We start from the raw sequence: 72,089 nt of genomic DNA, 5'->3' as shown, positions 1-72,089 counted from the left end.
AGCCAGCCAGCCGAGATTAGCGCAGAGAAGGGGCAGTCAGCAGCCAAGCCCCCAGACCCAGAGCTGTTTGAGGTCATTCTCCAAGTTCAGCTGGAGTCTTCTTCAATAAAAGACAGCAGCCTTCCTCCAGCCATGGTGTAGTCGCTGGGGTAGCACCTCATGGAGAAACTGGGACAAACAAAAGCACATGAAAAGCAGCCCCTGTAGGAATGAAGGTCATAGAGTCATTTTCATAGAATCATAGTCATCGAGATTTACAGCCTGGAAACAGGCCCTTCAGCCCAACTTGTCCATGCCGCCCCTTTTTTTAAACACTAAGTTAGTACTAATTACCCATGTTTGGCCCATAACCCTCTATGCTCATCTTACCCATGTAACCGTCCAACTGCTTTTCAAAAGACAAAATTGTACCCACCTCTACTACCTCTGGCAGTTAATTTCAGACACTCACCATCATCTGTGTGAAAAAATTGCCCTTCTGGATTCTTTTGTATCTTTCCCCTCTCATCTTAAACCTATGCCCTTTAGTTTTAGACCCCCCTACCTTTTGCAAAAGAAATTGACTATCTAGTTGATCTACGCCCCTCATTATTTTATAGACCTCTGTAAGATCACCCCCTCAGCCTCCTACGCTCCAATGAAGTGAGTCCCAGTCTATCCAGCCTCTCCTTATAACTCGAACCATCAAGTCCCAGCAGCATCCTAATAAATCTTCTCTGCGCTATTTCTAGCTTAATAATATCCTTTCTATAATAGGGTGTCCAGAACTGAACACAATATTCCAAATGTGGCCTGACAAATGTCTTGTACAACTTTAACAAGACATTCCAACTCCTGTATTCAATGTTCTAACAAATGAAACCAAGCATGCTGAATGCCTTCTTTACCAATCTGTCAACCGTGACTCCACTTTCAAGGAGCTATGAACCTGTACCCCTCGATCTCTTTGATTAGTTTACATTTGCACGTAGATAAACTCATAGAGTCATACAGGTTTACAGCAGGGAAACAGGCCATTTGGCCCAACTTGTCCATGTTGTCCTTTTTTTTAAACCCCTAAGCTAGTCCCAATTGCCCACATTTGGCCCATATCCCTCTATACCCATCTTACCCATGTAATTGTCCAAAATTGTACCCACCTCTACTACTACCTCTGGCAGCTTGTTCCAGACACTCACCACCCTCTGTGTGAAAAAAATTGCCCTTCTGGGCCCTTTTGTCTTTCTCCTTTCTCACCTTAACCTATGCCCTCTAGTTTTAGACTCATCCACCTTTGGAAAAAGATGTTGGCTATCTAGCTGATCTATGCCCCTCATTATTTTATAGACCTCAGTAAGATCACCCCCTCAGCCTCCTACGTGTTAGACAGAAAAGTCCCAGTCTATCCAGCCTCTCCTTATAACTCAAACCATCAAGTCTCAGTAACATCCTAGTAAATCTCTTCTGCACTCTTTCTAGTTTAATAATATCCTTTCTATAATAGGGTGACCAGAACTGTACACAGTATTCAACTGTGGCCTTGTACAACTTCATCAAGACATCCCAACCAAGCATGCCGAAGGCCTTCTTCACCACTCTGTCCACCTGTCACTCCACTTTCAATGAACTATGAACCTGTAACCCTGGATCTCTTTGATTAATTTACATTTGTACATGACATAGCATGATTTTGTTTCTCAATTTGGTTTGGAAATTTTACGTATTGGCATTTTTCCTGCATCGTGGCCATGCAAATGTTGTGATGGCTAACGTCAGGGAAAAACTGAGTTGTTGGATTGTTAGTAAATTGGGTAGGGTTGACACAAGGCACCATGGGGGCAGCCTGTTGTGCTGGTGTGCCTGCTGGGGGTTACGGTCACTGAATTCAGTTGTTCTGAGGCAGAAAGACGCACGGTAGCACAGTGGTTAGCACGGCTGCTTCGCAGCTCCAGGGTCCTGGGTTCGATTCTCGGCTCGGGTCACTGTCTGTGTGGAGTTTGCACATTCTCCCTGTGTCTGTGTGGGTTTCCTCCCACAGTCCAAAGATGTGCAGGTTAGGTTGATTGGCCATGCTAAGAAATTGCCTCTTAGTGTCCAGGGTAGCGGAGGTTAGAGGGATTAGTGGGTGGGATATGGGGGTAGGGCCTGGGTGGGATTGTGTTTGGTGCAGACTCGATGGGCTGAAGGGCCTTTTTCTGCACTGTAGTGTTCTATGAAAGAGGCTCTTGAGGTCACTGACGTCCTTCTTGTCATTATTCTGACACCCCTCACTGAGTAACTGGTAGCAGGCGTTGTCCTCTCATGATGGCAAGGTGATGCCCCACACAGCTCGATACCATGCTGCCGAGTATTGGGAGGTGATGGCCAAGTGGTATAATTGCTAGACTAGATGGCGAAATTTGAATTCAATGAAAGAAAAAATCTGGGATTAAGAATCTACTGAAGAGCGTGAAATCCTTGTCAATTGTTGGTTCACTAATCTACTTCAGGGAAGCAAATCTGCCGTCCTTATTTGGTGTGGCTTACATGTGCCTCCAGAACCACAGCAATATGGTTGACTCTTAACTGCTCTCTGAACAAAGGCGTTGAATGCGTTGGGCAATAAATGCTGGACAGCCAACAACACTCATGTCCCAGGAATGAATAAAAAATAATGTAGGATTCCTCCAGGGGAAGCAATGGGTAGAACATTTCTACATGTCAATGGGCTGTTCTTTCACACTGCATGTATCAACATTTTTTTCATTTTATGCACACTGCAGGAATTGTCAGCCACCTGATCCAAGGATACCCACAGTCAACCAACATCCACTCTCTGGTTCACAGTGGTGGCTCAGATGCAGTTGGCACAATGGATTGAGGCAGAATGAAAGCATACTTGACAAAGACCATCGTGATTCCCTGCAGAAAGTCACACATCGGCTGGATACCGGGGCGGGTGGGGGGGTAAATGGAACCTCTTTGAGCTTTGCTCTAGGATAGTGTTGATAAGTGGCGCCAGCGAAGCACTGTGCTTGCAGTCAATAGCACCATGGGGAAGCCCGCAATGCGTTCAAATCCCTGTTCTGCCTGCTGGACACTGCCTCAGGAGAATACAAGGTAGATGGCTCTGTTTGAATGTAGAGTGTCAGTGACTCCTTTATACAACAGTGGGTGGCTAACAGAATCATTGTAACTATTTCCAACCTGAAAGGAGCCAGACACGCCAGGCTGAACAAAAAAAGTAGAAAATGCTGGAAAAACTCAGCCGTTCTTGTGGAGAGAGACCTGCTGAGTTTATTTTGCAGCACTTGATTTTATTTCAGATTTCTGCCATCTGCAGTATTTTGCTTTTATTAGACCTAGCTCTGAACTTGCCCATGGGGGGTAGGATTGCCAATCCACCCAGGCTGGCCTGGAGTCTCCAGCAACTTGAGGATCAGACCCCAGCACACTGCTCAGTGCAATCCTGCAGAAAATTCATAAGGACAATAAAAAGGTGGGTTTTATTTTCATTTCCTTTCAATATTTCCCCTTAAAGTTTATTTATTTATTAGTCACAAGTAAGGCTTACATTAACATGCATTGAAGTTACTGTGAAACTCCTCTAGTCACCACAGTCTGGCACCTGTGCAGGTCAATGCACCTAAACAGCACGCCTTTTAGCATGTGGGAGGAAACCCATGCCAACACAGGGAGAACGTGCAGACTCTGCACAGATGGTGACCCAAGCCAGGAATCGAATCAAGGTCGCTGGTGCTGTGAGGCAGCAGTGCTAACTACAGGCACCATGCTAGATGTAAAAAGTTTGTGAATGGGGGCGGGGGTGCGTGGAGGCCGTTTGACTGGCATTTCAAGCATCATCCAGTTGGTTCAGGAGGGCAGTGTGCGTCACAGAGATGGATGTGGCGACTGGGGCAAGTCATGTGATGAAAGCTCCCAAATTCAATTTAATTGCAGTTGGCACCTCTGGGGTTGAGTTGCAATGAGGGTGGGCTCTACAAATCATGCACTCAGAGGGCGACCCTGGCTTCTGGGACCTTAGTGACGTGGTTAGATTTTCAAAGGGTGTGTTTCCCTGTGCACTGTACAGTTTTACTTGGAGCTGGTGTACTTGGTGACCACCTTTGTCCCCTCAGCGGTCTGGATCTCCTAGGGGTTTGGGGGGGGAGACAAACAATCACTGTCCCTCTATATTCCCTGTTTATCCCTTTCTAAAGAGAATTGCAAACTCATTCATGGGTGCCCATTTGCCTTTGAATCCCTCTGTGCTTACCTCTAGCCCGTGCTTGATGCCCCTACTTGGGCATTGAACTCGGCTTTGAGCCAATTAGTGGCTGACACTGACAGAGTGCGGGGTAAGAACCCAGAAACATTCCAGCTATTGGGATCCTGACCCCAGAGTAAGAATTTAACCCATACTGGTTTATTACTAGGGTTATCTTCACAGCCACTGACAACGCAATCCTTGCCTTGCTCCAAGGTTGCAGTTGAACATAGAACATTACAGCACAGTACAGGTTCTTTGGCCCTCGATGTTGCGCCAACCTGTGAAACCAATCTAAAGCCCATCTAACCTACACTATTCCAATATCATCCATATGTTTATCCAATGACCATCTAAAAGCCCTTAATGTTGGCAAATTCACTACAGTTGCAGGCAGGGCATTCCACACTCTTACTACTCTCTGAGTAAAGAGCCTACCTCTGACATCTGTCCTATATCTATCACCCCTCAATTTCAAGTTATGTCCCCTTGTGCTTGCCATTTCCATCCTAGGAAAAAGGTTCACACTGTCCACCTTATCTAATGCTCTGATCATCTTATATGCGTTGTGACTGTAATGGGTGAGAGTTCAGTGACAGTGCCCTTACTGAAGCACAGATATCTCGTGTATTGTTCCGCACTGAGATTCAGCTAGAATTGTTCCTTCTGCTGACACCTCTTCTCCAACCCCCACACATTCCCCTTCAAGGGGATTACACTGCTCTGCTTGCAGTGCTCCAGTCATCCTGTATTCCAAAAGGAATGCCTGCTAGTGCATTAATGCCAACTTGTTTGTGAAGAAGTTCTGTATTCATTAATAAGGCCTTCCAACACATGCCAAACTACTCTTTCTGGGCTGTTAAAAGTTGAAAGAAAGTATTAAGCATTTTGTAGAATTGTAGCAGCAGCCGCCAGAAAAAAAATGAAATGAACGAACAAGTAAGCTGTAAGGAGTTGCTAACTCTGTCAGGCGGGTGCTTCTTGCTGCTCAACATCTCCAAATTCATGGGATTAACAGGGACCACAGCTGGAGCACAGAGCTCCAAAATGGTACCCACTGGGGTCAAATCAGCAATGCATGTTGACCAACCAATGATGTGATTTCCCAATACTGCATACTTCTGGTGCTTTGTTACAAAAGGAGTGGGGTACTGATCTAAAGACCTGAAGTAGACCCTGTTTTGGGCAGGATTCATAGAATCCTTATAGTGCAGAAGGCAGCCACTTGGCCCATCAAATCTGCACTGACTCTCTGACAGAGCATCATACCCAAGCCCATCGCCCACACTATCCCAGTAACCCCGCACATTTACCCCACTTATTCCCCCTAACCAAAACATCTTTAGACACCAAGGGGCAATTTAGCATGGCCAATCCACCTAACCTGCACATCCTCAGACAGTGGGAGGAAACCCACGTAGACATGGATAGCAGGATGTCCACGGCTCAGAAATTGGGTGATGTTTTAGGTGGCTAGGCGAGCAGTAATGAAAAATGCAGCAATGAAAACAGCCCCACACTACGACAGAGATGGGGCAGCATAAACCTGTATTACCTTTTTTTAAATCACTAAGCTAAAACTCCTCGAGTGTTCTCTCAATTTAAAAACTGAGCTGTTAAAACAATTCAAACTTTATTTAATAATATTCAAGTTATGAATAAAAGACCCACTTGTCTTGCAGTTATGGGGAAGAATTCTTTTCAAAAATCCAGCAAAGAGTTTAATCATTTGGAGCTGTAGCTACCTTTGAATAATTAGTTGCTGAGACTGTGGTCAAGGTTCAGTACAGTAGCATTCTACTGAGTTTTGAAACCTGCCTACACCCTCTGGATCCCATCCCTCTGTCGAAACACAGCCACATGTTTCATGTTACTCTTAGTTATTCTTCAGGAATGTCATGGGCGTGTTTCCTCCATCTCAGAACAGTGCCAAATTTATTTTACAGTTCAGATTGCACAAACATTTGGCCGCCGAGGTCTTCAGAATACATCCGATGAATGATCAGTTCAAGGGGAATGAGAAAATGAGAGTTAAATACAGCAATCCACATTAAATTAAAGTTCCTCGTCCCCATCGCTGTTCCTCCTGAACAGAGTATTAAAGGAACAGTAACCCTGCTGAGTTTTTAAAGGTTGCATTTAAAAGCTGGGAATAAAAACTTCATGTGGCACAACATCTTTACAAAGCTTTGCATGGGTGCAATGTTCAACAAGAATTCTTTCAAAGATCACATATTTGGAGTTTGAGAGAAAATACAAGATTTGCCTTTTGAGAGATGTAGCAATGGACATACTCATTAATCACCTCTGGAAAAGGTTCTTGAATATTATTGGCCCATGATAGGAATTCTTTATTTTCTCCACACATACGATAGCCATGTTATTGAATGACGTTCTAAAATAGCACAAGTTAAATTCACCATCAAGAAGTTGAATGCTTTGGAGATATGAATATAATTTGTACCTGGGAATGAGTTCAAAGGCTTCCAATAATGCAATGATTTAGATTTCATCATAAAAGTCATTTCAAAGGCCAGCTGAAACAATTACGTTTTGGTGGTGGATGTGCAATTTTACTGACTTTCCAGCCAGCGTAAGCAGTGTATTTCTTTTTTAGTTTTGTGGGATGAGTGCGTTCCTCACACTGCCTACCCATACAACCACATCTGGGGTTGTCCAAGATGGCGCTTCATTGTGGCAGGTCTGAAGAGCAGAAAGCAGCAGAAAAATCAAGGAGCTTCTGAGAAAAGAAATTCAGATTAAATTTCAAATTATGATTCTTCATCTACTACAGTGGTCAACACTGCTGCCTCACAGTGCCAGGGACCTGGGTTTGATTCCCAGCTTGGGCCTCTGTCTGTGCAGAGTCTGCATGTTCTTCCCATGTCTGCATGGGTTTCCTCCCTCAAAAGCTATGCTGATTAGGTGCAATGGCCAGGCTAAATTCTCGCTCAGTGCACCTGAATAGAAACTGGAAGTGTGGCGACTAGGGAATTATCATAGTAACTTCATTGCAGTGTTAATGTAAGACTATTTGTAAATAAACTAAAACTAATATGAAAGTTTTAAAAAGTGGAAAGTTTGTAAATCACTAGCCCATAGAAGCTTTGAGGAAGTCAAATCCCACTTGTCTGGGGCTTTGGAGGCAGGTTTTGTACACACTTAGTGTTTGCATCCAGTTGCATATTACACAAATGGGGAAATTGGTTCAGGGAAAATCAAAGTGGATAAATTAATAAAAAGTGACATCAGGATTTGTCATTTTTTGTATTTCACATCTACATAATTGAAACTATCATTGCAGCAGAGAACATATATAAAAAAGCCTGGACAGGAAAAGCAGTTTTTATAAATAGCTGTATATAATCTGCCTGTAAGTTAATTTACCGTCTGTTTCAGTAATTGCACCAAATTCCTGAGTTGGAAAAATCTCAAGTCTGTGAAAATTAAGGACCAAATGTTCCCTATATAACAGCAGCAGAATTGAACTATATAAACTGCTGCCAAGATGGTTCAACACAATGAGATACAACTTAAAACAAGACTGAATTAATTTGTTTTTATTTCGAATCCATAATTTTTAAAGTATTTTAGGATGAAGATGCGGAGAATTAGAGCTTCACCAGCATGAGAATTTTCTTCTCTTTGGTGAACCCTTAATGGGACTCATGACCAAATGCCATCCTGAAGGTTACTGCCATTGCTTAGGTGGTAACACAGGAGGCCATTTAGCTCAAGTTTGTTCATGCCACGAGATTGTGGGTTATCTGTACTTCATATCCATTTACCTATCTTTGATTTGTATCCACTGATCAGGTGACGCAGTGGCAAGCACTTGCTGCTTCACAGCGCCAGGGACCCGGGATCGATTCTGGCCTTGGGTCAGTGTCTGTGTGGAGCTTGCACAGTGTCTGCATGGGGTTTCCTCCCACACTCCAATGGACAGGTTAGGTGAATTGGCCATGCTAAAATTGCCCCTTAGTGTCAGGGGGTAAATGGAGTTATGGGGATAGGGCCTGGGTGGGATGGTTGTTGATGCAGGCTTGATGGACCAAATGGCCTCCCTCCTTTCTGTAGGGATTCTATGATTCATACCCTCAACAAATAACTGTTGATCTCAATCTTGAAAATTTCAATTGACTCTCAGCATCTACAGCCTTAGGGCAAGACAGCTTCAGATTCTGTCTCTTGTGAAAATGTTTATTTAGATCACCACCGCCCAGTCTTAATGTTAAAATGGTGCCACTTGTTTCTGCATTTGCCCATCAGGGAAACAGACAGTTCTACATCTGCTTCATCAAATATCTTTGAGTATTTTAAACACTGTCATTAGCTCACCACTCAATTTTCTCAACTAAAAGGAATGCAAGTCAAGCTTTTGCAACATGACCTTATAATTTAACCTTTCCTAACTTGGTATAAAATTCTAGTGAACCTACCCTTTCCATAGCCATTGTATCTCCCGAGTGAGGTTCTGGACACTGAATGCAGTACTCCAGGTGGGTTTGACCACGACTTTATACAACTAAAACAAACTTTGCATTCCAGACCCAACAAGACGGGGGCAAACATGCTGTGAGCTTTTTAATCACCTTTTATATCCAAGCACTAGCTGGCCAGCCAAACCCCTTTGCAGCTCCACTGTTCATGTCTGTTCAATAAAAACAATACTCTAATGTATCAAAGAAAAATTTGTCTATGCAGAGGGTTGTGAATCTTTGGAATTCTCTAGCCTGAAGGACTGCAGATACTCAAGCTGATGAATATATGCAAGACGAAGATTGATAGATTTTAATAGTTGCCTTGGGTGACTATGTGAAGTTTGCATATCTCCCCGTGTCTGCAAGGATTTCCTCCAGGTGCTCTGGTTTCCTCCCACAGTCCAAACATGTGCAGATTAGTTGGATTGATAATACTAAGTTGCCTCTTAGTATCAGGGGCAATATGTGAGGTTATGTGGGTAGAGCATGGGTGGGATTGTTGTCAGTGCAGCCTCAATGGGCCGAATGGCCTCCTTCTGCACTGTAGGTTTCCATGAATAGAAGCGAGGGGTATGGAAATAGAACAGGTAAGTGGAGTAGATGTAGATGTTTAGCCAGAGTAACCTCAATAGGAGGAGGCCATACAACCTACGTCTTATGCTCTCATAACCCTTTGACATTAACCTCTAAGCCAGAAGGAAGTCTTTTCCCTAGACATCTGACCAAACTTCTCAACTTTACGTGTTTATATGTTACCACTTATCGCTAACATCTAACTTCACTACTTGGATGATCCTTTTTGAAGAGAGGTGTAACATTTGATAACTTCGAATGCACTGGCACAATTTGTTTTCAAATTAATTTGGGAACTTAGTTGGTACCTTTGCCTCCAGAATGCAGTATTCCGGAATACAGACCATTGAGGCATGGCAACATCATTAAGCATCATAGCCTATTTCAGATCACCTTTTAACATATTTATCCTTTGCTGTTCAACAATCTCCCTCTATGGTACTTCTGCAGCTCTTTCACGTCCCTCTCTAAATAGAGGCAAAATATTGTTAAACAGCTCCATCATTCATTTATATAAACATTGCAGCAAGTCAGACATGTGTGTAGATATACAGTTAACATTTCAGATCAATGTCCTTTCATCCAAACTGAGATCTGATGAAAAAAACACTGATCTGAAACATTCATTCTCTTTTACTCTCTCCACAGATGTTCCTAATCTGCTGACTACTTTTCTCAGCATTTTGCTTTTAGAACAAAGAAAAACACAGCAAGGAACAGGCCCTTCAGTCCACCAAACTTGCACAAATACGCAGTTTTTATCCTTCTATTTGCCTTCTGTTCATGTGTCTATTAAGTTACACCTGGAACACTGTGCCTGCTTCCACCACACCTCCCATCAGCACATTCCAGGCAGCCACCATCTTGTGTGAAGAACTTTCCCAGCACATCTCACCTAAACTTACTATCTTTCACCTTAAACCTGTGCCCTTAAGTAGTTGAGCCTTCCACTTGGGAAAAAGCCTCCACCCTATCTATGCCTCTCTCAATTTTGTAGGCTTCTATCAGGTCGCCCCTCAGCCTCCATCTTTCCAGTGAAAACAATCCGAGTTTATTCATCCTCTCCTCAAATCTAAAATCCTCCAGACCAGGCAACATCCTAGTAAACCTTCTTTGCACCCTCTCTAAAGCATCCACATCATTCTTGTAATGTGGTGACCAGAACTGCATGCAATATTCCAAATAAGGCCTAAAGTTTTATACAGCTGTAAGCTAACATAACTTGCTAACATTTATACTTGTTGCGCCAGCCGATGAAAGAAAGCAAGCTGTGTGCCTCTTTGATCACTTTATCCACCTGTGTTGTAACTGTCAAGAATTCGTGGACCTGTACGCCCAGATCCCTCTGCATGTCAATGCTCCTAAGGTTTCTACCATTTACTGTATAATCCACATCTGAATTTGGTCTTTCAAAATGCATCACCTCACATTTGTCTGGATAAATTCCAAGTGCCATGGAGATGGAGTTTAATATATCTACATCCTACCCATATCCTTTGACAATCCTTGTCACTATCTGCAACTCTAATTTTTTATCTCATCCACAAATTTAATCAGACTACCTATATTTTCCACCAGATCATTTATATTACAAACGACAGTATTTGTTTGTCCTCTGTTATAAAATTGCCTTCTTCATTCTTTAGTGACTGACCCTTTCTCTAATTACCCATTTACTTCCAGTTTCTAAGCTTTTGTGAATATCTTTCACTTTGGCTTCCGGTCTTTATTCATACATAGTTCTTCTGATTGGCTTTTTTCTGCATCAACATCTGTGAGTTCAGTCCTGACACTTGAGCAACTCCAGTTTATATCTTTTTTTTAAACATGGCATAAAAATAAACCATGGCTCTCATACAGTGCTGCAATTACTAACTTTCATATTTCGATAACCTTGCAGAATCTGAGATGAATGCAAGCTTTTTATTTGAATCCACTCATGGCCCCTTTCTATTTCTTACATCTGCCTTTCAGTGAAGTCATCTGAAAACAGTATCAGGTTCTGCATATACACTGATTCCACCAAGCTCTACCTCATTACCCATTTCCAATACTTCACTGCCTCTGATTCTTCATGCTACTTGCTTGACATCTAGAATAGGATGAACAGAAATTTCCTCCAAAATCGGAAAGAATGAAGTCACTGACTTTAGTCGCTACCACAAATACAATTCCTAGTTGCTGACTCCCTGGCAATTCATAGATCATCATAGAATTCCTACAGAGCATCATTGGCCAATCCAGCCTGCACCAACAATCCCACTCAGGCTTTATCCCCATAATGCCACATATTTACCTTGCTAATTCCCCTGACACAAAGGGGCAATTTATCATGGTCAATCCACCTGACCTGAACATCTTTGGACTGTGGGAGGAAACACACAGAATGTGCAAACTCCACACAGTTACCCAAGGCCGGAACTGAACCTGGGTTCCTGGTGCTGTAAGGCAGCAGTGTTAATCACTGTGACACCCCACTGTCTGCAACCTGGACATCCTATTTGACCTTGACCTAAGCTATTGAGCCCATGCCCTCACCAACCTCAAGACCACTTACCTCCACCTCTGTAATACTGCCAAACTCTGCCGAACCTCGGCTCATTTGCTGCTGAATCCATGACTTTGTTGCCTCTATTAACAACGATGGACACGATGAGGCAAACAGGTTCGTGTCCACAAATCAGACTGTTGTGGACACTCTTCAGTTGACACTTATCAATCCCAATGTTAACATTCCCCATTTCATTTTGCTGCAACTGTTCCAATGTTAATTATAGATTTCGGGCCATGAGCTAACTCTGCAGAGTAAGTTTCTCTCCTCTATCTTGTGTATATAAAAATTTATATTAATCAACTTCATATTTGCAGGATCACACTGAATTTACTTAAACAAGATAAAGTTGCATCACGTTCAACCACTTCATCCAGAACTGAATTTTCCCTTCAATTTCTTCTTGAATTATACATTTTGATTTCATAAAGATGATCGAATATGAGTCACAAAGTTGAAAGTTGTTGTGACACAAGGGAGAACAGACTGCTAATGAAAAGTAAAGCATGCTCCAATTCACAAAATACTTAGGCATCAGGCACTCTATATAGCCTGCTTCTTTCATCCATGTGTAGCAACTGAGACTGCTCATTTAATAATTTCTTACATAATGGCAAGATTCTCACTTCCATCACAGCTTCAAAATCCAATCCAAGTGTTGATCAATCTCTGCATGAATAACTGTAGCTATCCGTCTTAAAAGTTAACTTGTCCTACTCCAACAAAGGACAAACATGATTTTAAAAATAATGCACTGGAATAACTTCTAGAAAGACTGCTCTTAATTAGGATATTAATGCTCAAAAAACCTTTTCCATACTCATTAATCATAACTAACTGATGAGAAGCTTTGAACATTTGTAAAAAGAAACTCTCTGGATCAGAACTGGTCAATCCTTGGAGTTTCCTAACTGAACTGTATATTACAGTTGCTCAACGTTGAAATGCACAGGCCAAATATCCCTACTCGGTGAGGAGTGCTGGGAGTGGTACAATCATTTAAAAAGCAGCATCATTCTTACCAGCACTATGATTCACACTTAACCATCCTTTACCAGTAGATCATAAAAGACTGAGTGGGCCACTTTGCCCCTCAAGTCTGCTCCACCACTCAATAGGAACATGGATGATCTGATTGTGGCCTTACTTCCGCTTTCCTACCTGCCCCACATAACCCTAGATTTCCTTGTTGTTCAGAAACCTGTATGCAAGTTGTGTTACCATTGTTTGAATTTCTTTAGGTTGACTTATCCGATCAGATTCATAGCATGGCCACTGTTGCTAACCAAATCGACACAGAGTTAATGCTGACTGACGACACAGAACATTTCTATATCTTGCAAACGCGATTAGAGAATGCTACGAAGAGAGTTATATCAGTCTCCAAACACAGCCAGACCGTGATGTAATCTTACCACAGAATATCATAGCATTTCCTCAATCTTTTGCAATACAAGATAAAACATGATACATGGCCAAAAGGAATGAATAACTTTGGAGGCACATCAGGATGGGTGAAACACAGCTACTCCTTTTCACATTGCTGAAGAGACATACTGCCAAAGCTTTTCATCCTGCACTCAATACAACAATGCCAAATTTCAAACAGTCTCAATAATTTATATCACAGGAGAAAAGAATGCTGATTGCTTGGTTGATAAGTTGACTCTGATTGGGCGAGGCATTGCCAAGAAGAAAACAGTGGGAAACTATAGGCTACCTAAACTCTCAGGTCATTCAAAGAAGACACCAGACTTCCACTTGTTTGCAGAAAATGGTTACCTATGTTTGAATGAGCCACTTAACAAGCTTGACCGATTACCTTAAATTGGCTTAGTGTGGCTGTCAGCACATTCTGGATTGCTGAGCAAGTGCTGCCCAATCGCAGAACGATACCTAACAGCAGACATTTTGCTTTGTGTTTCGCAAGCAAGGGCTGGTTGAGCATGGTCTGTGCTCTGCCATTTACAAACAACCGCAGGAAACACATCTGGCTGATTGAATCTGACAATCGATGGGACACAATGTATCTCAGCTCCCTTTTCTGCCGTAGTTTAAATCGTTGTGATCTTTGAAATTTGGTATTATGTTTGTCCTGTTGAGTGCAAGATGAAAAGTTCTGCGCTTTTTCATCCATTACATGGATATCTCAAAAAGAACTAATCTTGAGCTTGTGAAGCTACAACGTTCACAGCTCCAGGGACCTGGGTTCTATTCCCGGCTCAGGTCATTGTCTGTGTGGAGTTTGCACATTCTTCTCATGTCTGTGTGGGTTTCCCCTGGTTTCCTCCCACAGTCCAAAGATGTGCGGGTTAGGTTGATTGGCCCTGCTAAAATTGCCCCTTAGTGTCCTGGGTTAGAGGGATTTAAGGGTAAAAGTGTAGGGATATGGGGATAGGGCCTGGGTGGAATTGTGGATGGTGCAGCCCTCAATGGGCAGAAGGGCCTGTTTCTGCACTGTAGGATTCTATGTTCTAGAAGTTTATAAAGATTACATACAATTAATTTATGGAAAACCACAAAGTCACAAATTACACACCTCTAAAATGCACTTCAATTCAATTGGCTTTACAAAAATATAATACTTTGTTATTTTGAATAAGATGCATCAAATCTGCTTCAAGTATTAAAGCAGGTGAACCTTATAGCGGAGTATTTATGTAATAAACTGCTGGAAGGCTGGGGAATGACTGCTCCCCCTCAGTGTCTCAAAACAGAAAATCGTTTTGATCGACACTTCAATCATTCAAGGGCAGGGAGAAAAGCAGGGTAAATGGTAACTCTATGTGATTTAGCCTGATTGAAAATGCTAAATCTCTTCGGGAATATACCCTCATTGCCACCATGAATTCTCCAAACAGGCTTTATTTTGCTTTGACCAATCCAGTGTGACAAAAGTGAAACCCATCAATATACGTGAATTTTCTAAATCAGCTATAGAAAAATCATTTGTTTGCCTAACATGGAATGCATATGCCTTAGCCTGTAAAGACTTTTGCAAGTTCAAAGCTTATGCAGTTGTTGGCAACTGGCTTAGGAAATCCCAAGCTTGTGAAGGCTCCTGCTGGATTTTAGCCTTCTAATAGCAAGCAGCTTACCAACATGGAAAACTTCCCACTGTTTTTTAAAGTCAGGGTTATGCTACGCCTTCATGCACTGGTTCCACGGAATCTGAAGCTTCGTGGAAGGCTACTACGCCCCAGTGATGGGTCCACCTCTTCAATCCCATTAGTAAACCAGAATACTCACGTACAGTCCTGTATAGATTTGCAATCTTAGATATTGAATTGCTGAATGTGTCACTGGACTTATGAGCGGCATAACGGTTGTGTTAATATCATTGACCTAGTAATACAGAAGGGCTAATGCTCTGGGGACAGAAGGTCAAATCCCACCACAAAGCTAGTGGAACTCAGATTCAATTTTAAAATTTGGAACATAAAATAGTCTCAGTAATGGTGACCCATGACAACTATCATTAATTAGTGAACGAGAACCATAGAATCCCTATGCAGAGTCTGCACCAACTCTCCGAAAGAGCTCTCCACCCTAACCCCTTAACAACTCACACATTTACTATGGCCAATCCACCTAACCTGCACATCTTTGGACTGTGGGAGGAAACCCAAGCACCCGGACAAAACCCATGTAGACAAGGGGAAAGTGCACACTCCACGCAGACAGTCACCCGAGGCCAGAATTGAATTGTGGTCCCTGACGTTGAGGCAGCAATACTAACCATGTGCCATCACTTGATGGGTTTTTACAATAATACCCTTTCATAATATCCTTTAAGGAAGGAAATCTACCATTCTTACCTAGTTTGGCCTACAAGACTTCAGACCCACAGCAATGTGGCCCTTGGAAATGGCCAAGAGTGGAAAAAAAACAGGAGATATCTGTCATTACCATTTCATGTTTAGCAGCTAAACTCTAAACAGGTTAGTTAACCAATAGTGGGTTATAAGAGACTTAAAAATTCTTTCATAGGACGTGGGTGTCACTGGCAAGGCCAATAGTTGTTGCCCATCCCTAAATGCCGTTGAACTGAGTGGCTTGCTAGATAATTTCAGACAGCAGTTGGTGGTCAACCACATTGCTGACAATCTGCAGATGCATGTTAGCCAGACCAGGTAAGGATGGCAGATTTGCCTTCCTAAAGGGCATTAATGAACCAGATGGGTTTTTACAATTCTGTGACTGTTTCATGGTCACCATTACTGAAAATTTCTTTATATTTCCAATCATTAAAAAAAATTAACCAAATTCAAATCCTGCCAGCTGCCATGATGCGATTTGATTCCACATCCCTACAGCACTAACCTGGGTCTCTAGATTAATGGTCCAGTGACAATACCACTGTTAAAGACAAAAAGTTGAAGAAACACCTTGCAATTAATCACTTTTAACACTGACCCTACAGTCCTCATTTCCTTTCATATACTTACATCAGAATCTGGAAATAAGCATGAAGCTTTGTTAGATTGCTCTTTCGGCAATTTAATGGGCAATAAAGAGGCATTACCATTAACAGCCAAGTTTTGTAGTGTTTATTTTCTAGCAGACACACTACACAAAAGTCCCCTTAAATTAGTGTACATTATTACCCTTTCTTAGGGTATGTCCCTCAGAATGCCGTAGAAACTGCTTTGAAGGCAGCTTTAGCTAAGAAAAAAGGAAAAAAAGAGAACCCACTTCAAACCAATTCCTTTAAAAACAAAACAAAAAACAATTCCCAGAACGATAAAAGCGGTGGAGCATTGATTTCAGTATTTTTCAGTGCCTTTCCTTGTTTTTCTTTGAGAATTTTCTCGCCAGCCTCTGGTCAGCTGCTGCTGGGAGGGCAGGGGGAGCTCTTCCTTCTCATCGTGTTTTGTCATGCTAGAGCACAAGGATTCCTGTTCACATGATGCGTACACCTTGGATCGAGGATTCCAGAGACTGAAAGGAAATTAAAAACTCTAAATAAGTGCAAGGTAGCAGCAGGCAAAAATGTTTGAGGGGAAAAACTGAGCCCAAAATTTGCAGACTGTACATTCCACACTTGTTGCAGGAATCCTGATTGTAAGGTGGCAAAGATGAAGTGCTAACCATTGTACCATGCTGTGGGTCATGCTCACCCGTCAGGTCACGTAAAATATTCCACAGCAGCCTGTTCTGAAGGTCAGCAGCAGTGACAAGATTACAGTTAATACCTGACATTCCTGAAGTAATGCCTCCTGCCAATATGAGATGGCCTCTGATACTGGTCCATCCATGTGCAGTAAACCAGTAACATTATTGGTCAGAGACTGTTTGCAAAACCCATCTTCAAAAACCACTTGTGTGGAGTTCACTCCAGCATTGGTGCTGGTTTGTACGTTAAATATTAATATTCAATCTTCCATTACTACCACACTGATCTCTCTCTCCCCTGCTTTCTTTGTACTCATATAGTCCCCCAACTCCGTTCGCCTTTCCCGCCTGTTCTCGATAATCTGTCAAAATCTTTTTTTTTGCCTCAAAATTAATTAAGTGATTGAAATACACTCTGATAAGTTTGTCTATTTTAAATTATGACGCACTATGGCCATTTCTTTATTCATGTTCTACATTGCCAAACAGAGGTTGGGGGGGAACGAAAGCAATCCGTAATCAGATCACCACTAAGTTAAATCTGGGGAGTGTAGCCATGGTTGCAGTGCAGGAAAAGCTGCAGGCTATGATGCCACAGGGTAAAACAGTACAACTGTGCATGTATCATATTGGCAGCCAAAGCACCCTTTCTCAAATCAGTCCATACAATTCTGAAGAAACTGGTAACACAGCATTTGAACTGTTTAATGGCTTCAACATCAGCTGCAACTATATAGAGTTTTATACAATACACACAATAAGGTGAAAGTCTTAATGATAACCTATTTATAAATATTCCTTGTGTGGTTGGAACTTATTGAAAAATTCCCAAAATAAATGTGACTTCACCTTCAAATCCCAAATTGTCATTGCGCCGTCAATACCAGTAGTGCAAAACTTCCGACAATCTCTCTTATCACCTTCATATACTGAGACTTGGCTATGGAGAGAAAAACAAAAATATATTTTTGTAATACTCACTTTTTAATCCAGCTAAACCAAGCAGGAATCTACAATCAACAGTTTTTAACTTCAAATACAAGAGGTTTGATACTACATTTGAATATACAGCAAATAACATTCAATGACATTACCATCATTGAATTCCCCACTATCAACACCATGGGAATTACAAGTGACAGGAAACTGAACAAGCTCAGCTATATAGATACTGTGGTTATAAGAGCAGGTCACAGGCTGGGGATTCCATCGAGTGTAACTCTCCCTTTGACTTTCCAAAATCTGTCCATCGTCAACAATGTTCAAGTCAGGTGTGTGATGGAATACTCTCCACTTGCTTGGATGAATGTCACTTCATCAACTCTCAAGAAACCTGGCACCAACCAGGACAAAACAGCCTGCTTGACTGACACCCCATCTGCCACCTTCAATGTTCACTCCCTCCATCACCAACACAGTAGCAGCAGTGTGTCCAATTCTACACGATGCACTGCAGCAACTCATTAAGGCTGTTTTGCCAACACCTTCCAAACCTACGACCACTACCACCTATAAGTGCAAAGGCAGCAGATCATGGGAATACCACCTGCAAGTTCCCCACCACGTCACACACCATCCTGACTTGAAACCAGATTGCCATTCCTTTACTGTCGCTGTGTCAAAATCCTGGAAGCCACTCCTATCAGGATGTTGCCACAACACATGGACTATGGCTGTTCAAGTGGGCAATATTAGAATATGAAAATATACATCTGGCATACAAGTGCATAAAAAGGAAGAGAGAGAAGAGAGAGGATAAGACTGGGGAATTAATGGGAAACAAGGAAATGGCAGATTTTTAACAAGTAATTCATAGCGGAAGACATAAAATGCATCCCAAGAATGATTAAAAAACATATGAATGGATAAAGGGAAGGAGTTTTCACTATCATTTCAGAAAAAAAGTACTTGGAAAACAAGACGATAAGAAATAGGAACAGGATAGGCCAATCAACCCCTCCTGCCAGCTCTGTTACTCAATAGGATCATGGCTAATGCAACATTCCTTTTGTCCACTTTGCTGCCCTTTCCCCACAATTCTCAATTCCCTTATTGATCAAAATTCTATCTATCTCAGCCTTAAATATACACAAGGACTCTGCCCCCACAGCTCTCTGTGGCAAGGAGTTCCAAAGTCTCCCAAACCCTCAAAAAAAATTCATCTTCATCTCAGTCTTAAGTTGGCACCCCTTTACTCGGAGGCGATGCCCTCTGGTGGGCAGCACGGTAGCACAGCGGTTAGCACTGCTGCTTCACAGCTCCAGGGACCTGAGTTAGATTCCCAGCTTGGGTCACTGTGTGTGTGGAGTTTGTACATTCTCCTCGTGTCTGCGTGGGTTTCCTCTGGGTGCTCCAGTTTCCTCCCACGGTCCAAAAACGTGCGGGTTAGGTTGATTGGCCATGCTAAGAAATTGCCCCTTAGTGTCCTGGGATGCGTAGGTTAGAGGATTAGTGGGTATAATATGTAGGGATATGGGGGTAGGGCCTGGGTGGGATTGTGTTCGGCGCAGACTCGATGGGCTGAAGGGCCTCTTTCTGCACTGTAGGGTTCTATGATTCTATGGTCCTAAACACTCACACGAGGGGAATCATCCTCTTAGCAATTACCCTGTTAAGCCCTTTAGAATTCAAGATGTTTCAATGAGAGCACCTCCCATTCTTCTAAATTCCAATCAATAAAGTCCTTTCCTCATAAGAAAAGCAGTTTTATCCAAACTGTCTCAGGGCTCCATTTTCATCTAATGTTTAGTTAAAGACTTGAGTATTTCAAAATTCATCTAATTGAAGTGGTTTGGTATTTTATACATCAAGAATGTTTTGTCTCCAAATCAGCAGTTGACAAGATTTAGTTCTTAGTTGCTTGTCAGTTAGATTCCCGCTCAGTAATGCTCAGATTCACCTGTTCTCAGTACCACTCCAACTGTCAGAACCCATGAGATGGCAACAAGCAATTCTCATTCATTTATAAATGGAAATTGTACCCAGCAATCCTGAACATCATTGACATTGCTTGTCTTAAACCCCTTTTTATCTGTCAGCTTGATAGAGGCGGTGTATTCTGTTAGGAATTTGTGGAAATTACAGAAATTTGAAGGGACCAAAAAAGGGATTTGGTAACTTAATTCTGTTTAAGAAGCTATGGAGCTGACGATTATTTCATTCTTAAATTCAGACTCAGATTTACTGGGTAATAATCGACTATCGTTGTCAATATTCTTCCTATCTCTTCATGAAGGCAGGCCCCGAATCTGCCCCAGCCGGAACAGGGATCAAATCTTATACTGCTGGCACTAATCTGATCCACAATGGCTGTCCAGCCAACCAATCCCCTGTAGAGTCTCACTTAGTGAGGTAACATGCAGTATTATGAATACTCTAGTCCTGAAACTTGAACAGTGATGTCAGCGGCCCCTGGTTTTCTTCAATGCTGATGAGGAACTCTCTTGCCATTACTGCCTTCTATCGGCACATTTTGAAGGATTTGCAGATTGATACTCAACCTGTTTGGCCACATTATTAACACACCTTCCTCTGCCATCAAATCCTGGATTGGGATTTGAGAGATGTGGGCGTAGGACTGGTGTAAACACAGTAAGAAGTCTCACAACACCAGGTTAAAGTCCAACAGGTTTATCTGGTAGTAAACACCACTAGCTTTCGGAATGCTGTTCCTTCATCAGTTGAGTGGAGAGTTCAGAACTCTCAAACTCTCCACTGAGTGCATTAGTCCAGAACTCTCCACTCACCTGATGAAGGAACAGCATTCTGAAAGCTAGTGGTGTTTACTACCAAATAAACCTGTTGGACTTTAACCTGATGTTGTGAGACTTCTTATTGGGATCTGAGCTCAGAGCTTCTGCCTGCAAGTTCAGCCGATGTGGTTTTCAGCTCTGTGTATTCCATAATAAGTTTGTGTCACCAATACCCAAGGACACACACAAATGGGATGGATTCCAAACATCAGCAGGCAAGGCAAACAGTTCTTTGTACTAAAAACAATTCTGAATAGTATAGGATCAGCAATCTAAGTCAGAACCTACTCTTTGGAATTAATTAATGGAGAGATTCTGTAACCAAATCATATTTTCCATGAGGAGCTGGGTGGGAGTGGATCCTTAGAGACCAAACTGGATAGGCAAGAATGTGTTGGATGAAGCTACAGTTTCTTTCTGTTACAGTGTAAAAATGTTTTTCCAACTACAAATAGATTTGAGTGTTGCTCTTAGAATTTTAGCTCATTTAAACTGAAGTCTTTAGAGATTTAGACAAGCTACATTATATCAACCATTAAAATGTACCTGTAATCCAATAGTGCATCCATTTGATGTTTGTTTATTTCCATGTGTTCAATGCAAGTGATCCCTTAAAGCAATTAGTTGGAAGTTTTGGGCCCTCAAGGCTGACACAAGCCTAAAAGCTCAGAATGGGTCTAATATTACATCATATCACTCAATTTGTTTGGTTTTGGATTTTGACAGTGACTTAAAGAGAGTTTTAGAGGAATGACGTTATTTTTTCTACCACTGAGCACATTGGTCCAGGATCCTGGAAAAACCCTTTTGTAGAACCTGATTGTTAATGCCTCTTGGAATTCAATGGTAGATATTGACTTACAATATTAAACAGTCTTGTGTTTAATTTTGTTAAATGGCACTGGATCCTTTCTAAGGAACTGGACTGCTTCTGGGCTGTTGGCAGTTTCAGACGATGAGTGTTCCATAAGAAATAGAAGCCAAAGTTGGCCTTTCAACCCTTTGGCCCTGCTTGACCATTCGATATGATCATGGTTAATCTAAGTATTGTAGTCAATATCTCAATTTTCCAACCTACTTCCCCAAACCCAACAATGGTAGTTTGGTAACTACCCAGTAAATCCAGAAGTCAAGATCTAAGAATGAAATTGTCACTCGCTCCATGGCTCAAACAGAATTAAGCTAACAAATCTCTTGGTCCCTTCAAATTTCTATAACTGCTATGAATTCCTATCACAATACATGTCACCTTTATCAAACTGACAAATAAAAGGGGTTTAAAACAAGCAAAGCCAGTGATGTGGGTAAAGTTTCTGCTTGTAGATGAATGAGAATTACTTGCTGCCATCTCATGGGCTCAGAGCTGGAGCGGTATTGAGAATAGGTGATGCTCAACATGACTGAGGTGGAGTCTAACTGACAAGCAACTAAGAACTCAGCAACTTCTGATTAGGAGACAAAATATTATTGGTGCATAAAATATCAAGATGCTTCAATTAGATTATATTTGCTGACCAATATAAGCACATTAGTCTGTCAAAACATTAGATGAAAATGGGTCCCACAGGCAGTTTGGCTGAAAAACTGCTGGTCTTGCCTTTCTCAAACTTACGTGATACTGTTCTGGTGCAGCGTCTCAAGCATAGTGTTTCGATCCTCCGTAGTTGCCCTTCTATCCAGATTGTGGAAGCGCTGCATGGCAGACATGTTGCGCTGAATGCTCTGCTTTGGAATGTCTAGCTTGGAGATGTAGGTCAATGAACCACGATCATCATACATAAACAGCATCGGACAACAATCATGGCCCTACAGATACAGAGAAAGCTGTAGAACAGGTTATCCAGTTTCATGCTCATCACAACTTTAGAATCAAAAAGCAAACCCTCTATACTACTATACAAATTTATTTCTAATTAGTGTTTAGCAACTAAGTGGAATCTTATTAAAAATAGTACGACCAACCTAGTACACACTTAAAACATTAATATGGAGATTGAGTTTTGATAATGTTAATTTAAACAGAGCACCAGAAAGCATTACTTCTACTGGAATCAGAGTGCTTTAACCTCCTTCACTCCCTCAGTTTCCTCATCTTTAGTTCTGAAAGCTTTCACCCTAATGGGGTGTGGTACCTCAGGTGGCTGAGCCCTCTGGTTGTCGTTAGTAATGTGGAAGCCTAGGCACCAACTGCTACCAGACCATTTGCTCATACAGGACATCCTGGCCAAAAGGAAACCTGCCCCATTTGATATGTGCTCTTCCTAACAGGCCAGTAAACAACACACAAGGCTGATTCTCTCCCCTCTTAGCCCTCCTCCTTCCTCCCAAGTCCAGGGCCCGCTGAGGAATTGCGCAGTACATCCCACTTGGATTTATCTATGCCAGATTGGTTCTGGAATATCAGAGGAGGAGTGAGGTTTCCAATGAGTGGCATTCTGCCATAGTGGCAAATACGATTTTCAAGACTTTGAATAGCAAGTGTAGACGATACAATACAGAAGTTTGAGTCATTCCCACAGATTTGTGTAACATGAAACCAGGTTGTACTCACTGCTGCCACTATGTTATTCTCAGAGACAAAAATCACACTCAACAGAGGGAGAAATTCGGTCTTCGTTTGAGAAACCCTATAAAGAAAGATTACACTTTAATTCTAACCACTTATCTTTTAAGCATCCTTATGCACTACTGAACCACTGATTTCCCCATTAAAACGCAAAACTCCTACAGTTGAAGGTAGAATTGACACAAATCAAGTCAAAATTATTTGCCCAATTGCTCCGACTTCTCTTCATAGCGCAGGCCCTTCTTACGACAGTAATTCTGGGGCACCAGCAGCTCTCTGACACAAGTGCAGCTAGACTGTAGGCACTAGCAGACTGTTCAAAAGCATCACAAGAACAACAATCTGCCTTTTACTAGGCATTCACACATGCATACTTTCCAGCTGAGATCATGGAATGCATTCAGGAGAAGCAGCCTTGGCTGATTCTTCCTCAATCTCTAACCAAGAGAGACTGAAGACAATTGTCAAACCAGTCTCTGCTGAGATTAGCAAACCCGAGACGGATCAGGCACCTCCTGGTCTACATTGTTGTACTAACCTGGGAAAATAGAACAAAATATCCAGTCCTTAGTCAATTTGCTATTTCTAATACTTTGGCGTCAACTAAACCGGGCTTTCAACCACATACCGAGAAACTACTTTTTTTGTGGTTTGTAATAAGCACTAACCATAGGGAGTGAAGGTGTGAGATGAGTACGTTTTATTCAAGGACTCCATGCTTATATTGAAGAAAATTAAATTCCTGCCAAATATTTGGACGTTAATTTTATTCATTGCCATTGTACCACAGAGATCGCAGAGTTGGATTTCATTCAGTGTCCAATCACTCACAAGTGTCAATTATAAGGAGTGGCTCAATTACGAACACAATAGAACACCAGATTTCACAGCAGCCTTCACCTCAGGAAGAGACTAGGATGTCAATTTCCTAGTCTGTAGAAAGATTTTCTGAAGCTTTTGGCTTTATGGCTGGTATTTCATAATAAACATGCTAGGAACAGCCTAGCTGGAAATAACCACCTACTTATGGGACTTGAGATAAAAATTAAATCACTTGACTTCATGTCTAGCAACAGAATCATGTTCTTTTTATAAAATCAGGGAACGTTTTGATCAAGACTACTAGCCACCATTTCCTTCAGATGTGCAAGTTTACGTGGCATCTTACTGACACCATGTGGCGGAAACATGCATTACATAAGTAAGCACTATGCAAATCCAACAATCAAAACAAAAGAAATCCCGACACTTAATACAGAAACACATAACAGGAGTAGGCTGCTCACTATATTCAAAGTGATATGAATTTACTTTGTACAAACTCAAGTTCTCTGTTCACACCTGCTTAACCAATTTGTGACAGCACAAACACGAAATTTGAATCCTAAATCAACACCTAACCTCAATTTACCAGTGTAAATGATTCACATTTCACAATACAATTACAGTGGACATGTCCAAATATCAATGTATCAAAATGACTGGGAAAGTCTGAAATAAAAACCTTTAGAAAAGTGATGATTCATAAATATGCTTAGATTCAAAGCCTATCTTTCTATGTGTCACTTCAATGATTTTGAAGTTTAGAGGCCAGCATGACCCTTCTTTCATCTGAAGATATGAGAAGCAACAACAGCCTTGTTTATCATGGCCTGGAACTTAATTCAGGCCAACCTCAAGAGCGTCCTACCAAGATACCACCAACATGTCTCCTGTTTCACCTGAAACCTAAACATCCACTCTATCACCCACCCACACTTTGGCAAAGCAGACCACAAGGCAGTGCTCCTGGCTTACAAGCAAAAACTGAAGCAGGAAAATCCATCTAAGAAAGTCATGCAACGTTGTTCTGAGGAATCGGATGATCTCCAACAGGTCTGCTTAGACTCAGTAGACTGATCAGTATTTAAAAACTCTGCAACCGGCCTGAACGAGTGTACTACTACAGTAAGTGGCTTCATTAGTAAGTCACTTTGAAGACTGTGTGCCAAGGAAGCAAATATGCATGTTTCCAATCGGAAACCATGGACGAACAGGGATATCCACTGGTTGTTGAAGTCCAGATCTTGAGGCATTCAAGTCAGGCAACCCTGACCTATACAAGAAAGCCAAATATGACCTGAGGAAATCCAAAGATACCAAAAGACAGTACTGGACCAAGCTAGAGTCCCAGGTTAGCCACAAGGACCCTCATCAACTATGGCAAGGCCTGCAAGACATACCAGGCTACAAGATGAAGGCATTAAAATTGCCAGCTCCAATGCATCCACCCCAGAAGCCTCAGATGAGCCTGTACCCGAAGTCACCATTGCAGATGTCAGAGCAGCCTTCTCGAAGGTCAACCCACAGAAAGCGATTGCCTGGATAGGGTACCCGGACAAGGACTCAGATCATGTGCAGACCAGCTGGCAGGAGTATTCGCAGTCATCTTCAACCTCTCTTTACAACAATCTGAGGACCCTATCTGCATCAAGAAGACAACCTGATACCAAAAACCCAAGCAACACGCCTTAATGTCTGTTGTCCGGTGGCTTGAACATCCATCATTATGAAGTGCTTCAAAAGATCAGTCGTGGCACTAATCAATTCCGGCCTCCCAGTTGGCCTACCACCCCAAGAGGTCCACAGCAGATGTCATCTGCCTAGCCCTCTACTCAACCCTGGAACACCTAGATATCAAAGACACCTCTGTCAGACTCCTACTTATTGACTATAGCTGAGCCTTCAACACCTTTATTCCTACAAAACTCATCTCCAAATGCTATGGCCTGGGGCTCGGTTCCTCCCCTCCCTCTGCGACTAGATTCTGGACTTGCTAACCCACAGACTGCATCAGTAAGGATAGGCAACATTTCCTCCACGGTCATCCTCAACACCTGTGCCACACAAGGCTATGTCCTGAGCCCCTTCCTATATTCCTTATACACCTATGACAGTGGCACCAAATTACCTCCAACTTGATTTTCAAGTTTGCCATTGACACCAGCGTAGCAGGTCAGATCTCAAACAATGACGAGACACTGTACAGGAAAGGAAGAGAGTCTGGTGAACCGTGCGACGACAATAATTTCTCCCTCAATGTCAACAAACCAAAAGAAAGTTATCAACTTCAGGAAACATAGTACAGGACATGCCCTTGGGGCATCAATGGCGACAAAGTAGAAATGCTCGAGAGCTTCAGGTTTTTAGGTGTCCAGATCACCAACAACCTGTTTGCTCCCCTCATACCAACACCATAGTTAAGAAAGCCCACAACACCTCTACTTTCTCAGAAGGCTAAGGAAATTTGGCATGTCCGCTCATCCCTCATCGACTTTTATAGATGCACCAGAGAATGCATTCTTTCTGGATGTATCACAGCTTGGTATGGTTCCTGCTCTAAGACTGCAAAAACCACAAAAGGTCATGAACGAAGCCCAGTCCATCACTCAAACCAGCTTCCCACCCATTGACACTGTCTACATTTATTGCTGCCTTCAGAAAGCAGCCAGCATAATTAAGGACCCCATGCACCCAGGACATACCTTCTTCCATAGGGAAAAAGATATAAAATGCTGAGGTCATGTATCAACTGACTCAAGAACAGTTTCTGCCCTGCTGTCATCAAACTTTTGAATGGATTTACCTCGCATTAAGTTGATCTTTCTCTACACCCTAACTATGACTATAACACAACATTTTGCATTTTCTCCTTTCTTTCTCTATGAACGGTATGCTTTGTCTGTATAGCATGATAGAAACAATACTTTTCACTGTATACTAACATAGGTGACAATGATAAATCAAGTCAAACTTACGTCATATTTTTACCAGCGTCAACAACAGATACAGTGCTGTCGTGGCTGACCCATGCCAGACGGTTTCCTGTGGCAGAGAAAGAAACACTGTGGACCCAGCCACCACTCCCAGCTCCCCCAAACTCTGCCATCACTTGTCCGAAAGGCATTTTAGAACCCCAGGGTGTGGCAGAAGGCTTTGTGTCTACTTCTTTGATGTAAGCTGAGAAAACTCTAAGAAAAATAAAAATTCAATTGTCAGAAGAATACCCTGACGGATGGTTAATGACATTCTGCATGGTTAAATAAAAGGAAATTAGACATTGAATTCTCCAGGGCCTCGCAATGCATGACATGGTTGTGAGACTTGGCCTCACAAAGCATGACAAAGTACTTATTGCAAATCGGAAATATTTGAGAAGTAATACAATGCAAGCATTTTTCTATAATACAACTGGATTCATGAACATATTGTCACCATCTTCCCCAAAATCCAATCCCAACTTTCTCAGAACTCCATGTCTAATTTCCTTCAATCACTTTTCTGCCCCTGCCATAGTGCCCGAAACATCTTATCAAAGTCACAAATGACATCAGCTGTGACTGCGACAAAGGCAAACTAACCTTCCGCATCCTTCTGAACTTGTCTGCAGACTTCAATACAATTCATCACACCAGCCTCCTCCAAATTCTGTTCACTGATATCCAGCTGGGTGGGACTGCACTTGCCTGCCTCTACTCTCATCTACCTAATCATAGTCAAAGAATTATCATCATTGGCTATCTTTGTACCCCTGTAGAGCAAATGGTCTCCAACCTTTCTAAGCAGAAGATCATTTTAAGCTTCAAAATGTAGCACAAGATTCACTCTTAAAAATTTTACTAACCACCCCCCCGCCCCAAAATGTACTTGTGCATAACACTCACCTATTCTCAGTGTGATACCTGTACTTGCACACTGTGAAAAGTTTGGGGTCATAGTTTGAGATGGCCAGCCTCAAAGTCCATCAGATGGGCATCTGTGAGAAGAGTGCAATGCTTGGACTTGATTTTCATCAAGCCAGCTCAGAGGAATTGGAACGAAAGCAGGCCTTAATCTTCAGTGCACACAATGTCAGGAGAGGGTACTTCTCTTTACTTACAAGTTCCCAAAAGTCTTTGCCCCTTGACCCAGCTTTCAGATCTGCGTCATTTTGCACAGTGATTATTTCTATGTCAAGTCCATTGCTTTGTTTGAACACCTGCTGAAATGTTGCTGTCAGTTCTCCAACTCCCACTTGAAGAAAAGGATTTGAGACAAACATAATGAACTGTTCCACCCTGTCCGATTTTGTCAACTGAATTTCTTTTCCAATTTGTTCAGGTGGTCACAGAATGTGTTTGGATGGAACCCTTTCTGTTTGACCTGTGGTTGGATTTTCTCCAGATTTGAGAAGTGCTCAGTAACTTTGTTCCTTAACTGGGAGTATCACAGGTCCAGTTTCTCCCTGAACACATTCACGACTCTGATCATGTATGATAAGTCTCTGCCCCTGCTCTGCAATTCATGGTTCAGTTCATTCAATTTTGCACATGCATCCATAAGAAGTACCACGTGCTTAAGTGCTCTGAGGCATAATGCAAGAGATGTGAAACCTTAGGCAGTGTACAGTTACATGGAAAATGATATGGAAAACAAATATATTTTGTGATATCAAAGACTGGAACTGTAAGATGCTTAGTAGAATTAAGGAAGAATACATATCGCAGCATTGAAAATAATAGCTAGAAGATGGTGATTTGGTAGAAGTTACTATTTATGCCACAGTCTGGACATGCTTTTAGAGGAAGGACATCAGGCCATAGAAAAGTTGCATTGTCGATTCACCAAAATGTAACAGGAATGAAATGACAGTTTGATGACAATGACTGTATTTACTGGAGCCGAGAAGTTTAAAAGAATCTAATAGAAACATTAAAAATTTGAAGGAGTCTGGAAAGTGAGTCGGAAGATTTATTTTCTCTGTGATGAATAAATGGAATTAATACAAGGAAAAATTGGAAGGGGAATCAGAAGGATATCCTTTACACTAAAGGTGATTATCGAAACAATTATGAAATTTAGGAAGGAATTAGAAAATTAAATCATGGGCACAAAATATAGGAAGATAGAACTGCAATGGAATGATAGCAAATATCCGTGGTTGCAACAACCTGCAACGCAAGCCATGGGTCGACTAATGCACGAATTATTGCAGTTGTTTCCAGCATCTGAATGACCTCTCTCTCCTACACTAATTTTAATGACTACAATAATCAGAGTTTTACTCCAGGAGATTAGGGAATCATTTAAATCCTTAAATATAATAAAAATGCTGTATACATTCAAAGCGTTCTGAAGGAACTACATTGAGAGAAAGTTGCATGAAATGAATTTTGATGTGGTCCAGTATTATATATTTGTGACCAAAACCAGCACCTGTAAATGATGTAAAAACTTCGGACAGAAGCTGCAGTGTCTCTCACCTGCATTTGAAGTCACATGAGCCTGCTGCCAGTAAGACATTATTGGGATGCCAGTCAAGGCTAAGTATAGTGGAACGAATTGGCTTCTTGATGTGTTTACTCACCCACCTAAAACAGAGAACTACAGCTAATTATGTTAAAGTTTAACAAATGCTTTCACAAATAAGCAGCATTTAAATTTCATCTATAACAAGATTTATTCTCTTGAAACATCCATTCATCTGGATAAAAAAATCCTTCATTGTTCCACACGTCACTACCTTCATGTTTTGAAATGCATCATTTGATGAGCGAAAGGGCAGATGGGCACAGTTCAAGGTTTGAAAAAAATACTGTGCAAAGTGATAGACACTAGATACACAAGAGCTTCACAATTTTCCATTTTACCCCGAGAAAAAGAAGCATCAGTTTGAGCTCAGCATCGCCCTCCGAAGGCTCAGGCAAGAAAAACTCAACTGTACAAACAATTGTAGACATAAACCTGCATCCCATCATGATACAATGCAGCAGCACGATTTCCATGCTGCAAGCTGTTGACTGTAAGATGTGCAGGAAAAACTGTTTGCAGATAATGCCAAATTTGGAGTGCGGGTTCACACAACTGCACAAATAAAGTGAACACAAAGGGATCTGTATAAATTTAGAAGACAGGTTAATGACAGGAGCGAAGGGAAGTGGACTGTGTAAATTAGAAATTAAATACTTTTAAGATACAACAGGATCTGAAAGCATTAACTGATAACTCACTACAATCAACAGTACAGTGTTCATCAGCAGAAATATAAGCTAACCAAATCTTTAGGCAAAGACCAATTGTGTTCCAAGCAACTGCAACGGCTATACCTACAATATGTAATTCTAGCTGCTACACTTCAGCAAGGATACCCAGGTTTGGAGGCAGCACAGAGCAGGGCAACCAAATTGATAAGTTAAGCACAGGGTCCATGAGGAAGCACTAAAAAACTTGGGGAACTATGCAGAAGACAAATTTCTACGGTGGTTTTACTGAAGCATTTTTAAGGCAGTATAAAACTCAAACCTCAATAATTCATTTGAAATTGTTCAAATTCCAGAATTGGTGATGTAAGCTTAAGAGGGAGTGATAACTACAGGGAAGAAGAGTGTGTGGAAACTTCTCAGGAAGAATTGGATAGATATTTTAAGGGAACATATGATTAAGTAGTATCCACTTCAGAGATCAGAAAGTTGGATTGCAGCATTTTTTCCAACCCCGTGGAGTTATAAAAATAAATTTAAATGCATTTTGATCAACATTTGCCAAGATGGCTGAGCTGGTTAAGGCAGTGAGTAGCTGAATTGTACAAACCAGGAAGGTCCTATATTTGAAACTCAATCTGTGATAATTAGCAGAGTGCTATCAGGAAAGTAACCATTATCTACAGGACCCATGGATTTGATGAGCAGAGGAACAAAGACTGGTACTGGATATCTACCTGCCAGTTTATGCTGCAGGGAACACGCATGTGCATCTTAGCTGTGATGCATCCAGTGGTCGAATATCTAGTCAACACTCACTAGTTAAGCTTATGTGTGAAGAATTTATTAGTGGATTAACACCTAATACCTACGAAATGAGCCATGGGGCAAGGAGCAACACATTCAGGAGATGAGCTGGAGGGTCAAATACCATAAAACAAACAGGGGCAAATATTCCATGGAATGGACAAGGGGCGGACCACGGACAGGATATTCCAGTTTCAGGATCAGTGCGGCCAGAAAATCCTCAGTCTTTGAAATCGTCTTTGGGTAGCATGGTGGCACAGTGGTTAGCACTGCTGCCACACAGCATCAAGGCCCGGGTTTGATTCCAACCTTCGTTGCCTTTGTGTGTGGAGTTTGCGCATTCTGTGTCTGCGTGGGTTTCCTCTGGGTGCTCTGGTTTCCTCCCACAGTCCAAGGATATGCAGATTAGGTGGAAAGGCCATGCTAAATTACCTCTTCGTGTCCCAAGATGTGCAGGTTACGGGGATTGGTGGGGTAAATGCGTAGGGTTACAGGTGTGTGTGTGTATATATGTGTTGTGGGGGGGCGGGGAAGGTGGGCTGATTAAAATGCTCGGTCGGACAGTCAGTGCATACTAGATACACTGAATGGCCTCCTTCTGCACCACAGGGATTCTACGATTCTATGACTGCTGTTCTATTTAGAGATCTTTCTATTCCAGTGTACATTTCCCCCCAGGCGCTCAATAAAAAAAATGCACATTTTAAAAGATCTTGAGGAAACATATATTTAAGCACTTTAAAATGTCTTTGCTCAAATCAGCTGGAAGTTAAAACCAATCTGAACAAATTAAAGCTAAAATAACTCCACAGCTAAAAATACATTTGTCATTGAAACAATGACACCTATCTTCTGCAGAAGATGACCTGAATATCCAGTAAACGTGCACACGGTAGTTTGTCAATTATGACTAACAGAAAATAAAACATGATCCAATTTCCTTCCATCTGTTTATATGTTTAACAGAGTCTTTCAGGAATGCAGAGCAAGGCTTAACAGTAAAGTCCCAGCATTTGCAAATACTATGAATTCATAGATACTTAACACAGATTTGCTTTAAATGAACAAAATATAGCAGCGTCCAGGCAAAGTTTCAAACCACGTTATTTACCATTTATATTAATGCCTTAGATGAAAGGATTGGGTTTAATATATCTAGGTTTGCTGATGATACAAAGCTTGGAGGGAAAGTAAGCTGTAATGAGGATATAGTCTGCAAAGGGATAGATAGACTAAATGGGTGGGAAAGAAGGTGGCAGATGTATTATAATTCAAGGAACTCCAAGGTAAGAATAGAAAAAAGAATTTTAAATGGTGAAGAACAATAACAAATTTTCAGAGGAATTTGGACACCCACATACAAAAGACAAAAGTAATTAGGAAGGCAAGTAATTTCCAAATCTTTATTGCACGGGGGTTAGAGATTCATTCGTGGGACGTGGTCAAGGCTGTCTGACCAGCATTTATTGTCCATCCCTAGTTGCCCTTGGAAGGCAGTCGAGAGTCCACCGCATTGCTGTGGCTCTGAAGTCATATGTAGGCCAGACCAGGTACAGACGGCAGATTTCCTTCCCTAAAGGACATTAGTGAACCAGATGGGGTTTTTCTGACAATTGACAATGGTTATCCATAGAATCTTAATTCCAGATATTTTTTATTGAATTCAAATTCCATCATCTGCCGTGGTGGAATTTGAACCTGGGTCGACACTCTTCTGGCTTTGAAGAATGTGAGGTAATCTCATCGAAAGATAACTGTCTGAGGGGGTGTGACAGGATAGATGCTGAGAGATTGTTTCTCCTGGCTAGCATTGACACTTAATGGGTCATACTCTCAGTGTCAGGAGAAGCAATTCCAGACTGAGGAGGAGGAGGAGAAATTTCTTCACTCAAAGGTTGAGTGCCTTTGAAATTCTCTAAATCACAAGGCTGTGGATGTTCAGTCATTGAGCATATTGAGGTTGCTAAATTTAAACTGAGGTCAAGATCAGCCATCATCTTATTAAATGACGGAGCGGGCTTATGGGGATATATGGCCTACTCTTGCACATATTTATTGTGTTTTCAAAACCCGATTGCATTTTGTTCATCAATAAAACTCCTAAATCAACAATTTTATATCATTTTACTATAAAAGCAATGCTCCTGTGGCCATTATGCATCTGACTACAGGAAATAGATCATAAACATTTAACAACCAGTATTAACAGCTGAAAACTTAATTCCTTGGAAGACACCTAATACTGTTGGTAGTCTTGCATTTAACAAATACTTACTCACCAATCATTTTCTCCTTCAAAGTAGCACACTGAGATCAGGCGAGCACCACTACCTACAGCAAACTTATTTTCCTGAGGAGACCACTTCACAAATGTTGCAGCGCGGTTAATTCTTAGAATGACCAATGTTGGCTTCCACACACCATCTTTCTGACTCCACACGTAGGCATTACGGTCAGCACCACAGGTTACAATACGATCGCTCTGGGGAGCCCAGTCAATGCCTGTACAGATAATATAACAACCAATTAGTTTAAACAGTTTAAGAATCCAATAAGTAAAATATGCCATAAAAGCTGCTATATTTCTTTGATTTCAAATGCCAAACAGATGAGAAACTCCCCCCCCCCCCCCAACCGTTGCTACTTGGGTAATCAGACATAATGGTCGCATTACACAGTGGTGGTGGTGGTGGTGGGGGGGCGGGGGGGTAGTAACATATATCCAATAATCTAAAGGATATATACTGGAATCGGCCACAATCATAACAAGTTTCATTTTTTTTTGTTTCAGAGCTCTAATTTTGTGCTTTGAAATGTAACGTCCAAAGATTCTACAATACTTAGGCTCAGGTTACTTTGTCATACTGAAAGCACAGCCAGATGACATGCCAATCGCACTTTCAAACCAATAGGAGATGCAACAAAAGTTCTAATACACTTTCCTCAATCTGCTCAGAATAATCAAAAACCCTGTTGCATAGGTGTGGGGGCATGCATGCAATATAAAAAATGCATTTTAGCACAACAAAATTCTTGAATTAAGTAAATAAGCTGAATACAGATTTAATAGAAATTATACTGTGTTTGCAAGGCTTTCCTCCAGGTGTTCCAGTATCTTCCCATAGCCCAAAGATGTGCAAGTCAGGTAGACTGACCATGTTAAAATGAACGGTGTAATGGAGATAGGGCAGGGACTTGGGCCTGGATAAGATGTTGGGTCAGTGCAAACAGGCTCCTTCTGCACTGTAGGGATTCTATGATACATGGTTAAAAGAGACTTTAGAATAGAGTTTAGTAATTCTAAAATACATTATTGTTCTCTTATAATAATATTCAATAAGTGCGATGTTCCATGAATTAGAAGCTTGCAATGCACCTGCTGATTCCAGAATTTTAGGGAGGGGATAGCTGGATTTTGATTGGACATAGCTCAGCACAACATTGGGGGCTGAAGGGCCTGTACTGTGCTGTAATGTTCTATGTTTCTATGATTCATGCAATAAGTGGTTAGAATCTGGAATAAACTGTGGGAGAGTGTGGCAGAGGCAGGGTTAATTGAGGCTTTCAGAAGGGAACTGGATCATTACGTGGAACGGAGGATTGTGCAGGTCCACGGGAAAAGGTGGGAAATGGTACCAGGTGAGGGACAGCACAGACACAGCCGAGTCTGGCCTCCTTCTGTACTATAATTACTTTATGATTCCATAACTTACAATAACAATGGACACTCAGTAAAATGCTGCTAAAATATTTTATGAGCTCATTTAGTGAGATGGCAGCATTGTGGTAATGACATGTGACTAATAATCCAGAGGCTAATGGCTCTGGGAACATGGTTTCAAATCCCACCATAGTAGGTGGTGGAATTCAACTTCAATTAACGAATCTGGAAATATAAAGCTAGTCTCAGTAATGATGATCACGACAATCATTGATTGTTCACTAATGTCCTTTAGGGAAGTCTGGTTTGGCCTACATGTAATTCCAGAAATACAGCAATGTGGCTGACTCTTAACTGCCTTCTATGATGGCCAAGCAAGCCACTCATTTCACAGATAATGAGGAATTGGTAACAAATGCTGGCCTTGCTAGTGGTGCCCACATCCCATGAAAGAATACAGTTAAATTTTTCAACACCCCAGATTCTGTCAATTGCCAACACATTCCTAGCATTCTTAAGGTTGAGATTCAAGAACAAAGAATTGACACTGTTCTTTGTGACCAGGATCAAGAATCCCGAAGGTTGTGTTGCCTGCCTGGTGCTCGGGTCCAGGATATCTCATCTGGGCTGCAGAGGAACTTGGAACAGGAGGGTAAGAATCCAGTTGTCGTGGTCCACGTAGGTGCCAACGACATAGGCAGAACAGGAACAAAGGATCTGCAGAGGGAGTATGAAAAGCTAGGAGTCAAATTAAAAAACAGAACCAACAAGTGGTAATCTCTGGATTATTACCTGAGCCACAAGCAAATCGGCGCAGGGTCAATAAGATTAAGGAGGTGAATGCATGGTTCAAAGATTGGTGCGGGAGGAACAGGTTTGAATTCAAGGGACATTGGCACCAGTATTGGGGAAGATGGGGCCTGTTCAAATGGGATCGTCTTCGTCTGAATCGTGCTGGGACCAGAGTCCTGGCGGATCCTATAACTAGGGCTGTAGATAGGGCTTTAAACTAAATGGGGGGGGTGGTGGTGGTGGTGGTTGGTGGTGGTGGTGGTGGTTCAGGGGTATGGGGAGTTACAAAATCAACGGTAAAGGAGAGTGTACGAGTGCAGGTTAATGTTGAGGACATTCAACTACGTAAAGGAGTCGAGGGCTCAGGAGAGGTTAGTAGCGTTTCAACAAATCGGATCCAGATAAAGGCTAGCAGAAAGACACTTTACCTGAATGCACATAGCGTTCGAAACAAAGTGAATAAGTTGATGGCACAAATCAGTACAAATGGGTATGATCTAGTGGCCATTACAGAAACATGGTTGAAGGGTGACCGAGACTGGGAACTGAATATCCAGGGGTATCAGACATTTCGGAAGAATAGATAGGAAGGAAAAGGAGGCAGGGTGGCTCTGTTAATAAAAGATAACATCAGGGCAGTGGTGAGAGACAACATAGGCTCTAAGGAGCAAAATGTGGAATCGTTGTGGGTAGAGATAAGGAATAGTAAGGGGAGAGAGTCACTGGTGGGCGTGGTCTATAGGGTCCCAAATAATAACTTTAAGGTGGGGCAGGCTATAAACAAGCAAATAAAGGATGCGTGCAAAAACACAACGGCAATAATCAGGGGGGATTTCAACCTGCATTTTGATTGGCTGATTCAAGTTGGACATGGTGGACTTGAGGAAGAGTTCTTAGAATGTTGTCGGGATAGTTTCCTCAAACAGTATGTTACAGAACCTACGAGGGAGTGAGTTATCTTGGATCTGGTCCTGTGTAATGAGACAGGTAAAATTAAAGATCTCCTTGTGAGGAATCCTCTTGGGATGAGTGATCACAATATGTTGGAATTTCTAATACAGATGGAGGGTGAGAAAGTAGGGCCCCAAACCAGTGTCCTCTGCTTGAACAGAGGGGAGTACGATAGGATGAGGGTGGAATTGGCTAATGTAGACTGGGAGCACAGACTAGTTGGTTGGACAGCTGAGGAACAGTGGAGGATTTTTAAGGATTTCTCAGTACTCAGCAAAAATATATTCCGGTGATAAAGGAGGAATTTAAGAAAAGGGATAACCAGCCGTGGATAACAAATGAAATAAAGGAGAGTATTAAATTAAAAACCGACGCGTACAGAGTGGCCAAAACTAGTGGGGAATTAGAAGACTGGGAAAGCTTTAAAAAAAACAAAGAACGACTAAGAAAGCAATAAAAAAAGGAAAGATAGATTATGAAACTAAACTAGCGCAAAATATAAAAACTGACAGTAAAAGTTTTTACAAATATATAAAAAGGAAAAGTGTGGCTGAAGTAAATGTTGGACCCTTAGAAGACAAGAAGGGGGATTTAATAATGGTAAATGAGGAAATGGCCGAGGCCTTAAATAAGTTTTTTGTGTCGGTCTTCATGGTAGAGGACACAAATAGCTTACTGAACATTAACGGTTGTGGAACTGTAAGGGGTGAGGTCCTTAAAACGATTACTGTTACTAAAGAGGTATTGCTTGGTAGACTAATGGGACTAAAGGTAGACAAGTCCCCGGGCGTGGATGGAATGCATCCCAGGGTACTGAAAGAAATGGCAGAAGTAATAGCAGATGTGTTAGTGGTAACTTATCAAAATTCACTCGATTCTGGGGAAGTGCCGGCTGATTGGAAAACAGCTAATGTTACACCACTGTTTAAGAAAGGAAGTAGACAAAAGGCAGGTAACTACAGGCCAGATAGCTTAATGTCCATAGTTGGGAAAATGCTGGAATCCATCATTGAAGAAGAAATAGCAGGACACCTGGAAAAGAATAGTTTGATCAAGCAGACGCAGCATGGATTCATGAAGGGAAACTCATGTTTGACGAATTTACTGGATTTTTATGAAGATGTAACGAATGCGGTTGACAGAGGGGAACCGGTGGATGTGTTGTTTTCCGATTTCCAATAGGCGTTTGATAAGATGCCTCACAAAAGGCTGCTGCAGAAGATTAAGGTACACGGAGTTGGGGATAAAGTGTTAGCGTGGATTGAAGATTGGCTGTCTAACAGGAAGCAGAGAGTTGGAATAAATGGGTGCTTTTCTGTTGGCAGTTGGTGACGAGTAGCATGCCGCAGGCATCGGTGCTGGGGCCTCAACTGTTTACCATGTACACAGACGATCTGGAGGAGGGAACTGAGTGTAGAGTAACAAAGTTTGCTGATGACACAAAGGTGAGTGGGAAAGTGAATTGCTTGGAGGACGCGGAAAGTCTGCAGAGATTTGGATTGGCCGAGTGAGTGGGCGAGGATCTGGCAGATGGAGTATAACGTTGGCAAGTATGAGGTTATCCACTTTGTAAGGAATAATAGTAAAATGGACTATTATTTAAATGGTGAAAAATTACAACATGCTTCTGTGCACAGGGACCTGGGGGTCCTTGTGCATGAATCACAAAAACTCAGTCTACAGGTGCAGCAGGTGATCAAGAAGGCATATGGAATGTTGGCCTTTATCGCGAGGGGGATAGAATATAAAAGTAGGGAGGTCTTGCTGCAATTGTACAAGGTACTGGTGAGGCCGCAACTAGAGTACTGTGTGCAATTCTGGTCCCCTTATTTGCGAAATGATATATTGGTCTTGGAGGGAGTACAGAGAACATTCACCAGATTGATACCGGAGATGAGGGGGTTAGCTGATGAGGAGAGATTGAGTAGATTGGGCCTGTACTCGTTGGAGTTTAAAAGGCTGAGGGGTGATCTTATAGAGACATATAAGATAATGAAGGGGCTAGATAGGGTAGAGGCAGAGAGGTTCTTTCCACTTAGAAAGGAAACAAGAACTAGAGGACACAGCCTCAAAATAAGGGGGAGTCAGTTTAGAACAGACTTGAGGAGGAACTTCTTCTCTTAGAGGGTAGTGAATCTCTGAATTCTCTGCCCATTGAAGCAGTGGAGGCTACCTCGTTAAATATGTTTAAAGTCACAGGTAGATAGATTTCTGATCAATAAGGGAATTAAGGGTTATGGGGAGCAGGCAGGTTAGTGGAACTGAACCACTTTCACATCAGCCATGATCTTATTAAATGGCGGGGCAGGCTTGAGGGGCCAGTTGGCCTACTCCTACTCCTATTTCTTATGTTCAGCTCAACTCTTAAGTCAGGTGAAAGCACTGAAACTTGGTTAAAGCAGTTGGACAGGATTTCACCCTCGATCATTTGTAAAAAGGCATTAACACAATAGATTTCCTTTGACTGAAGGAAAGCACAACAATTAAATTAACTAAAATGAAACTGCAACTTTAGCTTCATATAATCATTATGCTTTGCAACCATCTTCCTTCAGAAGTAGTAACACTGAGACCAAGTAAAAATGGATGATTGTGACTTTCAACTTTAGGGAATTCAGCAAGGTTACTTGGAGTTGCCTGTACATGACATGCTGTTACACATTCAGACCTGTTGTGGATAAGTTCTCAGGTTCAGTGGTGTCTGTCGCTCCCAAAACGCCAAAGCATTCTGAGCATTAATGCAAGTTGCCTGATGTTACTTGCGCAATAGCATAAACCAGGCATGTAACAACAGCATCCGCCGCCATCTGGACCAGCTGTTTGCGTCCGTTGCACGTGTACTCACTCCAACATGTGGCTCGACAAAATTTGAAATGAATCATTAAGTTGCTTTGTCGCGCAGTGAGTGAACGAAGAGCAACAGTTCTGACTATTCGGTATAACTCACCTTTACGTAAAATATTAAATAAAAAGCATAGTTAATTTGCCACCAGTGATCATGCTCAGCTATCCTGTAATCATACTCCAGTATTTCTAATCTCTGAAGTTAATAGAAAAGTATATGTGTGTAAAATGGGTTACTGATTCCACATCACCTGTTTTGCACTTTTACTGAAGACAATGCCCTTCAGTTTACAATTACAAACCGGATTTCACTAAATTGTGAGCAGTTGCTGTTTCACCAGAAAATGTTTACCAGCGCATTCAGAATACAACTGGCAAATTACATCCAATGGAAGTCTCTATATCCTACAACATTTAACCCGATTTAGTTGTCTGTTGGCCATAACCTACACTCTGATAGAAAATGATTCGCTGATTAATGATCTGCCTCAATTAAATAATAAACGTTAGTGTTTGGCAAGTAATTGTCTCAGTCAGCCTCAAAGGTCATCTATCTTCCAGCACGGTTTGTAATTGAGCCTTTGATATGCTTTAAAAATAGAAATACCCAATTTCAGCACTTGAAAAGAACACAGATTTGGTTTACCCATTTTAATTTTAAATGATTTTACATAAATAGGCAGTGCAAATGGCATTAGGCAAATTGAATAATCAATGAGCCCAAAAGAGCAGAACTAGGGTTCATGGGATATCACCAAGACATAGCTAGTGAACATTTACACTTTTGTCTTAGACATGCAGAATGAAGATTTTCCAGTCACAAAACCCACTTACAGTGACAACTCATTTAAATAAGCACATTTATCACAGTAAAACATCCCAAGGCACTTAAGCACGATATTAATAAAAAAAAAGACACTAAGGCAGAAATTAGGAATGATGACCGAAAAAACTTGATTAAAAAGGTAGGCTTTTAGGAGCGTATTAAAACAGAGGTAAAGGTGGAGAGGTCTCAGAAGGGAATTCTAGAGCTTCTGGCCTACATTGCTGAAAGCTCAGTTGACGATGGTGGAGCTATAAAAATCTAGGATATGCAACAGTCCAGAAATGGAATGCAGAGGTCTTGGGGGATTGCAGGGCAGTGGGAGGTTACACATATAGGGAAAGATGATCCATAGAGAAATTTGAAAACAAGGATGAGGATTTTAAAATCAAAAAAGGGAGCTGTCAAAAAGTGAAGGCCAGCAAACAAAGAGGTGTTAGGTGAATGAGATTTGGAGTGAGTTTAAGATATGGGCAGCAAAAGTTTGGATGAGCACAAGGGTAGGAGATGGGAGGCCAGCCAGGGGAACATTAGAAAGTCTAGAGATAACAAAAGGATAGATGAGCAATTCAGTAGATGAGCCAAGGGAAGGTCAGAGTCAAGCAATGTTACGGAGGTGAAAGTAGGCAGCTTTGATGATGGTATGGATATGTGGTTGGAAACTCAACTTGGGGTCAAACGCAAATCGGAGGTGCTGAATGTTTTATATGGCTTAGACAAAAACCAAAGACACTGGACTGCTACCTATTACTAATAATTAGAAGAAATTTCTGTTCACCCAATATTGAATGTTACATAAACAGTGACAGATCGGGGACAATTAAAGAGTCTCCAAAGCCTTACAATCACAGCTGCCTACTTATTCCCTGACTCCACCACTACCTCATCATTCATCAAAGCTCATCTTTCCATTCACTGATCTTTAAATCATGAAGAGTTTTAGTGATGGAGAGCATTGCCTGATAATGCTTTAAGTGGTCTAGCCAAATCTGGCTACGAATGGTTAAGCCAGTTATTCAAAGATGTTAAAGTCTGCACCTCTTGGACTCAAGGGAGCAGAGATGAGATGTACACTGTGGAATGAGAAGAGAGATGGAAAGAGGAGGACGGTGCTAGACAGAAATACTTCTAAACAGTGGAGCATGTGAGATTTAGCAAATCACTAGCTGCCAAGATATCATGATGAATGGAAGGCCAAAGGTGAATTGACTGGGAATTTCAATGCAGTTGTAAGTGACTTGAGGAAGAGTTTAAAAAACAGAGAAAAGCTGGCATGCCAACAGAAACCGGACTGAAGTAATTTGCTCTGGAGGAAATACAGCTGTTCTGGTTATTACATCTTATTACATAAGATGTTGAATGGGATGGATAGGATAGAGGTGGAGAGGCTCTTCCCGCTCAGAAAGGACAGTAGGACTAGAGGGCACAGCCTCAGGATAAAGGGGGGGGTAGTTTAGAACAGAGTTGAGGAGGAACTTCTTCACTCAAAGGGTGGTGAATCTCTGGAATTCTCTGCCCGTTGAAGTGGCGGAGGCTGCCTCGCTCAATATTTTTAAGACGCGGGTTGATAGGTTTTTGATAAGCGAGGGGATTAAGGGTTATGGGGAGAGGGCGGGAATGTGGAACTGAGCCACGACAGATCAGCCATGATCTTATTGAATGGCGGGACAGGCTCAAGGGGCTAGATGGCCTACTCCTGCTCCTATTTCTTATGTTCTTATGTACCTCTCACGATTGTCACATGCAGCTCCAAAATTGGTGTTTCAGGCAAGCTATGCTAGACAACAGCCAGTCTAAAATGTTCCTCAAATAAGCAGCAACAGCTCTTTAATTTGTATACAGTAATTGAGACAAGATAGCTCAGCAATTTAAAAAAATAATTCGTATTGCAAGCAGGAGTCCTGATCCACAGCCTCATTTTGATTTCATATTTTCAAAATGAAGAATAAAGCATATCAGCTTGGAACATGATCAGGATGAAAGGTGGTGGTGCATTGAACCAATTATTTTCTGTCTTTTGTTTCACAAATTGAAGTTTACACCTCCACTCAGCTCAACTGCTTAAATTTCTACCACACTGAAAAACTCAGATTGTGGTTCATTTGGTGATAACATGGGCATAAACTTGACTTTCTGCCACTCTCCTGTTAACTGTAGACTGTGTTGAAATGTACATAGGTGATGGGAATTAACTAGTGATTCATTTGAATGAGCAAAGCATGAGAGGTGATCTCATTCAAATATACACAATTTTGTCAGGGCTTAACAGGGTAGATGCAGGAAAGATGCTTGCCCTGGCTATGAGGGTTTAGAATCAGGGGACATAGTTTCAGAATAAGGGGCAGACCATTTAGAACAGAGATGAGGAGGACTTTCTTCACTCAGAGGGATAAATCTTTGGAATTTTCTATCCTAGAAGGCTGTAGAAGCTAAGTCATCAGACATGTTCAAGACAGATTTTGATGTTTTTAGATATTAGGTGCATCAAGGGATATGGGGATAATGCAGAAAATGGCACTGAACTAGATCAGCCACAATCTAGTTAAATGGCAGAGCAGACTTGAGGGACCAAATGGCCTACTCTTGTACCTATTTCCTTGGTTCCTATAAATAGATTGAAACTGCAGTTTTGGGTTAGAAGTATATGCTCCTTAATGTCTAACTCTGTAAAAAAAAAATTAAGTGTGGGAAGAGCGAATCCAGTTTTAGCCTTTATCCATCTGGCTTCTGGAGCAGAACAATAGGACACTTCCATCATTTGTAACAGTTAAAATAAAAAAGAAATGGTTTGAAAATCTGCTTGATTTTTAGGGAAAAGATTTTAAATTTTCTTCAATACAGTGAGAAAACATTGTATGGTCACTGATTTAATAGGACCATATTTAGCTGCATCTTTGAGTGAAGATACTGTATGGGGGGGAAATCAAGAAGCTGATGTATATTAGTGTGGAATATGAAAAAGTAGCACAGCTTTACGTTTGATGCTACTCTCAATTCTAAATTTGGAGCATTAATATCTAGATCCAAAAGCACTAATTGTTTTAGTACCTGTTATTCGACCATTATGCTCCTTCAGTTCGTGATTCTTGATCCACTGATTTCCACTTTTCTTATAAATATGAACCTCATGGTTATTGGGGCTAAGTGCTATCTCTGTAGAAATCAGAAAAATAACGAGTAAAAATTCACATCAATAAATCATCACTTCAAATATTAAATGTCAGATATGAGGAAGAGTCATAGAATGCCAACAGTGCAGAAACAGGCCATTAGGCCCATCAAGCCTGTACAGACAACAAGCCCACCCAGGCCCTAACCTCATAACCCCACATATTTACCCTGATAGTTCCCCTGACACTAAGGGGCAATTTAACATGACCAATCCACCTAACCTGCATATCTTTGGACAGTGGAAGGAAACTGAAGCACTGAAGGAAACTTACGCAGACACGGGGGCAGTAGGTGCAAGTTCCATACAGACAATCATTTGAGGCTGGAATTGAACCCGAGGTCCCTAATGCTGAGAGCGCAGCAGTGCTAACCATTGTGCCACCCCTTAAAAGTTTGAATTCAAGATTTAAGAATAACTTTAGACTTGAGGTAGACTTGACACCAAATGGATTTGTTTATCTTGGGGAATCATTTGGCTCACATTACACAGCATTGAACTGGTCAGTTGCAGATCCATCCTAAGAAATGGAAGTAGAGTTATAAACTCCTGGTGACTTTCCAATTGATGCGTATGTAGCTGTGACTCAATATCTGATTATCTGAACTGAATACTTGACATCCAATGACAGCAATCTAGAGAAAAACATAATACACCAAAACACATAATATAATTCAGTCTGTTTGTGTGCTGCAAATTATGTAATCTTGAAAACTACAACAATGGATCAGATTATCTGTGTATGGTGATGCAAATACACTGATGCTACTTCAGTTACATTAGGTTATTAGGCCCTGCTATAATTTACTAAAAGAATCTTGAACGACACTAAAGTACACCAGGGAAATATAACAGTGGGAAGCACCCATCTTCTAATTCCACCTGATTTTTTGGCAATTAAACCAATGTACTGGACATTGGAGGCTGTTCTTTTCGTATGCAAATGTAATTTAGTGAACATATTTTTAAAATAATGTGGGGGTGGGGGAGGAATCATTAAAGGAGGACACAGTTTTTGTTCCTGCTCATTTAAATTAGTGTTTTGAGCCAATTTGAACCAAACCACTTTAATTGATTCAAAAAGTACACAAAGAATAGAACCAATTTTAGCAAGCTGACAGGGATAGCCAAGTATAAATAGTTAGGGGACTAATTTATATATTGCTTCTTGGTCTTCTGGCTGAGATCAAGTGTTGGATTGGATCCAGGAGAGGGTGCAATGACTTGCCAGCTTGAATCTTGTTTGTCTTTCTTGTGGGGACCATGAATTGGATTCAATGTGAATTTGGTTTTTTGAGTGGGCAGAGAGGTGGATTCAGGTTTGCCTGAGTCATCCTTTGATTTTAAGGATGGAGGAAATTCATGCCGATGTTTATACCTCACTCAAGCCTCCTTGCAGCTTTCTTCGTCTAAATTCATCATTTTAATCCTCTATTCCCTCCTTTTTGCCTCATGTACTGTTTTTTTAGTGCTCAGATTAAGATTTCAAATCCGTGACCTCTACCACCTAGCAGCTGCATTGGAACACCACCACCTGTAAGTTTCCTTCCAAGTCACACACCATCTTGGAACTATATTGCCATTCCTTCACTTCTGCTGGGTCAAAATCCTGAAGCTCCCTTTAACAGCACTGTCAGTGCTCCTACAGCACATGGACTACAGTGGTTCAAGGCAACAGCTCACCAACACCTTCTCAAGGGCAATAAGGGATGGATGATAAATGCTGGCCTTGCCAGCCATTCACATATCCTATGAACAAATTCAAAAAATTAAATCATGGGTTTTTTTTGCTCATCACTGGATTGCTTATGTAATCTGCATCATGGTGACACAGTGCTCAGCACTGCTGCTTCACAGTGCCAGAGATCCAGGTTTGGTTCCAGCCTCGGATGACTGCCTGTCTGGATATGATATGTGCTCTGACCCATGATTCCCCATGTTCTCTCCTTTGTTTGAGTGGGTTTCCTCCCACACTCCAAAGATGTGCAAGTTAAGTTGATTGGCCATGATAAATGGCCCCTTAATGCCAAGGGGATTAGCAGGGTAAATACATGGGGATATAGGGAGGGGGCCTAGGTGGGATTGTTGTCGGTGCAGGTGCAATAGGCCAAGTGGCCTTCTTCGCCACTATAAGGGTTCTATCAATAAAAAGTAAGTACAACTTTAAGTTGATAACAATAAATCAAACAGCATTTTAAAAATCATGACCACTACAATGGGAGATATTTACATAGAAACAGGCCATTTAGTTCAACCAGCCTGTGCTGATGGGCATCCTTCACATAAGCAAACTGTCTTAGTGATATTTATAATTCACATGCCCAAATTCCATTATTGTCCACATTACTTCATCCACCTGTTATATTTAATTTTGAATGCTGACATAATCTTAACCACTAATCCAGGAAAGTAAATCCCACAACCTCATAATTTTGTTTGAAAAATTTAAGTTGCTCTCCATTTTAAATGTTATGTTTTAAATCTTACATGTATCACTTGTCCTTCAATCTAGCTGCTTTAATTAATACATACCTTAACTACTGTAAACACTCCACCCCTATATGCTCCGGCCCATGATTCTCCAGTTTTAAACACCAATGTGTTGTCCCATAATCTAGATGGCTCTAATGAGAAACACCCAACTCTGACACGCATCTGTATTCAATGCAGACCTGATGGGTAATTTCTAAGATTGAGACATTTTCATCCTTCAAGATTGTGTGTCTCGTCAAGGACCTCACACACTCCGGACATTCTCTCTGCCACCTTCTTCTGTCGGGAATAAGATAACAAAAGTCTGAGGTCACGTACCAACTAATTCAAGAGCTGCTTCTTTCCTGCTGCTGTCAGACTTTTGAATGGACCTACCTCGCATTAATTTGATTTTTCTCTATACCCTAGCTATGACTGTAACTGTCTCATTTCCTTCTCTATAAATGGTATGCTTTGTCTGTATAGCATGCAAGAAACAATACTTTTCACCATTAATACATATGACAATAATAAATCAAATCAAACTGTGACACTTTGATGTCTTTCAGCCTAACATATCCACATCAGGATAGTTCTAATAGTCTCTCTTTAGTAAACACTAACTCACTCAATTCCTATGCCATTTTATGATCTTTCTTTGTGAATCCACATTGCTTTAACAATTCAATTTTATTGATTAACTTGCTCCTTTGATTTTTATGCGCTCATGTGCCCGCTTACTCCTTGATTTTGTTATTTTTTCATTTTCTTACAAATCCTCAAAAGCTTTCCTCCTCAATTTTAGTTTGTTTCTAACCTCTATTCATCCATGGCATTTTAACTTGTAGATCAGTGAACTGTTTAACCTGGAAATAACAGAAATTATACATACACTGGCTATGGAGTCTCACAAGAGTGAATTTTTTCACAATTTGAAGACATCACCATTGGGCCACTTTAATTATAAGGGCATACTTTGAAATGCACCATTTCATGTAAATACAACTACAGAGTTTTCCAAAGGGTAACTGGCCACATTCCTGAGCAATGGAAATACCTTAATATGTGATTAACCAACCATGAGTCACTAGCTGCTCCTTAAACAAAGAAAGGTTAGTGAATAAATTCTCACTGAGAATAGCCTTTTAAAATTCTCACTGGCTTTTTACACAAGCTCAATTAAGTTGTCAATTTTGCCCTGTGCAAGAGTTTTTGTTTACAGCTGTTTTAATGAAATTTCCACAACTTGATGTGCATTAACACTTACAAAATGGAACATAGCAGATTTATGTGGAATCGTGTATATAGTTCAATTATCTGCTCTAATCTTGTCAGCAAAGTTTTGTGACTCTGCTATTGTACCCTCTGGGATATGAGATTCAGCAGTCATAAGCCAGCACAAAGACGTCAATCCCCTGTGAACAAGTGTTGGTGTGAAAATGCCTTCAACATAAAAACACCAAACCATCAGCATTATCACATTTTTTCCATTTTTCCTTAAGGGTTGATTATTAATGCTTGCTTAGAGGGACATTACAAAATATAACTTACGTGTTCTATCTTGATTCCAAGCATGGCATGTGATTGGCTCAAACAAGAATTGATGGCGAGACATTCTAGTGTCAAAACTTCTGTATGGCCGTCACTGAACCTGTAAGATTTTACAGGAAGAGTGAAATAACATTTCAATCAATATTTCAAACACATACCTAGTCAAAGAGCCTAATGCAGCTCATGTCAAAAATATTAAGGCATTAGTATTATCTTAAGTAATCCATATCAAATTACTGAAAGAAAAGCTGCCACGCTTTACTGCCTACAAAAGAACAGGCTTTAAAAAAAAGGAAATGGACGTCTTTTACAACAGCACTTCATGTTACACGAAAATTCTAGTATTAACCTTTTGTCCAAACACAACATTAGTTGTGTTTTAATGATTTATGATTTTCCCATGAAGTACATTATTCATTATGCCTATACACTTCAGAAGTACTTTGATTGTAAAGCACTTTGGGACAAGGTCAAGTAAGGCATGATGTAAATGCTAGAATTTCTTTCTAATCACTAGCTGAAATAAAGGCAGCTGATCGGTTCTAATGCTTCTGGTAATATCTTTAAATAACCAAAGGAGAACAAAAAGAGAGGTGCACCTAGCCTATTCCCTGCACCTTTATCAAAATTCTTAAACCAGGGTTCAGATCACATCACTAGGAAAACTGCTGGCACAAGCCCACGTTCTAATCATTGTGTTCAAAGGGTGGATCCACTGGGATAGTAGCATCTGTACTTCAATTGTTCCAGAGCAATCAGCCACAAACACCTTTACAGCCTGAACGAATAACAAAGGACTGAACCATGTTCCTTCTGAATGCTAAAATCTTTGATCATTCGGTGTCAACAAATTCACATATCAAGCACAGGAATATAGGATTCTGCTAAAGACCACCATTATTTAATTGGTCCCTAAATTCAAAAAAAAAAGCTGTTTATATTTCACAATGGCTTCTTTCAACAAAACATAAAGCACTCCCTCCTAAATTGATTAACACTACCTATCTCCACTGCAAGTAGTCCATTTTGTACATTAAGAATCAGTGCATGGAACAAGAAAAGCTGTTTCCATTCTGTGCCTTATGACCGAGTGCACCAATCTCCTGTACAGCTGACTGAGGGACAATTCGAGTTTAATGAAGGTCATTGAACACAATTATAATGAAATGCGAGAACTCAGTTCTCTCTTCGTCAGCATGGGTGCAGAATAACAATAGTTCATAGAATCACTACAGTGCAGAAGAACGAAGTTAATCACATAGCTTGCAAAACAGAAATATAAATTGACAACTGAAATTAAACCTTACACGATACTTAATGCCTTCAACAATTTTCTTCCTGAACAACCTGCTGCAAATCTGAAGCTGTTGGCCTCAATCATTAAACCTATGCAGAATTTGCCATGTATCATGTATTCAATACTAGATATTAGGCAGCTAGAATGGTAACACAGTGGTTAGCACTGCTATTTCACAGTGCCAGGGACCTGGCTTCAATTCCCAGCTTGGGTTCTCTCTGTGTCTACACAGGTTTCCTCCCACATTCTGAAAAATGTGTTGGTTAGGTGCATTGATCCGAACAGGTGCCGGACTGTGGTGACTCGAGGAATTTCACAGTAACTTCATTGCAGTGTTAATGTAAGCCTTATTTGTGACAAATAAACAAACTACAAATTAGCAACATTTCACTTTCCAAATCAGGGTTCACATTTGGTCCTCAATCACTATTTGCACTGCTTAGTTGTAACTGGACTTGTATTCCAATCCAAAGCAGCAAGTGACTTTTAAGCAAATGCAGGAACCAAGATTTCCTATATTCCTCACAGAAGGTATAATGCAGGCTGCATATTACCTATATGGTAACTATCTCAGCGGTAACGACCCGTGTGCACCTGAGCTTCTGAAGTTCACCTGAAGTCAGTGATAAAAATTAAACTTCCACGAGAACTGTGGCAGCAAAGTTAAAAAATTTGCACAGGATATAAATTCAACTAAATATTTGAAAAACAGTGCATCAGAGTGCACAGCAATTTTGTAACACCCAAATCCTCCAATAAGTCACCTTTCAAAAGTAAACTAAATGTACTTGGCAAATGGAATTTAATGTTGGCAAGTGTGAGGTGGTCCACTTTGGTAGGAATAATGGTAGGAAGGACTATTACTTACGTGGCGAAAAACTGCAGCAGGTGACGGTGCAGAGGGACCTCGGGGTCCTTGTGCATGAGTCGCAAAAACCCAGCTTGCAGGTGCAGCAGGTGGTCAGGAAGGCTAATGGGATGCTGGCCTTCATAGCGAGGGGGATTGAATATAAAAGTAGGGAGGTCTTGCTGCAGCTGTATAGGGCATTGGTGAGGCCGCAGCTGGAGTAGTGTGTGCAGTTTTGGGCACCGCACCTGCGCAAAGATATTTTGGCCTTGGAGGGAGTGCAGAGGAGGTTTACTAGGCTGATACCGGAGTTGAGCTATGAGGAGAGGCTGAATAAACTAGGCTTGTACTCGTTAGAGTTTAGAAGAATGAGGGGAGATCTCATTGAGACGTATAAGATGATGAATGGGATGGATAGGATAGAGGTGGAGAGACTCTTCCCGCTCAAAAAAGACAGTAGGACTAGGGGGCACAGCCTCAAGATAAAGAGGGGGGGGGGGGCAGTTTAGAACGGAGTTGAGGAGGAACTTCTTCACTCAAAGGGTGGTGAATCTCTGGAATTCTCTGCCCGTTGAAGTGGTGGAGGCTGCCTCGCTAAATATTTTTAAGACGCGGGTTGATGGGTTTTTGATGAGAGAGGGGATTAAGGGTTATGGGGAGAGGGCGGGAAAGTGGAACTGAGCGACGACAGATCAGCCATGATCTTATTGAATGGCGGGGCAGGCTCGAAGGGCTAGATGGCCTACTCCTGCTCCTATTTCTTATGTTCTTATGTTCTTACTTGAAATATTACTATGCCATTATCATTACAAAGGCATTGATAAATATTGGTTAACCCAACACTGTCAACACCTTTGGGGTACCCATACAACAGAAGCTGAACTGGACAGGCCATTGAAATATTGTGGCTACAAGGTCAGGTTATAGGCTGGCAATTCTGCAGAGAGTAACTGTCCTCCTGACCTCAAAAAGTCTGCTCACTATCTACAAGGCAAAAGTCAGGAGTGTGATGGAATACTTCCCATTTGCCAGGATGAGCTCCCATCATCCTGGCAAGTGGAAAGTATTCCATCACACTCCTGACTTTTGCCTTGTAGATGGTGAACACACTTTTTTGAGGTCAGGAGGACAGTTACTCTCTGCTTGACACACAAGCTTGACTCCATCCAGGACAAAGCAACCCACCCACCTTCAACTTTGACTTCTCCTGCCATCAACAAGATTTACCACAACGGTGCTTCAACAGAGCCTTCCATACCCACATCCTCTACCAACTAGCAGGACAGACTTCAAGTTCCCCTCCATGCCACATACCATCCTGATCTGGAACTATATAGCTACTTGTTCACTGTTGTGGCATCAAAATCCTGGAATTCATTCCCTAACAGCTCTTTTGATGTACCTACACCACATGGACTGAACCAGTTCAGGAAGATGGCTCACCACTGTCTGCTCAAGGGCAATTGGGGGCAAGCAATAAATGCTGGTCCAGCCAGCGATGTCCACAACCCAAAATGGAAGAAAGAATTGCCATTTAAGCTGATTGTATGAATTTCAGCCCAGCATTAAGCTAACAAGAGTATATTAGTTCAAGAAAAATAGACTTTAATAATGATAGACTGTGCAGGAAATTTAAGGTTGTCTAGGTAACTGAACATCTTTCATTTGAAAATGCCAAATTCAAGCAACTGCTTTTGTGTTGCAAGTGCATTCCGACTCTCACTTTACTGCTGATTGTTATGAACCATTACCAAGTCTTTCCTAACTATCATTACAGAACCTTCAGGAATTTGGAACAATGGACATTCTTCACAGCTGAATGCTGTAAAATATTCAACATACCAGTCACCAAAATAAATTCTTCACTTACAGCATCAGAACACGTTAGGATGGCTGGTGACAAACTGAATCTCAGCACCAGGATATAGACACATTTGGCACTGAATCTCATTTCAAAAGCTGACTGAAACGCTGATTACTAAAACCAAACAAAAAAGGTCCAACATTCTGCCAGCTAGCTGGGACTAACACTTTCATTCGTAAGAATTTCAACAATCTGCTTTTCACCAACTGAAGCTGGCTGTTTACTTAGTGCTTAGCTACTAATAAAAGGTTAATTGAAATACTCCTAATATGTCAATGCAGCAACAACTTGAAAATGACATTTCCAGATGTTGAATCCACAGGATTGACAGAAATACATCGCAAGTAAAACCCACTCAATTCCATCTTCCTATTCCAATTAGGAAGTCACAATAACATACCAGTAACAGAAGGAATGAAAACTTTTGTCACTAGTGTAATTATTCAGTGTAGTTGATATTTGGATGTCTAGTTTGTGTTCTCGATAAATAGCCTGTCAAATCATAGATTCATAGGAAATGCTTTTGCAGACAGTGCACAAAGGAAAACATACAGCCATAAGAGTGGAGTCAGCCATTTAGCTCCTTGAGGCTGTACCCTTCAATGAGATCATGGCTGATATGTAACCTAACCTTACACAGGGTCTTGACCCCATATCTCTTTGGTTTATAAAAATCTATCAATCTCAGATTTAAAATGTTCAACTGATCTAATATCAAGAATGCAAGTAGACAGTATTTGTTCCCACATGGAACATGAAGGAGATAGAAACTGGAAACACAGCATCAAATCAGAAATTTGATGCAAGCGGGAAAATGGTACAGAGGTGCTGCTTCTTATTATTTTTGTCTAACCCCCAAGTAGCAAACTTTTCTTTCGTCTCGAAGCTATGGACTGCGACTTGCTATTTATTAACGTACTAAATTAGTGACTATTGTTATGACCTGTCTCTGGGCGGGATCCCCAATCTGATTCCAAACAAGAAAACCCAAATTGTTAGGCTCCCGGATGAGGGGGGTAGGGGTGGGGATGGAGAACAGTTCTCTGTAACAAAGTTTACTGAAGACACAAAGATGAGTGGGAAAGCAAATTGCATGGAGAACGCGGAAAGTCTGCAGAGAGATTTGGATAGGCTGAGTGACTGGGTGAGGATCTGGCAGATGGGAGTATAACATTGGTATGTGTCAGGTTATCCACTTTGCAAGGAATAATAGTAAAATGGACTATTATTTAAATGGTGAAAAATTCCAACATGCTACTGTGCAGACAGACCTGGGGGTTCTTGTGCATGAATCGCAAAAACCCAGTCTGCAGGTGCAGCAGGTGATCAAGAAGGCAAATGGAATGTTGGCCTTTATCATGAGGGGGATAAAATATAAAAGTAGGGAGTTCTTGCTGCAATTGTACAAGGTACTGGTGAGACTGCAACTAGAGTACTGTGCGCAATTTTGGTCCCCTTATTTGCGAAAGGGTATATTGGCCTTGGAGGGAGTACAGAGAAGGCTCACCAGGTTGATATCGGAGATGAGAGGATTAGCTCATGAGAAGAGATTGAGTAGATTGGGCCTGTATTCATTGGACTTTAGAAGGTTGAGGGGTGACCTTATAGAGACATATAAGATAATGAAGGGGCTATATAGGGTAGAGGCAGAGAGATTCTTTCCACTTAGAAAGGAAACAAGAACTAAAGGACACAGCCTCAAATTAAGGGGGAGTCAGTTTAGAACAGAATTGAGGAGTAACTTCTTCTCTCAGAGGGTAGTGAATCTCTGGAATTCTATGCCCATTGAAGCGTTGCAGGCTACCTCGTTGAATATGTTTAAAGTCACAGGTAGATAGATTTCTGATCAATAAGGGAATTAAGGGTTATGGGGAGCAGGCAGGTCAATGGAACTGAACCACTGAGATCAGCCTTGATCTTATTGAATGGTGGGGCAGGCTCGAGGGGCAAGATGGCCTACCCCTGTTCCAATTTCTTATATTCTTATGTTCTGTCCTTATATAACTCTCTCTCGTTGATTGCAACAAGGTCAATTTAAAAAGGATTCCTTCCTCTGTGGATACCTTTTCCCATTACTACTGTATTTATGCCAATTTAACAAGGCATTTTTTTTTACAAAAATAATAAAAACACAATATACATACACACAGATTAGAGATGAGAAGCCAGTTCAAAAACAAAAGTTTAAAAAATGAATCAATCCTTGGCTCGTCTGTGAGAAGGATATGGTGAAAGGCTGTGGGGATTAAGTTGAGTGAGCTCAGTCGTGCTGACTTCAGCAGTCAAACAGTTGGCTTGGTGATTCTTGGTTTTGCAGATTCGCTGAAAGGAGTTATCCTGTTTCCTATTTGACCATGGTTTTACTGGCTTGACTTGCTTCCAGCACGAGGAGAGAGAGAAAAACTTTGCCTGCCAGCACAGGGGTGCTAGGGAAGGGTGTTCTTCACAGTACATACTAGTAGTGGAACTAGAACACCAAATTAGCACAATGGGACCAGAATTACAGTTGTTTTGTAACCCCTTTCCACGTGCATTGCTGGAAAGGGAAAAACACAACCATGTCTAGGATACAACTCTCAGCAAGAACTCTCACAACACCAGGTTAAAGTCCAACAGGTTTATTTGGTAGCAAAAGCCACTAGCTTTCGGGCCTTTGACCCTTCGTCAGGTGAGTAGAGAGTTCTGATCACAAACAGGGGATTTCCCCTGTTCCCTCTGTGATCAGAACTCTCCACTCATCTGACGAAGGGTCAAAGGCCCGAAAGCTAGTGGCTTTTGCTACCAAATAAACCTGTTGGACTTTAACCTGGTGTTGTGAGACTTATCATGTTTACCCCAGTCCAATGCCAGCATCTCCACATTTAACTCAGGACATGGTTTCTGTTGAGATGGTAATCAGTTTCCATTATCTCCACAGGAGATTACAGGTCAGTGTGCATTGTATTTCTTCCTCTAAAACGTCTGTCTGAAAAAAGTGCAACATTCTGTTGTCTCTCGTGGACTAAGTATAATCCACGTAGGAATCCCAGCAGTTAAGCAGCTCCATCTTGAAGTCTCAGCCAGTTATTGCTTCCTAGTCCTTCTAGACAAGATTTAAAAAAATCTTCAATATGTAACATGCTGCCACAACTTCAGAAAGCATCGATTAGCATAACAGCAGGATATTCTCCACTAACATTTGGGCGGTATTAATAATCAAGTGCATGGCCACACAGACATGCAGCTTAGAGTGAATTTAAGAATTGGAAGTGTTTTAGAAATCACAGGCCAAATAAAACATTGATAAGAGGAAAAACAATATGAGAGTAAACCAATAAAGTATATATAATTGAATTGTAATAGTTTTCATAAAGGAGAGCAGCTAAATTAAATGCTGGTTCCTTCGAGACAGAATGAGGAAAAACTGAGGCAATGATGCAGATATCGAACAAGTATTTTGTATTTAACTTCACAGTAGAAGATGCTAAGTACATAACAGAAATAAAGGGCAACTAATGGGCTAATAAGAATGAGGAACTTAAGGAAATTAATATTGGCAGAGAAAAAAAATTGGTGAAACTTGAGGGACAAAAAGATAACAAACCCCCAAGACCTGATGGCCTACATTTGAGTGTGCTAAAAACAGCAGCCAGAGAGTTAGTGGATGCACTGGTTAAGATTTTACAAAGTTCCCTGAACTCCAGAACAATCCGGTGGCTTGAAAGTTAAATATAACACGACTATTCAAGAGGGGAGGTAGAGAAAGAGGAAACAGGGAATTATAGGCCAGTTAACAGCTGTCAAGCAACTGCTGGAATTTATTAAAGGAGTTATAACAATGCATGTGGAAAAATGTATGTTCAGACAAAGCCAACATGAGATTTTATGGAAATGGTGCTTGCCAAATTCATGAGCAAAAAGTGTAGATAAAGGGAAATCTTTAAATATTGTATACTTGAAATTGCAAAAGGCATTCGATATGGTGTCACACAAGGGATTAAAGTGCAAGATAAGTGCTCATGGAATTGGGGTAATATATCAGCTTGAATGGAGAATTGGGTATCAGACAGGAAGCAGAAATTCGGGATAAACAGAGCATTTTCAAGTTGACAGCTGTAACTATGAAGTGCTGCATAAATCAGTGGAATTTCAGCTATCTGCAATTTATATTAATGACTTAGGCAAAGAGACTAGGAATACTGTATCCAAGCTTTCTGATCATTAACTCGGTGGGAATGTAAGCTATGAGGGCACAAAGAGATTGCAGCTACATAAACAGGTTAAGCCAGTCGGCAAAGTGGCAGAGTATAGTGTAGGGCAATGAGATTATTCACTTTGCTGGTGAGAACAGAAAAGCACAATATTTTGCAAAAAACATGAAACTTTGAAATGATGATGTCCAGGTGTACTCATCCAAGAAATACAAAGTTAGCATGCAGATACAGCAAGCAATTTGGAAAGCAAATAGTATGGTTTTTATTGCAAGAAAACATGGACTTTTTAAAAAACAGATGATAGAGAGCTTTGAGAAGCTCCATGCTTAGTTTTGACCTCTACATCAAAGGAAGGATATACTGGCCTTGGAGCTGATACATCAGAGTTTCACTAGATTCAATGTCGTATGAAGAGAAGCAGGGTCAACTGAGTCTATACTCTCTCATGTTTTGAAGAATGCAAGATGATCACTTTGAAACACGGAAAATTCTGAACAGGTTTTACAAGGAAATTTGGGGATTGTATCCCTAGCAGTGGAATCTAGAGCTCGGAAGAACAGCTTAAGGATCATTTAGGATCAGGTTTGAGACAGGAAAATTTGATTCTCTCAGGGGGTTGTAAATTTTTGTGATTCACAAAATTCTGAGAGCACTTAAAGGGATGGATGTTGAGAGAATGTTTCCCCTTGTGTGGTCTAGAACTAGTGGAAGCAGTTTAAAAATCAGGGATCTTCCATTTAAGACTAGGATAAGAGGCTCAGAGGGTCATTAATTTGTGGAATTCCCTTCCACAGAAAGCAGTGGAGGCTGGGTCACTGAAAATATTACAGGCTGAGTTAGCTGGATCTTTGACCAACAAGGGAGTCAAGGGTTAAAGGGGGCAGGCAGGAAGTGATCTTATTGAAAGGTAGAGCAACTCAGAGGGTCAAATGGCAGGCATGCTTCTGCCCCAATGCCTGTTCTTGTGGCAGCATCCACCCCAGAGGGTTGTGGGTGGTCCATTGTCGAGGTCTGTGTATCTTGTGTCAAAATCATAGGTAAAAACTGGTCTTGTTTCTGACCTAAAAAACACTTTTTTCAGATACCTTGTGCAAGCACGGAATCCAGTTTTCAGGAATAAAAGCCCAATAATGTCAGAACCAAAGTGTATGTGGGTTTGGGAAGAGAGAAGCCATTGCTTTAAATGCTTGGGCTACAACTGGAAAGGTGAAAGTTAAACCAACCAGTTTGCCACCTTGCTGGCAATTGTAAAAAAAAATCCTTGTTGTCATCGAAATTATATAGAGATAATTACCATGATGGTGATGAGCTGAGGCAATAAATTCTGATTTATTCTATTCTTATAAGAGGGAAAGGATATTACCTGAAACTTAGTTATGAAGTGCTGCATAATTCATTGCTGGAGTTTCAGCAATGGACTTACTGATATATCACTCAAAATCTATAGAAAATGGACATTTTCATAAATACATTTGTATGCAGAAATGCAAATACAGGCTAGGTTTTTGCTGCAGCAACATCACATAAATAAGAATATTGAGCAGAGGATACGGTTTGAAAAGTTTATTTAACAGGCTGTGTCTCCCTTTTGAGTTGAGTTGAAAACTATTTAAAAATTAATCCAGTAATGCCTCAAGCTTTCTAGCCACTGCAGGTTACCTTGTCCATTCAATGTGGCCAAAATCAAGCACAGATGTCAAGCCCTTGAAAATATAACCCATGTAAAAGTCGACTCCATACTGTTTGGCCGAAAAGATTGGTCTCAAAAATGTGACTTTTACATGAATACATATGGTAAATTTAAAACTGCTATCTTTTGTATGTAGTAGCCTTTCCTAATTTCACTTATGATAGGTTTGCCCAAAATATTTAAACTGTACACCTTTGTCCTGGACTCCCTAACCAGCTGAAATGGTCCTATGCACCTGTCTGTTCATGGTGACAGTGGTTGGCACTGCTGCCTCATGGCGCCAAGGACCAAGGTTCAATTCCTGGTTTGGGTCAGAATTTGCACGTTCTCCCCTTGTCTGTGTGGGTTTTCTCCAGGTCCTCCAGTTTCTTCCCATAGTCCGAAAGATGTGCTGGTTAGATGTGTTCGCCATGCTAAATTCTCCCTCAGTGTATCTGAACAGGTGCCAGGGTGTGGCAATTAGAGGATTTTCACAGCAACTTCATTGCAGTGTTAATGTAAGCCTTCTTGTGACACTAATAAATAACCTCTAATATCATAAATCATTTGATCAAAGTAGTACCAGAATTTGTCTGCTGACTACTAAAAGTTATTTTGCACAAAATATTCTTGGAACTAAACAAAATTCCATCAGGCCTCAAATGACAACATAAAATGATCAAAGACTAGATTAATATATACAATACACACACACACATATATCCATTGTGGTATAATGCAAAAGCTTAATTTAAAAGCAGCAGTGTCAAACACCAATAGTGCATAAAACCACTGAACCACTTTGTGGTTTTATTGCCAGTGAATGGGCTCTGATGTTAACTGCCATAGTGATCCAAAAAAATCAGCAGACCCGGGTTCAATTCCAGCCTTGGCTCACTGTCTATGGGGAGTTTGAGTTTTCTCCCATTGTCTGCGTGGGTTTCCTCCAGGTGCTCCGGTTTCCTCCTACAGTCTAAAGATGTACGGGTTCGGTGAATTGGCTGTGCTAAATTGCCTCTTAATATCAGTAGGAATGGCAGGGTAAATAAGTGGTGCTATGGGGCTAGGGTCTGGTTGGGACTGCAGTCAGTGCAGACTCGATAGGTCAAATGGCCTCCTTCCGCACTGTAGGGATTCTATGATTCTATGACTACGATATCTCACTTTCACATAAATTCAGATTTCTCTGGAGCATAGGTTAACAGCAGTGACAGTGAAAGCTGAAGCGTGTCACTACAAGTTACTGCCATTCTGAGTGGAAGTGCTATGGCACCATTTGTCACTGAATTATAGTCAGCAATTTTTTTAAAAAAATGCTGGTGCTCTTTGAATGTGCAGTCAGCTGGATTTAAATATTGATCTAGCACTCTGCTTCCTGCTTCTTTTAATCTGGAATACAATATACTATTTGTAGAAGCTTTCACTTTGAACTTTGGAGCAATTAAAACAGCGTGCTACGAAGAAGTTGTTAATGGACCAGATGGATCCAATGGGCTTCACTCATTCAGGCATGCACTGTCATAGAGCATACAGTAACATAAATAGGCAATGGAAAAATAGAAGTAGCCAGTAGATTACACTATTGAACGATAAATTGCCTGTATTCTGCAATTAATTCATTCACTGTCATTACTCCCCCCACTCCCATAAATAGTTATATAGTTCAAAATACTCTTACAGAGCACTAATTCAAATACAGTAGCACAAAATTTATAATTGCAATGTTGGGTGCTTTCCACAGTCCAAGGACACAGTATGAAAATTTCACCCATCAGTAACAAGCGACTGAAACAAAGCCAAACCCAGATATAGAATTTGACATTTTTGGACATTATATGCAATGCTTCTCTTTATAAAATGCCAGCCTTTTGTTGCTAACTATGAGTGTTTACCTAAAAGCATTCAAAGCAATGGAATTTAACCTACATCCTACTGGTACATTATCATATATTACATCAACCATGACTACCGTGGAAAACATATTTCAGATTCCCTTCCCCCCGCCAAATCTAGTACACAAAGATGATTCTGTGCAGCAGGACCTGAATTGGGAGATCAAGTGTATTAAAAGGAATTAAGCAATGGATTGGTGACAGGATAATTAAAATCAACTGTTCAAAATTTTGAGGCATAAATGACAATATTTTTTCAAAGCTCATAGACAACCGTGGGAAAGAAAGAATTTGCATTTATAAGTGCTTTGCACACCCTCTGGGTGTTCCAATGTGCTTTACGGCCAATTAATTACTTCTACAGTGCAGTCACTGTTTTAGTTGATAAAGGCACAGTTTGCAAGCAATAAAATCTGACAGAAAGCAGAGATGGATTGCTCGTCCAATCTCTTGCAGTTTGAGGGGTGAATGTTGACCAGGACACTATTACAACTTCTAGATCAAATACCACAAAACCCCTATAGCACAGAAGGAGGCCATTCAGCCCATCGAGCACCAAGTCTCCGAAACAGCACCCCACCACCCAGGCGCTCCTGTTTGCCCTACATCCCATAACCCCATGCATTTACCACAGTTAATCCACCTATCCTACACATCTTTGGACAATAAGGGGCAACTTAGCATGGACAATCCACCTAACCTGTATATCTTTGCCTGTTATATTCAGAAAGCCAGTTGGTTAAGGGTAGAACCGAAGCCAGTCTTTTACTCACTTTTATATGCATTTCAAGAATTTCACATTACAAATATATACCCACTAGATCAATAACCAGTTTCAATCTTTGCCCATTTGTAGGGACTCAGCAAATCCCCAGTTACATCCAGCACTTGCATGCAATTGATATAAAATTAACAGACTCCCTTCTCTCTCTTCAAATCCAAATTAGATATTTCATGCACAACTAAAAATTTCAAAACAAATTAAATCAAAAACCTCCATATGGATTATGAAGTTTTACATTGAAAAATTCCCCTCTTTTCGGACTCAATTTCTTTGTTCCACAAAATGTAATGCACACACACATATACATAAATAGTCATTTATGCCTCAAAATTTTTAATCAGTAATCCTCTCTATATGCATATCAGCCACCTCCTTAATTTGAGATTTCCTTTCCTGTCAGAATTTGTTTCAAACCAAAAGATTCAATCTGCAACCACCTTATCATGGGCAATTAGGGATGGGTAATAAATTCTGGCCTATCCTGCAATGCCCACATCCTATGAATAAATTAAAATAAACAGCTGCATTAGAAATCCTAACAGGAAGATTAATGTGATATGTGAAGCATCATTAAAAAAGAGTAGTTGTATGATCTCAGGATGGGGCTAAATTCTCCAGATTGAATTGTTCACTGTTTTATTTGCCATTAAAACATTCTAAACTTTAGGAGGTTTCATAGAACATTACAGCGCAGAACAGGCCCTTCGGCCCACGATGTTGCACCGACCAGTTAAAAAACAATGACCCTCTAACCTAAACTAATCCCTTTTCATCCATAAACCTATCCATGGATCTCTTAAACGCCCCCAAACTAGGCGCATTTACAACTGCAGCAGGCAGGGCATTCCAATCCCTCACCACCCTCTGGGTAAAGAACCTACCCCTGACATCCGTCCTATAACTACCCCCCCTTAATTTAAAGCCATGCCCCCTCGTGCTAGCTTTCTCCATCCGAGGAAAAAGGCTATCACTATCCACCCTACCTAAACCTCTAATCATCTTATATGTTTCAATAAGATCCCCTCTTAGCCACCTTCTTTCTAGCGAAAACAACCCCAAATCCCTCAGTCTCTCCTCATACGACTTCCCCTTCATACCAGGCAACATCGTGGTAAACCTCCTCTGCACCCTCTCCAAAGCCTCCACATCCTTCCTATAATGTGGGGACCAGAACTGCACACAATACTCCAAGTGCGGCCGCACCAGTGTTGTGTACAGTTGCAACATGACGCTGCGACTCCTAAATTCAATCCCCCTACCAATAAACGCCAAGACACAGTATGCCTTCTTAACAACCTTATCTACTTGATTCCCAACTTTCAGGGATCTATGTACATATACAGCTAGATCCCTCTGTTCATCCACACTATTCAGAGTCCTCCCGTTAGCCCTATACTCGACACATCTGTTATTCCCACCAAAGTGAATTACCTCACACTTCTCCGCATTAAACTCCATCCGCCGCCTCTCGGCCCAGCTCTGCAACCTGTCTAAGTCTCCCTGCAAACTACGACACCCTTCCTCACAATCTACCACACCTCCGACTTTGGTGTCATCAGCAAATTTACTAATTCACCCAACTATACCCTCATCCAGATCATTAATAAAAATTACAACAGCAGTGGCCCCAAAACAGATCCCTGAGGCACACCACTCGTAACTGGACTCCATGACGAATATTTACCATCAACCACCACCCTCTGTCTCCTATCTGCTAGCCAATTCCTGATCCAATTTCCTAGATTACCCTCAATCCCATACATCTGCATTTTCTGCAGAAGCCTACCATGGTGAACCTTATCAAACGCCTTACTAAAATCCATATATACCACATATATACCATATATTTCATCTGAATCAACTGACCAATCAAGCTCTTTCAATACAACATCAACTTTCTGCAAGGGCCTAGTATGATTAACTGGAATGAGAGTAACGTTCCTCAAAAAGGGTTGTTAATTTAAAGTGAGTGTAGACATTTTCTGCCCAATGTCAAAACCAATATATTTAATAATCCCACTAGCCTGACTCCCAATCTGCTTTTAGTTGAATACAACCCATTTTCAGCAGCTGGTCCCATAATAGTAACACCCTACAAGTACCATTTAGGTCACTGACGCATTTGTTAAGTTTCCTTAGCCTTTTTTCTGCATCTGTTGCTTCTTTGGCATATTACAGAAACACTTCTCTCTCAAATGTACTGCCCTACTGAAATGCAACCTATACTCCATGAACACGTGGCTAAAAGAGCTAAAAAGATTTTTGAGATTACATTTTCAACTTTGGGAGAGTCCACTAATATCTGTAATATTATAGTAACTCACTCTTCAAAATTCCTAGCAATTAGCCTCATGTCCAATCTGCAATGAGGCCTTAATACAAATCCACCAACGTGACAAAGCTTTCTGCCCTTCATCTGGTACCTCAGAGCAAACTCCTAGCTCTTTTCAATCTAATGCTCTATGTCTCTCATTAGTTTATCCAAAAAGTCCATTAGTTTATCTACAACTACCAAAGTTTCTTGATCATGAGACTTCTGCTTCTCGTGCAATTCTGTATTCTTTATTTGACTGCCTAATCTTTCCAAGCTCTGGCCTCTCCTTGCACTTTTGTTCGTCATAACTACTACTGAGAAAAAAATCCTCTTGTACTACTACCGGATTTTTCTTCAGTCTTGTGACATGAGACAATTTGAGACCCATTTTCAATACTAGCACTGTTCGTCACTCTGCCAGTCCATGGCCCTCACTTCTTGGCCAATATTTGAACAATGTTTAAACTTGCAGTCACTCTTTCTGCATGTCCCAAAAATATCACATCGCTCTATCCACTAGCACCATCATGTGTCACCCAGGTAGCTATCCTGAGGAATTGATCTTTTAAATAGGGTAGCCCTTTCATGTGTTCTAATCATGCACAGCACAAGCCCTTGATCTATTGTACTCTGTTCCTTGGACCTTCACCACAAAACACAGGAGCATTTGAGTTACAAAGTGGCTTGTGTTACTTCTGTCGGCTGTTCAGAGTCAGATATTGCAATTAACTGTGAAGTGAACTTCAAATGTTTGACTGTCATATTTGACAAATATCATGGCTGTACAGGGGCCTTTCCATTCTCTATGATCCCCTCTTTTATAATATATGAAATCTCCTCAGTCAACTTCTCTGATGGTCTTAATACTTCAGTGCCCTCTGAATTTGCTGAGGCCATAGTTTGGCAAAAGCATTCAAACATACAGAAAATATTGAACTGTGCTGCTTTCTGGATCAAGACTACTGCATAGCAAGAAGGCAATGTGAGATTTCGAAAAGGGACCAATCAATAAAGACTTTACCCTCCGGCCACCAGTGATTTTATTGCATGAACTGCCCATGACAGGGTGATTGTCAATTTGCAGTCTGCTGCACAGCTAAACAGTTATGCAGCATTTCATTGATCACTGCATGATTTCTATCACAAAGTCCACTGCTGAAAGAATGTCCAGCTGCAATATTTATGACCAAAATGTATTCATATTTTCACATCTCTGAACTCACTCATCATTGGCAAGCTCTCCTCCATTAAGTGTCAAACTTTGCTGGTGGCTGAAGTCAAGCCCCTATCCACTTATCCATGATTTTGCCCATAATAACCCCTTTGCCTAAACTATACGTTACTGCAGAAAGACTAAATCTGGTCACTAGGTTTACAAAATGTTGAATGCAAATATTTTTGTTCCAGATCTTTAGATCCATGGCAACTACCTTCGAAAGTCACATGCCAATAAAAGGCTTACAACAGAATATGCAGTGTCCAAAACTTTTTACAGGTTTCACACTCCCCACTAATCTTCTATTAGTTTCATATACACTTTTTCAATCACACCTGAAACTTTTAGCAGGAATTTTAATCTTTGACCATAGGATGAGAAAACTGTTGATGCACCTTTAGAACATTGTTTTCCTCTCTCTCTCTGATTAACACTTAATTTCATTAATACTTGACTGACACTCTGATGAGAAATATAAGGCTTTGCGAAGCAGAAACAATAATATCCTGGCTGGGTAAATTGCAGGTCGACTAATCTTTCAGAAATAATTGCCTTATCATGTAGGTTTATTCAACAGCAGAAGCAACACTAGTGATGACATCAAACCTAATAAAATATGAGCTTTATATTCCTTAACCTTGTGTTGATTCGCACTAAATAAACAGAACACTCTGCTGTTCCATTTGCTATTGAAGTGCAAGGACTATCTAGTACTGCAAAGTTAAAGGTGCCACAACTAACACATTCACCATAGGATCAAAACTCCTTCTGACCAGCATACTTTGCTCAGGTGACACCATTATCTCCACTATCTTTGTCAGAATTTTTTTATGTCTCATTTTGAGGACCCTGCCTCTCCATTTTGGGGAGTTTGCCTGCTGCATGAATTATATTTTGAGTCATAATTGAAGTACCAACTAATCCTTGGAAATTCCTGGCATTAATTTACCCCTCATTATTTTTCCAATTCTGTCTTCTGCTGTAATAGCTAGATCTACCAAAGATTATTTAAACTTCATTCTGGTCTTTAATCCTTTCATTATACTGTCAGCCACATCCATTATCAAGTCAATTTTGAAACTCAGTAATCGAGTCCTTTGCCCTTATTGCACTGCAGGATGCCCCATTTGATCCATGAAAGTTGAAGGAACGACTGATTCCCCAAGAATGTTTTCAAGACAACAGACATCTGATCTGAACAGGTCATCCATTTCCAAGAACCAAACACCAGTTAGAACCAATAGGCTGCACAAAAGAGACACCTTGCCACAATCCAGCACTTTAAGTGTTAGAACTATTCCAGAAATTCCAAAATTAAATTTAATCAATATTTTATACTGTCTGTTAAAATAGATGATGCATTCTTCTATGGAAGGACCATCTGATTCCCAAAATCTATCAAAGTTTGATGATGCATCATAGGCATTTAATAGACAATCTTTCTTGTAGATTTCACCCAAGAACCCTAAAAGGTTCGGACCTTCACTATACACCTCACAGGCATTCCTCTCAATTTGTTTACCTGCAGGAAATGTGAATATCCAGACCATACTTTTTCCCTTGATGTTCAGATCAGAGACTCTTCACATATCCACTTAATTCTTCCATTGATCATATTGTTCATACTCCCAAGAATAAAATGCCACTGGTGCTTCACAGGCATGTTATGAAACAAACCACATGAAATATTGGGTCCAATTACCAAAATTTCAGCCAAAGAGTTAGAGGGTTTTAAGGAGTGACTTAAAGGAAAAAAGTGTGGCAGAGACAGGGAGAGGTACATTGAGAGTAATCCAGAGTTGAGGGCTGATGCTGTTGAAGGCACTGCCAACAATGGAGGAACAATCAAACTCAGGAATACTCAGAAGGCCAAGGTTTGAGCAGAGCAGATATCCTGGAGAGTTGTGGGGTGAGGAATTACAGAGATAAAGAGGGGCAAGGCCACGGATGGAATTGAAAACAAAGAGCAGAACTTTAAAATCAAAACATTGCTTGACCAGGACCCAATAGAGGTCAGCGAGGACACAGGTGACAGGTGAACAGGACTACTGCAAGCTGAGGCACAGGCAACAGAATTTTACAACATAGAACACTGCAGCGCAACACAGGCCCCTTGGTCCTCGATGTTGCGCCAACTTGTGAAACCAATCTAAAGCCCATCTAACCTACACTGTTCCAATATCAAGCATACGTTTATCCAATGAACATTTAAATGCCCTGAATGTTGGTGAATCCACCACAGTTGCTGGCAGGGCTTTCCATGCTCTTACTATTCTGAGTAAAGAACCTACTTCTGACATCTGTCCTATATCTATCACCCCTCAATTTAAAGCTACGCCCCCTCGTGTTAGGCATCTCCATTTGACGAAAAAGGTTCACACTGTCCACCCTATCTAATCCTCTGATTACCTGATATGCCTCTTCTAAGTCACCTCTTAACTTTCTTCGAACGAAAACAGCCTCAAGTCCCTCATCCTTTCCTCAAAAGGCCTTCCCACCATACCAGGCAACAACCTGGTAAATCTCCTCTGCACCCTTTCCAATGCTTCCACATCCTTCCTATAGAACTGTACGCAATGCTCCAAGTGCGGCTGCACCAGAGTTTTGTACAGCTGCAACATGACCTCATGGCTCCTAAACTCAATCCCTCGACCAAAGAAAGCTAACACATCGTATGCCTTCTTAACAACCCTATCAACCTGGGTGCCAACTTTCAGGAATCTATGCACGTGGACACCGAGATCTCTCTGCTCAATCACACGACCAAATAACTTACCATTAGTCCAGTACTCTGTATTCCTGTTACTCCTTCCAAAGTGAATCACTTCACATTTTTCCGCATTAAACTCCATTTGCCACCTTTCAGCCCAGCAGCTTATCCATGTCCCTCTGTAACCTGCAACATCCTTCCGCACTGTCCACAACTTCACCGACTTTAGTGTCATCTGCAAATTTACTAACCCATCCTGCTATGCCCTCATCCAGGTCATTTATAAAAATGACAAACAGCAGTGGCCCCCAAACAGATCCTTGCAGTACACCACTAGTAACTGAATATTAACCAGAGGAAATTTTGGATCCATGGTGGGTAGAAAGCAGGCAATCAGCACATTGGAATAGTCATCTAGAGGTAACAAAAGCATGATTGAGGGTTTCAGCAGATCAGCTGAGATGGGGCGACATCAGACGATGTTACAGAAGTGAAAAAAGGCACTCGAGTAGTAGTGCAAATGCAATAAGCAGCTCATTTCATGGTAAACGATGACATCACAATTGGGGCTAAATGTATACGGGAGGAAGAAGGGGGGGAACATAAAGATATTGAATTTGACGATCAGCCATGATCAAAATGAGTGGCGAAGCAGGTTTGATGAGCTGAATGGCCTACTCCCACTTCGAGTTTCTATCAAGGTTGCAAAAGGACTGGTGTAATCTCAGGCTGTTGCTAGGGGGAGAGATGGAGTTGGCAGCTGGAAACAAATTTGGAGTGAGGGGCTAAAAACAACAGTTCCAGTCTTCCCAATATTTAACCAGAGGAAATTTGTGCATACCAATTATTGAATATCAGTTAAGCAGTCTGATAATTTAGTAACAGTAAAAGAGTCAGGAGAGATGCTGATGACGTACAGATGGGTGTTATCTGCATACACGTGAAAAATAATGATGTACAAATATCAGAGGAATTATACCCCAACAGTTGATATTTATTTTCTAACATTTTTCACAATGTCACTAGGATTCAGTTTTTGGTCTGAATTTTTAAAAAAAAAGTTTCAATCTTCACCCTGAGACATTCTGAAGTGTGAGGATGCCCTCCAGAACCAGATGGTCTGAAGTGTACTGGGCATGGGCATAGGCATAGCCATAGCCATAGCCACAGAACAGAAACAGACCAACCTCCTCATACATTACCTTTCAATGCCATTATTTGCATATGATCAAACACAATTTATATGCAATTGACATGCTCATGGGATCTTTAATGTCCACCATAACAGGAGGGCTGGGCCTAGATTTAACACTGCACCTTCTGTTAATGCAACACTCCCTCAATTCTGCACTGAACTATGCAAGTTCAGTAACCAAGGTGTGTATACAATGTGAAACACAGAGGTCGATTAACTGAATTATAACAGCACAACTTGTGATTTTCCTAGTTCCTGGAGAAAACATGACAAGAGTAAACTGCCACTGACTATTTTCAAAACCCAAAGATAATAATTTTACAAAGTATTTTGGCCTGCAGTCACAATCAACTCATTTGCTGTGATTCTTATCTCTGACAAGAACACTTCACATTCCTCCTCTCTTATCTTATTGTTCCACACCCTTTTCAGACTTCAACCAAATGACTCAAGTCTCATTACACAAAAAACATTAAAGGTCAGTACATTGCACCTTTAAACACACAAAACAAATGCCCATTCTAAAACCAATGCAAAGTACAGTCTCTGTTTTCGGGACACAGTCAACCTCAATCTTAAATTCAAAATTAAACGAGACCTCTCTGTCAAAGTCTTGGATTGAAGCTCCTCCATTTGTGCACAACTGAAATCTTTCTAAGATATTAACAGCTGCAGCTTATTTATATAATTGCAAAATTTCCCGAGTCCACAGGAAAATTGCAGTAATGATTTAAAATCTGTTCATTTGGCTCAGAGGTAAATTCTCCATACAGGAGATCACAGATTCAATTCCTACGACACCAGGAACTTAAACACAACCACAGAGAGTGCCGCCTTTCAGGTAAGATATTATATTGAGGCCCGATTTATCACAAAAGAGAAGGAATATTCTCCCAGTGTCTTAGCCAGCATATATCCCTCAACCACACGATCGTAACCAGTCATTTCTCGGATTGTTATTCATGGAGGCTGGTTAGCTCACTGACCAGATGCTCAGTGTGGGTTCGATTCCCATTTCAGCTCTGGTAGACTCAGGACTGACTTCCTCCCTGTGCCCGAAAATAAAAGACAATGGCAAATGACCACTGACAAAAACAGCTCACTGAGAAACACAGCAGACAACGAGCCGAGGACCTGCCTTTGAAGAGCACAGAGGGGTAAATTTTCTAGGTCCTGCCTGCACAGGAATTGTTGCAAGCTGGGTGGAAAATTTGACAGACCATTTAAAGGTCCACTGACTTCGAGTGGGAATTTCTGAAAAATCCTGCCCATGCTATGGAATCCTTATTTTCCACTATTTTTCTCTCCCACCCCCCCACCCCAAACTCATGGAAATGGAATTTGTGGAACGTTGCTCTGTGCAAATTAGCTTTCAGAACAATACTTCAAAATCACTTAATGGCTATTACCAACGTCCTTCTTAGCCATGACCACCATAATTTACATTCATAATATAGAATCTCAACAGTGCAGACAAGGCCATTCGCCCTATCGAGACTGCACCAATTCTCTCACAGTATCTCACCCAGGCCCTCTACCCCACCCTATTGTTGTAACCCCAAACATTCAGCATAAACCATGTAACCTACATATTTTGGGACACTAGGGGGTAATTTAGCACAGCCAAACCTGCACGTCTTTGGAGTGTGGGAGGAAACCGGAGTATCTGGAGGAAATCCACACAGACACAGGGACAGTCACCCAAAGCTGGAATTTTTCTATTTTCTATTGTCTTGACCTCTGACAAATGATCATCCAGATCATAAGTTGTTACTTTCATCATTATTTATGTATTTAACATAAATCCTATAACAATATCACAAAGTTTATTGGTACAAACAAGCTACAGGTAAAGCAGCATGTAGGTCCATGCCCTTCTAACAATCTAATTTCACTATGTCAGTTTGCTCCCATCATAAGCAATAGTTAACCCATAACTGCTTCACTCTTGTACTTAAAGGCTAAACATTCTCTTTCTTGACACAATCTAAATTATTTTATGTAGGCATGGCACAACTCAGGCAAAACCTCATACAAAAACGTGAACTGACTTAAAAAGGAGAATGCTCACGGATGATTGAAGAATTCCACAAACTCCTCCTCAAACTTTACACTGTATTGGCCGGACAAAAGAAAATAATGCCTGACTCACAAAGAATAGATACCTAATAGCTTCCTGAGGAGCATCAGAAATCTGATCAAATCATTTACCAGGTATGTAAAGAGGGTTTCCTGTATAACATGCCTGAAATTCCTAAAATCTTAGCCCCTGCTTTCTTTCCCTCCACTCTACCAATCAACTCCTTTCCTCTTCCAAAATTTGAAGGGGTTAGACACAAGAGAGAGACAACAGGAGGACGGTAGTGTCACTCTTCATTCTTTCGAGTTGCTGCACTGTACTGGAGAGAATTACTAAACGTTTGAGCTTCAGTTTGGAGCAGGATTGTGTAGATACTTCGCTGAACTCCAGTGTTTTCAGACCACCTCGGTACCCAGGCGCTGTATGAACTCACTGTCCCGGTCAGTGTATTGTGTTGGCTTTTACACCCCCGGCTCCACAGCAGTGCCTCAGCCACTGGAAGCAGCCTCCGAAGTGCCAGGCCGGGGCTGACCCCCGGGGCCGGGGCGGGGGGTAGGTCACCCAGGCGGGGTGAGTGGGTGGGAGGAGGCAGCTTTTCTCCTTCCTGGGTCTCAGCGGTCATTTCCTAGCCGAGCTTCCCACGGAGAGTGTGAGTGAGGGGCAGACAGGGCAGTGCGGCTGGACTGGCCGACTGACCTTTCCTCTCTCTCTCTCCCCCCCCCCCACCCCGCCCCCTGTCAGGGATACCACCACCACCACCGCCTCCCTCTCTCCCTTCGTCTGTCGGTGCTGCCGGCTCGGCTCCCGGCCTAGGCCTCAACGGCTTCACCAGCCAGGAGTGTGTGTGTGTGTGAGAGAGCGAGGGGCTTCCTTGTGTCGGATCCCCTCCCGCCCGGTTTACCCTCACCCAGCCGCCCCGGCTTGCCCTCCCTCCTTCTCCTCCTCCCCCCCCCCCCCCCCCCAGCCCCGCCGGTTACCTGGCGCTTGTGCGGGGCTGGAATTCGCGGACTCTGGGCAGTCGACACGAATTCACTCAGCAGGCGGAGACGGGATCCGGGAGCGGCACCCCGCGCGCGAGCACGCACGCCTACGCTGGATCCCGGCCTCGAGCACGCACGCCTAACCCCCCCCCCTTCCCCCGGACGCGAGCACGCACGCACGCCTGCCCCCCCTTCCCCGGACGCGAGCACGCACGCCTACGCGATGACGTAGGTGCGCCGAACGCAGCGTTGGGCGGCGCGCCCGCAGGCTGTTGCTAGGGTGCTCTCCCTTAGCGACGGTCTCTTCACCTGGTCGGCCTCCCCCCAGATTGTCCATAAACTTCACCCAAACCCGCCCTTTTTGTTACTTTAGACAGGCGGAGCTAGGAGAGACAAATCTTTGTCTTTTTTAAAATAATAAGTAGACTTAATAAATTAGATCATCTTTTCACCTTTGCCAGTGATGCCCAGCGGTCACAGTCGGTGTAAATCAGTGATAGGCAACCTCGGTCACATGATCATCCTTCTGTCGCCTCATTAGTGACCCTCTGTCACCTCACCAATGGCCCTCCATCGCCGTATGAGTGGCCCTCCATTGTTGCATGAATGACCTTCTGTCTCTGCATGAGTGGCCCTCTCTGCCCTTGTGAATGGCCCTTCGTCATCGCATGATTATCCCTCCGTTGCCGCATGAGTGGCCGTACATCATCACATGATTATCTCTCCATTACCCCATGAGTGACCCTCTGTCTCCTCATGACTGGCCCACATGATTATCCCTCAGTCGCCGTATGAGTGGCCCTCCATTGCCACATGATTATCCCTCAGTCGCCGTATGAGTGGCCCTCCATTGCCACATGATTAAGCCTCAGTCGCCGTATGAGTGGCCCTCCATTGCCACATGATTATCCCTCAGTCACCGTATGAGTGGCCCTCCTTTGCCACATGATTATCCCTCTGTCGCCGTATGAGTGGCCCTCCTTTGCCACATGATTATCCCTCAGTCGCCATATGAGTGGCCCTCCTTTGCCACATGATTATCCCTCAGTCGCCGTATGAGTGGCCCTCCATTGCCACATGATTATCCCTCAGTCGCCATATGAGTGGCCCTCTGTCGCCGTATGAGTGGCCCTCCATTGCCACACGATTATCCCTCTGTCGCCGTATGAGTGGCCCTCCTTTGCCACATGATTATCCCTCTGTCGCCGTATGAGTGGCCCTCCATTGCCACATGATTATCCCTCAGTCACCGTATGAGTGGCCCTCCTTTGCCACATGATTATCCCTCAGTCGCCGTATGAGTGGCCCTCCATTGCCACATGATTATCCCTCTGTCGCCGTATGAGTGGCCCTCCATTGCCACATGATTATCCCTCAGTCGCCATATGAGTGGCCCTCCTTTGCCACATCAATAGTCTGCCTTCTTCCCATTGGTCACAAGATTGAAATCAGGTCATCACGCCATGAATAAGATTAAATCTATTTAATACACACTGAATATTTCAAAACTAGTTATTGAAAATGCTTGATTATTAATATCTGAGTAGAGCTGTCATCAACTTCAAATGGTAAAAACAAATGAAATATTTACGTTTTGATTTGACGCAGAGGGAGTGCATGGTTCTCTCAATGTGTGGAATCAGCATGTACCTCACTTCCCTGTGCCTTGCTTTATATGCATATCACTTTAATCATGCAGGTAGGATAAAACTACCCA

The 72,089-nt window shown here is 41.5% G+C and overlaps 1 protein-coding gene across 1 annotated transcript; it reads right to left on the bottom strand.

Moving 5' to 3' along the window:
- Positions 1-16,365: 16,365 nt before the first annotated feature.
- LOC145354851 (actin-related protein 2/3 complex subunit 1A) lies at positions 16,366-70,494 on the bottom strand. The gene is made up of 10 exons (XM_080206390.1): positions 70,370-70,494; positions 47,332-47,431; positions 43,188-43,292; positions 33,348-33,570; positions 29,545-29,652; positions 27,061-27,273; positions 23,249-23,324; positions 22,310-22,503; positions 17,795-17,885; positions 16,366-16,771 (listed from the first exon to the last, which is right to left on the bottom strand). The coding sequence occupies exons 2-10, from the start codon at positions 47,393-47,395 to the stop codon at positions 16,733-16,735; spliced, it is 1,113 nt and encodes a 370-aa protein (XP_080062516.1). The 5' UTR covers positions 47,396-47,431; positions 70,370-70,494; the 3' UTR covers positions 16,366-16,732.
- Positions 70,495-72,089: the final 1,595 nt, after the last annotated feature.

This window comes from Carcharhinus amblyrhynchos, chromosome 18, assembly GCF_965287045.1.
Source record: "Carcharhinus amblyrhynchos chromosome 18, sCarAmb.v2.hapA, whole genome shotgun sequence".
NCBI lineage: Eukaryota > Metazoa > Chordata > Chondrichthyes > Carcharhiniformes > Carcharhinidae > Carcharhinus > Carcharhinus amblyrhynchos.
This window is presented reverse-complemented; position numbering and strand designations above follow the sequence as displayed.

What these genes read in the sequence shown, in the direction of transcription:
- LOC145354851 (XM_080206390.1), bottom strand. Translation starts at nt 47,395, where the DNA reads ATGTCTCGCCATCAATTCTTGTTTGAGCCAATCACATGCCATGCTTGG. An exon ending in GCATAATGGTCGAATAACAG is followed by an intron (nt 33,571 to 43,187) that starts GTACTAAAACAA and finishes TTATCTGTACAG; the next exon opens with GCATTGACTGGGCTCCCCAG. An exon ending in AGAATAACATAGTGGCAGCA is followed by an intron (nt 22,504 to 23,248) that starts GTGAGTACAACC and finishes CTGTATCTGTAG; the next exon opens with GGCCATGATTGTTGTCCGAT.